Below are 72089 nucleotides of genomic sequence, written 5' to 3'. Positions count from 1 at the left end.
AAAATGGTCATAACAAGACAGTGTTGGCGTTCCATAAGACAGTCAAATTGTTCTACACTGGTTGAATACGTCAAGACAGTTAAAACGATTTGTACAACAAATAAACAGATAAATGGACAATAGTTTGTGAAAGTAAAGTTAAATTCAATGAAATCTTATATTGACAGTTTAACCGTTTTTCAACCGTAATTTAACATTCACAATTTTGAGAATTATTTCATTTTCAAACTTGAAAATCGATCTTTTATGTAATTGTATTTATTTTCTTTTGCGCGCCCTGACAATTTCATGAATATATGTCGCGAACTACGTTCCTATGTTAATGTACTTTTGTTAACGACTATAACGTCGGTGTGGGCGGAAGTAATTTTATATGTTATTAAATGGTGGACTTAGTTTTAGTTTAAACATATTTATTTAGAGTGGATTGGGAAACTTGAACAGCTGTATTTCTATATATCTCCTATTGCAACTACATATCCGTAATTCGATCATTCTTTATTCTGTCATTCCGCCATTCTGTCATTCCGCAACAATCAGTTAAATGCACTTTTCCTCTTAACTCTTTCGCAAATTGATGTATGCCTAAATTACGGGCTTTGGACTTTGAAAATGAGATTAACACGGATTTTTGTCTAAACGCCTTCACATATTGAGCTGATTTTTAGTGTAAAAGTATTGTATGATAAGTTTATGATCAAGTTCACTTTTTATTTCGCTCCTTGACTTTTGTCGAAATTTAAGTATGAGATTGTGTTGTGTGTTGCAATATCAGCATTAGAATTTGAGTGTATCAGTATCATTTTTTTTTGGAGTTGTTATTGGCCGCTCCTGATGTATTTTATAACGTTTCAAACAAATATTTCCCTGTAACTACATATTTTGGTCCTCAATGCTCTTCAACTTCGTACTTTATTTGGCCTTTTTAACTTTTTTGGATTGGAGCGTCACTGATGAGTCTTTTGTAGACGAAACGCGCGCCCGGCGTATATACTAATTTTAGTCTTGGTATCTATGATGAAATACCAAATTAAACTAGGACGTTCGACTTAAAATAATGGAAAAAATATAGAATAACGCATTCAACGTAAACCCTTAAAGATGGTATTTCGCTATGGCTAACTTCCAATTAAAGATGTTGCTGGAATATGTTGTGAATAATCATGTCGTGATAGTGACCGTATTACTTATTTGGTCGTCATTATTATAACTGTAGCAGCTTTTGTGTCCAGAGTACACCTATTTTTGTGAATTATGTGTAAGATGAGCATGGACGTTGAAATGTATCAGTTGAGGAATGTAAACGCCTTACGATAGGGCAGATGAAATCTTATTTCTGTCAAATTGGAGGTAGACAATTGTAAGGCTCAAATCATCACGATTGTCATTAATTCCAGTTTTAAAATATGCCTCTGTGTTAAGATGAAGGACACAATCAAGATTGGAAGCAGAACATAGAAGGATATTGGAATCATATTTGCAAGTAAAAAATATATTCCACGATTAAGTGTGTACTTATACACTTTCCTTAGTTGAAACGTTCATCCAAAATTATCTTTTTTTGAGAATAAAAATATTGTTGAACAAATTATCAATTGAAAGACTAGTTAAGTACACACTATGTTGCAACTAATTTTATTTATAAATGATGTTTTCAAGTACTTTTTACAGTTGCATTTTGTATGCGTATAAAATCCTTCGATTATTCAATTAAACAAACAGTTATCTATTGATAACATGAAACATGTATATTTACCTCCAAGTAGTTTGGTATTGTTGGCCTTGTTACGTGTTTGTTGCTTATTTCAGGTGTCATTGCTACTTGCTCGACTCTTCCTTTCGGTGAATGTGTTAGGCGTAAAGAACTAGATTGATCTTGTAAACATTGTCCTATGAATAGATTATACATTAAATTAAAACTTTCAAAAAGGTCCGCTTTTGTTTGAAGATTTTTCATTAACACTTATAAAAGAATAAACATTTTTGCTGAAAAGTATTCATTATAAATATTATGAAAAACATGTGATTCAAACACAAAGTTAATACATGTACAGTTTTTTTTATATGGAATATAATATATTTGATCAAGCTCTCGACGTTTTTGCATAGTTCTTTTAGCGAATTTGAACAGCTGTTGTTTTGGTAGGAGCAAAAACTTACCCAAAAAGTGTAAAATAATATTATATCGTGGCATAATAGCAGAATAAAAGTAAAATAACAAGTGAAACTGCGAGCTACGGCTCACTGGTGATACCCCCGCCGCAAGTGGATAATATTGATAGTGTAAAAATATGCAAGTGTTCGGTAAACAGGAAGTTGTCGAGTGATGAATCTGAAAACACATCACACGGTATAGCTGACTTATATAAATCCTGAAACCAAATTTTAGAAATCCTTGTATTGTAGTTCCTGAGAAAAATGTGACGAAAATTTTCAACTTGGCTATCATGTGTAAAATCATACAAGTGTTCGGTAAACAGGAAGTTGTCAAGTGATCAATCTGAAAACGCATCACACGGTAAAGCTGACTTAGATAAACCCTGAAACCAAATTTCAGAAATCCTTGTATTATAGTTCCTGAGAAAAATGCGACGAAAAATATTCATGGGACGGACGGACTGACTGAAGGACTGACGGAAGGACAGACAGAGGTAAAACAGTATACCCCCTTTTTTTAAAGCGGGGGTATAAAAATATGGAGATGTAGCATGATCGCCAATGGGACAAGGATATATTCTCCGAAGTTCAAATTAAGTTAATGGAAGCAGAAAGAACGCATACTGTACAGTTGGCCAAAAAAAAAAAGCCCCGATCTGAAAAATTTGAAACAATTCAACTGAGAAATGTTACGGCCAAATTTCGAACAAAACAATTTACGAAAAACAAATATTACAGACATGAATCCACGACAACCACTAAAATCTATGCTCATTACTTGGAAGTGGCACATAAAGAATTTGATGAGGTTGAATATGTTTGTGAGCGATCAATTCTCCACTTACTTGGGACAGTGGTGTGTCAGTAAAACATAAGAATAAACTATAAAAAGCAATTGAAAAAGGCACGCTAACATGTTTAACCCCGCCACATTATTTATGTATGTGTCTGTCCCAAGTCAGGAGCCTGTAATTTCAGTGGTTGTCGTTTGTTTGTGTGTTACATATTTGTTTTTCATTCTTTTTTTTTACATAAATAAGGCCGTTAGTTTTCTCGTTTGAATTGTTTTACATTGTCTTATCGGGGCCTTTTATAGCTGACTGTGCGGTATGAGCTTTGCTCATTGTTGAAGGCCGTACTGTGACCTATAGTTATTAATGTCTGTGTCATTTTGGTCTTTTGTGGATAGTTATCTCATTGGCATTCATACCACATCTTCTTTTTTATATACTCATCAGATGGATACACAGAAATACATCTAAGACAAAAACAGAGTGAACGTGAACAGGAACTTATACATCCCCACAATCAAAAGATAGAATTTGGAGTACTCGCAGATACTGACAGCAATATCAAACCAAAAAACAACTCATAAATAGAATCGTGTACCTAGGACTTATATTTCAAACAGTACACATTCAACAACTAATGAATTTACTGTAAAGACATCATCAACAGCAAGAACACAAATGTAACCTTGTTCAATGCCAAAATATTGACAGATTGTAGTACCGTGAATGACATAATGTGTTACATTTAGCATGGTTTCAATTTACTAATAATGAAATCAATATTTATAAATCTAAAAACAAAAATCAAAGATTTAATTATAGTGTTATATAGGTAACCTTTTAGAATAATTGGTTAAACGTATTTGATAAGGTTTACCCGGTTTGTATTTTAATATCCGGGCTCGTATATTACATCACTGTAAAATTTAGGGTGTGCTATTCCGTCTGAAATAAGTTTTCTACAGGAAAACATCCAGACCAAATCTATGTTTCAATAGACGAATTGAGTTACGGTTTAAAATAAATTTACGGTAATGGAAATCCTGACTGTATAGTTTACTAGTTATACTTGAATAACGATCATTGAAATCAAAAACGCCCCTACAGTCAGGTACATAGTGAACGAGTTGGTATATATAAACACCGTTAGAAGGTGCCAAAGGAAACCCCCATACAAGAAGGGGAAATTAACAATAGTGAATGAAAAATAATCCCGTGTGTTGTAAATTTTTGTGTAGTGTTTCACCTGTATATCTATCAATGATTTATTTATGGTAATTTATGTGTTTGTTATTTGTTGTGATTATATGCAAATACGTCATCAATGATGTATGTTACTAGTAGTATACATTTTGATATTTGAATAATGTACATCAAGTATATTATTTTGAAAAAAAGATTTTTGCAATGACATTCAAAGGCCATATAGGAGTCATCAGACGGACTATCAATTGATTGTCCAAAGCATAAGAGGGAAAAGTGCATTGTATTTGTTCCTCACGTGATTGTACTCTTCGATCAATGCTGTGTACCTTTCGTCTTTTTCTTATTTGGCTTTGTGTCTATTACTGATATGTAAAGTCAATCACTATTGCTAGTGAGTTGCTATGTTGTTGTTGTAGCACTGTCATCACCATGTAGAACGCCACATGCGGGTTGTCGGCTATGTTTGACACGGGTGACAATATCGATGCGAAGAAAAACTAGCAAAGTAAGTTCAAGTATCAAAATTTCCTTTTGTAGAATTTTTAGTACCATATAACGTATTGCACGGAAGGAACTGAAACACAATATATTTACGGCAAGAAGAAACTATCGTTTTCAGTACTTTTCTTAAACACCTCTCCCTAGTTTTCCGTGTTGCAGATTTTAAGGCTTCATATGCAAATTTCTGGATAAAAAAACTACTTTAGACTACATCCCCCGTATCCTCTATATAAAATTGAATTCCTATCATAGAATTGCACAAAATACCAGCTTCTAACATAAAATTATTGATTTTAAAACTAGTTTTCATCAAAATATAAAGTGTCGCCAGGGGTGTCAGATTTTGCATCTCAAGGGGTAGAGGCTTTCAATAATAAATGGAATAGATTTGCATATAAATCGGTCTTTATCTGATACTTTTTTAATTCAAACAACATATCTGCTATATTATGATAACACATTACAAACTGAAGGTACTTCATTTTTTAGTATTATTAATAATGTGCTTTTGATTTCATAAAAGAGTAAAAAATTACTAAATAATTTTGTTTTAACGCTGTGTAAATTATGATTTCTTTTCCTTTTCAGTCACTATCATGGTTAAAAAGTCACGGCTGTGGCTAAAATCATACAGCAGACCTCCATAAAAGATTTGGCCGAAGCCACCAACAGTCAAACTCCATCATTTGCATCAAAGATCATCATCAGGTTCCTCTAAAAAGCACTCGTGCACGCTACAAATGCACTTACTCCAAAACTAATTCGATCACTCTCTCCATTGAAACACTCATCTTTATCATCAAATGACAATACAGCTTCAGGGAGACCTGAAAACGATGACACTACTATTCTTAACGATTTCAAAACAGCGATTCAAAATCTTCAAAAAGTTAATCTGGCTGCTGATTTTCCATCTTTTATCCAAACGGTAAAAGAAAATAAATATCCTTTTGACAATATTTCTCTTCTTCTTTTCTGCGAGACTATCAGATGTATGTCAAAAAGAATAACATCGGAATGGTGTATCGGGAAACAATTAAGAGGATTTGGAAAACTGCTACAGACTTGTTCACGGTAAATTTTTATATTTTATAGGTTAATTGCTGTATTTTCTTGCATATTTGTAAGTGCGCAAACATTGTCTCCATTATCATGATAATACATACATTTTTCTTCAATCAAGATAACCGTACCCTTTGTTGAAATGTCACACCGTCATGATAACTTTATATACCTATAAAATGTTCATCACATTGCATCAGTTCAAGCCCTTCATCGAAAACGAATTATTCGTGTCCGAAGAGGGGCGAAAGACACCAGAGGGGCATACAAAAGAGATTTTTTAAATTCACTTTCATCAGGGACGACCAAAGCCAAGTATTTGATACCCAATGATATTAAAGTACCGTAACTTATGCAGAGTTACATATATATATGATCAAACGTTGAATTTCGAAAGACATCTGATCTAAGTTCTTTTCTAACCACAATAGTTCCAAACACAATACTTTCAAACCTTCATACAATAAACAATTATTGTGTTAATGATGGTCAGTGCAATTTTCGAAAGTTCAATTAAGCACTTAAACTAATCTATAAAAATACTTCGTGAAAGGCAAGAATATATATTTTTTCAATGAAGACTATATCCACGAATTACGTTGAACTTGTGCACTTCTAAAGCACAAAATGCGTCAAGAAATTCAAGCCGGTATCAGTGAGCAGTGTGTCTTATTTTAATTTAATTATATATTTAATTTGATGATAATAATTCGATAATTTATATGCCATAATAGAAAGGTATTACAGGTACCAAGTAAGTGGTGTTATGCTTTTTCGTATATAATTGTAAATAAATAAGTGTATAAGATACGAAAAAAACGTTAATTCATACAGCTGCTTTAAATGTTTTAAATGTATCAATGTAATTCAAAATCTCGACGTGGCCATGGTTAAAGTATTATAAAGAGTTATAATTCTATCGTTTTATTTCAACTGTATTTAACATTCAAAGCAGGCAATGATTGAAAGTGTATACAAATACATTAAATGCATTCATGAAATCTTGAAATGATACTTATCAGATAGAAAAATATACATACAATATACAAAAACACAACTTTCAAGTCGAGATTGGTGTAATTTGAAATAAAATAAAACTTTTTACACTTGTCCTGACAGCGTGTCACCACTACAATGCTTACTCTTTTCGTGATTGAATTATAAAAATAAACAATATGTGTAGATAGTTATGGCAAATGCTCGCGCTACATAAGTTAGATTTATTTATATGGCTGATATTAACGCAAAAAAAGAAATATTACCTTCTTTTCTCGTATTTCCATTATTGTGGTACACACCGGCCGGTTTATATTTGTCGCCATCGTTAAATTTTGCAGCCATATTTAATTATTTGCGTGTGTGTGCGTGTTATACAAACACATGAAAGCGCTATGGTGGTCATTATGGAAATAATTGTTCTAAAATGATTTGATAATTTCCTTAAAAATAACAACTCTTATATACGCTTAAGAAATAAAATAAAATTATCAATCATATAAGGAAACGGGTGTTAAATATTCTTGAGATAGTCCTTGTTTCATTGTCATTTTTTATTTATTTTTGAACTTGTTTGTGTTTTGAAATTATCAATGAAATACATATATATTTATCATAAAGACCCCTGTCAAGTTTCTTTTCTTACTTTAAATACCAACTTGGTAATGTGATATACACAATTACGATTGAGAATGAGGTGTATTTTCTGTACAAATTGAATGTGGTGATTAATTCCCGAACAAATTGATGTGGTTGAATATGATAAAGTATTAAATTTAAGCTATTTAAATATTTTTTGAAATGTACAACATTGTACAATATAATAAAGAGAAAACACATATGTAAAAGGAATGTGTAAGATAAAATTCTAGAACACTTCGGACAGCTCAATCAAATGTTTTATTAAAAATCTAGTATTTAATATTTTCAAAATAAATCAAAACTTTTAAAATAAATTTCAGACCCAGGATTTTTTTAATTTTCTTATTAGTTGAATTATTAAAAACTCAAACGTAAAATCATATGAAAACGTAAAATAACACAAATATCGAACTGCAAGGAAATTCAAAACGGAAAGCTCCTAATAAAATGACAAAACTAAAAGCTCAAACACATCAAACGAATGGATAACAACTGTAATATTCCTGACTTAGTACAGATATATTCGTATGTAGAAAATGGATGATAAAACCTGGTTTTATAGCTAGCTAAATCTCTAACCTGTATGACAGACGCATTGAATACCATTATATTGATAACATCATTTGAACAAAACAAACAGACATAACACGGAAAAAAACTCAAAAGTAAGGGTACAGCAGTCGAAAATGTGTTATAATCCTAATAACAAGAGTGCACACACTGAAATGCTCGCCTTCTTTACTAATCATTGATATTATGTTGATTGTCCTAATAATAAAGCTTTTTTACAACTGTCACATAAACTTAACATAAACCAAAAAAACTAAACCTTGACCTTTGAACCATGAAAATGAGGTCAAGGTCAGATGAACCATGCCAGGTAGGAATGTACAGCTAACAATTCTTCCATACAACAAATAAAATTGACTTATTTCTTATAGTTTAAGAAAAACAGACCAAAACACAAAAGCTTAACACTGAGCAATGAACCGTAAAAAATGAGGTCAAGGTCAAATAAAACCTGCGCGACTGGCATGTAGATCATGAAATATTTCCATACACCAAATATAGTTGACCTATTGCATATAGTATTAGAAATAAAAGCCAAAACTCAAAAACTTAACTTTGACCACAGAACCATGAAAATGAGGTCAAGGTCATATGACACCTGCCAGGTAGACCCGTACACCTTACAACCATTCCATACACAAAATATAAAATACCAATTGCATACAGTATAAGAAAAACAGACCAAAACACAAAAACTTAACTATAACCACTGAACCATGAAAATGAAGTCAAGGTCAGATGACACCTGCCAGTTGGACATGTACACCTTACAGTGATTCCATACACCGAATATACTAGACCTATGGCTTATAGTATCTCAGATATGCACTTGACTACCAAAACTTAACCCTGTTCACTGATCCATGAAATGAGGTCGAGGTCAAGTGAAAACCGTCTGACGGGCAAGAGGACCTTGCAAGGTACGCACATACCAAATATAGTTATCCTATTACTTATAATAAGAGAGATTTTAACATTACAAAAAAATCTTAACTTTTTTTTCAAGTAGTCACTGAACCATGAAAATGAGGTCAAGGACATTGGACATGTGACTGTCGGAAACTTCGTAACATGAGGCATCCATATACAAAGTATGAAGCATCCAGGTCTCCCACCTTCTAAAATAATAAGCTTTTGAGAAGTGAGCTTACACCGCCGCTGCCGCCGGATCTCTATCCCTATGTCGAGCTTTCTGCGACAATAGTCGCAGGCTCGACAAAAATGAAGAAAAAAAATCAACAAAACGGGCATATAGACAAAGCACATGAGCAAAAAAAAAGAATAACTTATTGTTAAAGTACTTTGTCTATGTGCCTTTTTGTGTTTCTTTGTTACATATTTATTAGTAGTTTTATAGGGATTAAGTTGATAACACAACGTTTACTGCTGTACCCCAATTTTTTGCATTTCTAAATAATATGTCTGGTTGTTTTGTTCACACATCGTTGTCAATATAATCAGGTTTTATTCACTATTTTCTACATATTATGAAAATGCATGTACCAAGTCAGGAATATGATATTGATAAAGGACTTCCAGTTTTGAATTTTCATCTGCGTTCGATATTTTTGTGATTTTACTTTCTGATAATTTTTTTAAAAAAAATTGAGATATATGAAATTGAAACATGTCGTTAAAGACGTTCCATCGAAACCGAATGTCGCATTATATCAACTAACGTATTTGTCATCAGTTTTGTGGTTTTGATTTTGCTTTTGAAATATTGCGTATGAACTTTTTTGTAAGTTTTAATTCACAGAAAAACATTCTTATACTTTTCCGTTTGATAACTTTACAAATTGTTTTTCAACTAACAATATACATTCACATAGGAACCTACCGCTCTCCTCTCTGTTCAACTTGATCCTGTATTCATATGAGGCTGACGTCATATACGATTTTTTTTTTATGAAAATGTAAATTTGACGTCATATACACAGGCACTTGTCTCAAAATTGTTTTTCCTGTATACCTTGATTTAATAAAAGGTACTTAACTAATTTTTTTGAAAAATGACATCCAGTCCCGAAATCCCGTTTTTTTTTTATTTCTCGGTTGTCAAACCTACTTAAACTTAATATGCCGTAAATCTAAATTGATTTATCTACACAATGGTATATACCACGACTATCATTGTTGTCAGGATCATTAGTAGCAGGCCTCATAAGTCGGTCAACGGGATGTTTTTTTACATTCGTCTCAAGCTTTGGCAACACCCAGCGCGCAGTGATTGAATTATTATAAAAATTATTAAAATAAAAACTGTCAGCTTCCCTCTGACTATGAATTATTATCTTTATTGTAAATTCTTTACAGATTATGTGAAACAGCCCCAAATAAGTTTGTTATGAAACACACGTGTACACAACTTCACTAATGTAGAGTTATAAATTGACCAAAATTTCCCACATTTATTTTTAGCCAGACGATTGACCAATGAGAAACCAGTATAAAATTACATGCGGGCTGGGTGTTGCCAAAGCTTGAGACGAATGTAAAAAAACATCCCGTCGACTGACTTCTGACCATACAAGCGATTCAAACATAAACATAGATATAAATAGATTAAGCGACTCGCGCACTTGGATTTTTACATGTCTGTTAAATTTTGTATTATAGATTAAAAATTTATGTTTATCGTCGTTACCTATATAAGGATTATGTTTTGTGGATCGAATAAGTTATTCAAATTATTTACCTTTGTTCAATGTTGACATTCTTTTCCTTAACGTACACAGACAATGCATGCGTTATTCTATCTCTTTCTACGGGGTTAAACTGGAGTTCAAATGAATATGGATTTAATGACTTGCAAGTGAATAATTCATTACCAATGTTTATTAGCTTAATTTGACAAAATTGAACCCTTAACTGATACAAGCAAACTATTATTTCCCTATTTCACTCTCATTAATGAATGAACAAAAAAAATCATACTTTAGATTTCTTTATACATCTCGTAGCTAGTGCCCCTTTATATAAAACTAATATGACTTAGTTATGCGTTATGGTCAGTCTCAGTATCTTAGATTTCTTTAACCTCTATGCATATTGGAAATCATGTGAAATAGCTATAGGACAAATAAAATATGGTAAAATAATAGACATAAACATTAGGAATCTTAAGGAAAATACACCATCGAAGTCATTTTTATGAAACGTTGACATCTACATGAACGACAATCCTTGGTGGTGAATTCTTAAATAATCGTAAAAAGATTAACAACAAAATAAAAACAAAATTGGACAATACATCAGACGACATTAACAACACACAATCGGCATTCCAATGGGAAAAAACTGTGCTCCTGTTCTTGCCGAATTGATCCTTTATTCATACGAGGCTAAGTTCACACAGGAACTTCTTAGGAAGAAAGAATAAAAGTTAGCAGGATCCTTTAACTTTATTTTTAGCTGTATCGATGATGATCTCTACATAAATAATTCCAAATTTGGTATTTATTGAACAAATCTATCTAATTGAACTTCAGATAAAGAATATAACATATACAGTTAAGTTTGCCTCATATCTTAACTTACGTCTAGAAATTGACAATAAGGTTATGTTGGGAAAAAAACTTTATGATAAAAGAGATGGTTTCAGATCTCAATTATGAACTTTCCATTTCTATGAAGCACCATTCCAGCAGCGCCTACATGCGGAGTATATTTCTACCAGTTGATACGATATCCAAGGGATTGTATTTGATATCATGAGGGTTGCTACTCTCAAGAAAGCTATTAAACCAAAAGTTCCAAGTTTTGAATTTGAAGTCATCCCTTTGTAAGTTTTACGGAGGCCATCACACGAGTTACCCTTCCAGAGCACCTGAGTTTTTGATGGGGTTCGTGTTGCTCAGTCTAGTTTTCTATTTTATGTTTTAAAATAAGGTACTATTATTTGTCTATTTGTCTGTTTCTTTTTTAGCAATGTTGTAGTCTGCTTATTTTCGTCATATACGTTTAAATGTCACTCTGGTATATTTCGTCCCTCTTTTATTAACCGGTACTGACTCATCCAAAAAGGGACATACATGGACAAACAACAAGACATAGCAAAGTGTGCAGAAATCCTTCTTACACAAAAACACAACGTTAAAGGGTGAAACCAGTTTAACATACACAATTTACATACACAAGAAGTTCTCTTTTCACTATAGAGACTGTATGTCGTTAAAATTGAAACATGAAATAAAACATAAAAAAATATTAAATTATTATCAAGTAATCATTTTTAGCATTCTTACACTTCAAATCCGTAAAATTCACATCTTGTTTCAACTACCAAGTCTAAGTAAAGGGGGATAGTTGTTTAAATCAAATTGAAACTTTTAAAGTATTTAGATGAAAATGAGAATGAACTCAACTTCAATAAGTTAACAAGAGGCTGTCACAACGACAGCAAACCGGATTTATTAACATTTATTTGTGTCCTGGCAATATCGCAAGAACCATTACTGATGAATGCTGAAAGTGAAAATCGTCAATATCAAATTTGACCTCCATTTTGTTGTCAGTATCAACATATTAAAATTTGAAAAGCTTAGATTGAATGGTTCATGAGTAAATGCAACAACGTGAATGGAAACGCCATTTTAAGATCTTTCAAGAACCATAACTCCTGAACAGTAAAAGTCAAAATCGTCATTATTGAAATTGACCTCTATTTTGTCATCAGTAACAACATATAACTAGAGGCTCTTAAGAGCATGTGTCGCTCACCTTGGTCTATGTGAATATTAAACAAAGGAAGCAGATGGATTCATGACAAAATTGTGTTTAGGTGATGGTGATGTGTTTGTACATCTTACTTTACTGAACATTCTTGCTGCTTACAATTATCACTATATATATAGCTATCTATAATGAACTTGGTCCAATAGTTTCTGTGGAAAATGTAAGTAAAAATTTACAAATTTTATGAAAATTGTTTAAAATTGACAATAACTCCTTAGGGGTTCAATTGACCATTTTGGTCATGTTGACTTATTTGTAAATCTTACTTTGCTGAACATTATTGCTGTGTACAGTTTATCTCTATCTATAATAATATTCAAGATAATAACCAAAAACAGCAAAATTTCCTTAAATTTACCAATTCAGGGACAGCAACCCAACAACGGGTTGTCTGATTCATCTGGAAAAATCAGGGCTGATAGATCTTGACCTTATAAACAAATTTACCATGCTTCAGATTTGCTTTAAATGCTTTGGTTTTTGAGTTATAAGCCAAAAACTGCATTTAACCACTATGTTCTATTTTTAGCCATGGCGGCCATCTTGGTTGGTTTGCCAGGTCACGCCACACATTTTTCAAACTATATACCCAAAAGATGATTTTGGCCAAGTTTGGATTAATTTGGCCCAGCAGTTTCAGAGAAGATTTTTGTAAAATATAATAATATTCAAGATAATAACCCAAAACAGCAAAATTTCCTTAAAATTACCAATTCAGGGGCAGTAACCCAACAACGGGTTGTCTGATTCATCTGAAAATTTCAGGGCAGATATATCTTCAGCTGATAAACAATTAACCCCGTCAGATTTGCTCTAAATGCTTTCGTTTTTAAGTTATAAGCCAAAAAATGCATTTTACCCCAAGGTTCTATTTTTAGCCATGGCGGCCATCTCGGTTGGTTGGCCTGGTCACCAGACACATTTTTTAAACTAGATACCCCAATGATGATTGTGGCCAATTTCGGTTTAATTTGGCCCAGTAATTTCAGAGGAGAAGATTTTTGTAAAAGTTAACCTCGACAGACGACGACAGAAGTCGGACGACGAATGACAGTTGCCGGACGTAAAGTGATGGGAAAAGCTCACTTGGTGACCTAACAATGAGTTTTTGTGTATTCTACCCCTGTTATATCTGAGAGAAAAATAACAGAAATTTCACAAAACATATTTTCCAAATTTGAAAAATAAACTAAGGTCCAAATAATTTGTATGAAGAGAAGGCCATCTGCATTTAAACTTTGAACTAACTTATATTTTGAAAGGGATTAGGATAATAGCAATACCACCTCATTGTTTTTCTCCAAACTAACTTGCAACAAAAACAAGAGCAGGGTTTTTTTTTTTCACCAAACTAACAATCGTACAGGAATGCTCATTGCGAAAATAAAACTTTCATTTTAGATTATGATACCATGATTTGAATGGTGCATTTATTAAAATTGTAATAATTGATAAAAATGTTTTGTCTTTTCCTATAAAACCTCAATAACAAAGAAGACAAATACACACAAAAATTTCAAATTCCAGAAATTTGTCAAGAATATTTTTTTTTCATTGGGTAAATAGAAAACAGGAAATACAAGTAATGTGTTTAACATCTCAATCTAGAGTAGCAATGTAAGTGTTCATTATTTACACTTGTAATAATACTTATAAAAACATAAATAATTTCTTGACACTTTTATGCATTTATTTTTCAACAAATATCACTTATAATCATACAATTACAAAACAAATATAAAGAACATTTAATTTTAATATATCTGTAAAGAATTCATAACAAAAATTGGACGGATGAATATATAAAATACAAAATATCACATTAGAAAGCCATTAAAATATACACTTTAAAATAACTGTATTTCTACTTTATTCAGACACATGGTAAATACTCACTTTCAGTAAAATAATTTAAAAAATTTGAATACAATATCTATCTTATAAATAGATATAGGAAGATGTGGTGTGAGTGCCAATGAGACAACTCTCCATCCAAATAACAATTTAAAAATTAAACCATTATAGGTTAAGGTACGGCCTTCAACACGGAGCCTTGGCTCACACCGAACAACAAGCTATAAAGGGCCCCAAAATTACTAGTGTAAAACCATTCAAACGGGAAAACCAACGGTCTAATCTATATAAACAAAACGAGAAACGAGAAACACGTATATATTACATAAACAAACGACAACTACTGTACATCAGATTCCTGACTTAGGACAGGTGCAAACATTTGCAGCGGGATTAAACGTTTTAATGGGCCCAAACCTTCTCCCTTTTTCTGAAACAATAGCATAACATCACAACATAGAAAAACATACGATAAAATATCAATTGGCAGACTTAACTCAATCAAAAAACGTATGAAGTCTATAAAGTCTTGATGTATATATCAGATCTTGTTTGACAACAGACAGAATTTACAACTTGATGATGATGACAAATAAATTAGTATTTTGACTAGTTGATGATTGATTAATGAAACACAAATGATTTCCCTTTGACATATACCTGGCAAGGTGAATATAAATTGCACATTGGATCATCAAGCCAACTTCCCATAAGACTTAAAATAATCTGTCAAATAATTGGTTGAAATAGAACCAATAAATGCATCTAGGTTTAAAATCATTAAAAAAATATTACTTCAGGTTCCTCAAAGGCAGACCTGTCGTTACTTTCCAAATTTTCAGGAAACTATCCAATTAGAGATGTTGACCCAATTCTAGAAAATTCTAGAAAACATGTTTAGAAGGAATAATAAATGATGTATATGCAAATAGAACCATAGTACACACAATGTTTACAAGATTAAAATTACTGTATGTATAAGTCAGTAACCTTAGATCCTCTTGTGCAACAAATCCTCCTTGGAGTTTTTAAAAAGTTGGCAGGCATCAGTAAAGCAAGAAATACATGTCAGGGTTATATCCTTCACATTGGGGTGAAAATGTGTTGCTAAAGATCCATCCCAGCCCTAAGTCATGTGTCTATATATTACTTTGAAACTAAATTCCCAAATAAAATATTAAATTTTAGTCACTTAACCTCAGCAATGTGACATTAGGGTAAGTCAGATTTACTTCTTTGGTTGGATGCTGTTTTACATTTTGTCACATGCTCAGTCTCTCAAAACTGCAAAGGCACATTTAAATCGATGATGTCAATCAGTATCTGGTCATGCACAGGGACACCAATTATAGCCCATTTGTCCCTTGCAAACTGAATACCATACTTATGAATGATGTGATAGTTTGGGGAGGGGACTTTAAATGAATAATTGGTCCCAAGGCATGAATATAAGAAGAAAGGGAATTATACACTCATATAAATGCTATCATTATTTTCTTGAATTTTTAAATTGCACACATTCAAACTGCCATACACATGATACACACACAATTCAAAAATGAATTAAAAGATCTTAAAAAGTAACAAACTAATAAATGCACAACCTTTATAATGAACTGAATGCCACTATTTTTTAAGGTCTCCATGGTCATCATGTATCATAACAGCTTGTGAGCACTGAGGGGGTAATAATTGCTTTCATTTTGCAATTTACATAACATTGTAGAGGCAATATTTTGAATTGAGTTATCTTCCTTTGTCTATTATTTTAGGTAGAACAAATAGATCTACTTTCTGCAACTAAAGTTCTTTTTAATATAATATTTTCTCAACATGAGATGTTATAACCATGTACATTATCTGGTAACTTGAATTTGAGAAGAATATATTATTAATAAATTGGTTGACATGGGCATGATTAATTCAGAAAAATTAACTTACATGTAATATTTAGTACTATTTCTTTACTTTAAAATTATTGTTATATTTAGGTACTTGTATTTTCCAATACTTGATTTGTACTCAAAATATTGGCACAAAAATGATACCAACAATGAACATAGTATTCCATGTTTGAACATCATAACTTAATGAGATTTTAAAAAGACAAACATTTAAAATGATGAAAATGTAACCGTCCAACTAAAAATCTGTAGTACTTAAATTTCAAGTACAAATCAAGTACTGCAAAATACAGGTACTTAAATATTACAATAATTCGTAAGTAACACAATAGTACAGAATATTAAAAGTAGATTTCCAGTTCTACAGATTTGTGGTACGTAAATAGTACCTATGTAAAAGTAGCTGTGTAGGACATTTGCGCTTTTTAAAAAAGGACATTTGCGCTTTTGCAATACTGTGGATTCATTCATTTTCGTGGTTTGAAGAAAACTTGCATATTCGTGGATATTTAATTTCGTGGTTTTGGCAAAGTCTGCATACATCTCTTTAGGAAATTTGTAATTCGTTGAAAATTTAAATATGTGGTTCCCCTGTCCCCCAGCAATCCGCGAAAATTGGTATCCAAGGAATATTAATGAATCCACAGTATTTAGTTTTTAATGACTATCTACTTTAACCGGGCTTGGGACCGGCAGGTTTGACCTGGCAGAGTTAAAAGTTTAAAAATCATTGCATGGAACATTTCATAGAACATTGATCAAAGTTTATATACAGCTAAAACTAGTGAAAGTAAAAATCTAAAGACACAAAAAACGTACAGTCATTGCAGGTAAGTTTTCATTAAATATCTGAAGCCCAAGGACTGTTCTGACTGATATTTCGCCGATATTTCAAATAAATAATCCTTTTTCTCAATTCTAGGGTGCCTGTTCATCAATATAACAATCTTAATGTTATTCACCGACTGTTGTTAAATGATACCGGTACTCTTCAAAAAGAAAAAGAAATATCAAAATGAGTGCGTAGAACTGTTCTTTAAAGTGGGTATGGAAGGATTCTGCACCATCTTCTACAGGTGGAGGACTATCAATAAAAAGTACAAATGTCTGGTCAATTTAATTCAGGTGAATCAACATTTAAAGCGCAAATGTCCATAGTATTTGAAGCGCAAATGTCCTATCATTTTACAGGTAAACAAGAATGTGTCCACAGTACACGGATGCCCCACTCGCACTATCATTTTCTATGTTTACTGAACCGTCAAATTGGAATAAATTCTCTAATTCGGCATTAAAATTAGAATGATCTTATCAAAGGGAACATGTAAACATGTACTAAGTTTCAAGTTGATTGAACTTCAACTTCATCAAAAACTACCTTGACCAAAAACTTTAACCTGAAGTGTAACAGACAGACGAACGAACAGACGGTGGGACGGACGGACATACGGACTAACGAACGGACGCACAGACGCACAGACCAGAAAACATAATGCCCCTCTACTATCGTAGGTGGGGCATAAAAAGCGCAAACGCGCTGTGCCGATTTTTTTTGTTTGTTTTGATACCCGTTTTTGTGGTTACAGGAGAACTGCTTATGTAAATATTCAACGAATTACAAATTTCATAAAGGAATGTTTGCATTCTTTGAAAAATCTTATAGTCAAAGAACAATATAAAATTCAAGTTTTCCTCAAATCAAGGACAAATTGGTACCCATGAAAATAAATTAATACACAGAAATTGAAAATAAAGCTCTTCATCTAAATCACACGACGATGTCATCATAAAGTTATGACTATGCTATGCTATACATTTTATCTGTTTTTTATAAAAAAAAAAATGTTTATAGAGACTGTGAAGTTGATTAAGGGAGAGTTGGCAAAAGTTAATGAAAGATAAAAGACATATATATCTCTTGAATATTTTGGTAGAACCATGCAACCTATAACAAATAAAAGTCATTTAGCATCAAAACAAAAACACTTGGAAATAAAATCAGACAAAACAAATGGGACAAAAACAGCCCTTTACAACCACTTTATTAGCTACTGTGGATTCAATTATTTTCATGGGTACAAATTTCCCTTGATAAATGAAAAATTGTATTTTCACCTCATTTTTTACAAAAGCCTGCATGCATGACTATCGTTTAGAAAATTTGAAATCCCTGAAAATTGGTATCCCATGAATAATAATGAATCCACAGTATAATTGCACATTATTGTTTACACAATTGTTATTTAGTACACCAAAACAAGACATAAAGAAGGTCAATTTTAAGAAAAAAACTTCCCCAATTATTATAGAGTTAATGGAAGTGATGGGGTGATCGGGGAACATTACTTCATATTATACACTAGCAAAATCAATGATGCAAGCCTCATCTTGGACATTCAAACCAACCAGACACAAGCTTTTGAATTTTCTAAACATATAGATCATTGCTTCAATATTCATCATCTTCAAAAAACAAAGATATTGAGATATCTAATAGAATATATGTTACTCTGACACAAACAGTCATACTATGACACAAACAGTCAAAATCAGACAAAAACAGTCATACTATGACACAAACAGTTGTACAATGACACAAACATCATACTACCATATAGCGGGTTATTTTTCGTGGGTGTAAAATTTCCTAATCAAGGGACAACAAAGTATATAAATTTTTTTTAGCGGTTTTAATTTTAATATTCAGACACATGGTAAATACTCACTTTCAGTAAAATAATTTAAAAAATTTGAATACAATATCTATCTTATAAATAGATATAGGAAGATGTGGTGTGAGTGCCAATGAGACAACTCTCCATCCAAATAACAATTTAAAAATTAAACCATTATAGGTTAAGGTACGGCCTTCAACACGGAGCCTTGGCTCACACCGAACAACAAGCTATAAAGGGCCCCAAAATTACTAGTGTAAAACCATTCAAACGGGAAAACCAACGGTCTAATCTATATAAACAAAACGAGAAACGAGAAACACGTATATATTACATAAACAAACGACAACTACTGTACATCAGATTCCTGACTTAGGACAGGTGCAAACATTTGCAGCGGGATTAAACGTTTTAATGGGCCCAAACCTTCTCCCTTTTTCTGAAACAATAGCATAACATCACAACATAGAAAAACATACGATAAAATATCAATTGGCAGACTTAACTCAATCAAAAAACGTATGAAGTCTATAAAGTCTTGATGTATATATCAGATCTTGTTTGACAACAGACAGAATTTACAACTTGATGATGATGACAAATAAATTAGTATTTTGACTAGTTGATGATTGATTAATGAAACACAAATGATTTCCCTTTGACATATACCTGGCAAGGTGAATATAAATTGCACATTGGATCATCAAGCCAACTTCCCATAAGACTTAAAATAATCTGTCAAATAATTGGTTGAAATAGAACCAATAAATGCATCTAGGTTTAAAATCATTAAAAAAATATTACTTCAGGTTCCTCAAAGGCAGACCTGTCGTTACTTTCCAAATTTTCAGGAAACTATCCAATTAGAGATGTTGACCCAATTCTAGAAAATTCTAGAAAACATGTTTAGAAGGAATAATAAATGATGTATATGCAAATAGAACCATAGTACACACAATGTTTACAAGATTAAAATTACTGTATGTATAAGTCAGTAACCTTAGATCCTCTTGTGCAACAAATCCTCCTTGGAGTTTTTAAAAAGTTGGCAGGCATCAGTAAAGCAAGAAATACATGTCAGGGTTATATCCTTCACATTGGGGTGAAAATGTGTTGCTAAAGATCCATCCCAGCCCTAAGTCATGTGTCTATATATTACTTTGAAACTAAATTCCCAAATAAAATATTAAATTTTAGTCACTTAACCTCAGCAATGTGACATTAGGGTAAGTCAGATTTACTTCTTTGGTTGGATGCTGTTTTACATTTTGTCACATGCTCAGTCTCTCAAAACTGCAAAGGCACATTTAAATCGATGATGTCAATCAGTATCTGGTCATGCACAGGGACACCAATTATAGCCCATTTGTCCCTTGCAAACTGAATACCATACTTATGAATGATGTGATAGTTTGGGGAGGGGACTTTAAATGAATAATTGGTCCCAAGGCATGAATATAAGAAGAAAGGGAATTATACACTCATATAAATGCTATCATTATTTTCTTGAATTTTTAAATTGCACACATTCAAACTGCCATACACATGATACACACACAATTCAAAAATGAATTAAAAGATCTTAAAAAGTAACAAACTAATAAATGCACAACCTTTATAATGAACTGAATGCCACTATTTTTTAAGGTCTCCATGGTCATCATGTATCATAACAGCTTGTGAGCACTGAGGGGGTAATAATTGCTTTCATTTTGCAATTTACATAACATTGTAGAGGCAATATTTTGAATTGAGTTATCTTCCTTTGTCTATTATTTTAGGTAGAACAAATAGATCTACTTTCTGCAACTAAAGTTCTTTTTAATATAATATTTTCTCAACATGAGATGTTATAACCATGTACATTATCTGGTAACTTGAATTTGAGAAGAATATATTATTAATAAATTGGTTGACATGGGCATGATTAATTCAGAAAAATTAACTTACATGTAATATTTAGTACTATTTCTTTACTTTAAAATTATTGTTATATTTAGGTACTTGTATTTTCCAATACTTGATTTGTACTCAAAATATTGGCACAAAAATGATACCAACAATGAACATAGTATTCCATGTTTGAACATCATAACTTAATGAGATTTTAAAAAGACAAACATTTAAAATGATGAAAATGTAACCGTCCAACTCAAAATCTGTAGTACTTAAATTTCAAGTACAAATCAAGTACTGCAAAATACAGGTACTTAAATATTACAATAATTCGTAAGTAACACAATAGTACAGAATATTAAAAGTAGATTTCCAGTTCTACAGATTTGTGGTACGTAAATAGTACCTATGTAAAAGTAGCTGTGTAGGACATTTGCGCTTTTTAAAAAAGGACATTTGCGCTTTTGCAATACTGTGGATTCATTCATTTTCGTGGTTTGAAGAAAACTTGCATATTCGTGGATATTTAATTTCGTGGTTTTGGCAAAGTCTGCATACATCTCTTTAGGAAATTTGTAATTCGTTGAAAATTTAAATATGTGGTTCCCCTGTCCCCCAGCAATCCGCGAAAATTGGTATCCAAGGAATATTAATGAATCCACAGTATTTAGTTTTTAATGACTATCTACTTTAACCGGGCTTGGGACCGGCAGGTTTGACCTGGCAGAGTTAAAAGTTTAAAAATCATTGCATGGAACATTTCATAGAACATTGATCAAAGTTTATATACAGCTAAAACTAGTGAAAGTAAAAATCTAAAGACACAAAAAACGTACAGTCATTGCAGGTAAGTTTTCATTAAATATCTGAAGCCCAAGGACTGTTCTGACTGATATTTCGCCGATATTTCAAATAAATAATCCTTTTTCTCAATTCTAGGGTGCCTGTTCATCAATATAACAATCTTAATGTTATTCACCGACTGTTGTTAAATGATACCGGTACTCTTCAAAAAGAAAAAGAAATATCAAAATGAGTGCGTAGAACTGTTCTTTAAAGTGGGTATGGAAGGATTCTGCACCATCTTCTACAGGTGGAGGACTATCAATAAAAAGTACAAATGTCTGGTCAATTTAATTCAGGTGAATCAACATTTAAAGCGCAAATGTCCATAGTATTTGAAGCGCAAATGTCCTATCATTTTACAGGTAAACAAGAATGTGTCCACAGTACACGGATGCCCCACTCGCACTATCATTTTCTATGTTTACTGAACCGTCAAATTGGAATAAATTCTCTAATTCGGCATTAAAATTAGAATGATCTTATCAAAGGGAACATGTAAACATGTACTAAGTTTCAAGTTGATTGAACTTCAACTTCATCAAAAACTACCTTGACCAAAAACTTTAACCTGAAGTGTAACAGACAGACGAACGAACAGACGGTGGGACGGACGGACATACGGACTAACGAACGGACGCACAGACGCACAGACCAGAAAACATAATGCCCCTCTACTATCGTAGGTGGGGCATAAAAAGCGCAAACGCGCTGTGCCGATTTTTTTTGTTTGTTTTGATACCCGTTTTTGTGGTTACAGGAGAACTGCTTATGTAAATATTCAACGAATTACAAATTTCATAAAGGAATGTTTGCATTCTTTGAAAAATCTTATAGTCAAAGAACAATATAAAATTCAAGTTTTCCTCAAATCAAGGACAAATTGGTACCCATGAAAATAAATTAATACACAGAAATTGAAAATAAAGCTCTTCATCTAAATCACACGACGATGTCATCATAAAGTTATGACTATGCTATGCTATACATTTTATCTGTTTTTTATAAAAAAAAAAATGTTTATAGAGACTGTGAAGTTGATTAAGGGAGAGTTGGCAAAAGTTAATGAAAGATAAAAGACATATATATCTCTTGAATATTTTGGTAGAACCATGCAACCTATAACAAATAAAAGTCATTTAGCATCAAAACAAAAACACTTGGAAATAAAATCAGACAAAACAAATGGGACAAAAACAGCCCTTTACAACCACTTTATTAGCTACTGTGGATTCAATTATTTTCATGGGTACAAATTTCCCTTGATAAATGAAAAATTGTATTTTCACCTCATTTTTTACAAAAGCCTGCATGCATGACTATCGTTTAGAAAATTTGAAATCCCTGAAAATTGGTATCCCATGAATAATAATGAATCCACAGTATAATTGCACATTATTGTTTACACAATTGTTATTTAGTACACCAAAACAAGACATAAAGAAGGTCAATTTTAAGAAAAAAACTTCCCCAATTATTATAGAGTTAATGGAAGTGATGGGGTGATCGGGGAACATTACTTCATATTATACACTAGCAAAATCAATGATGCAAGCCTCATCTTGGACATTCAAACCAACCAGACACAAGCTTTTGAATTTTCTAAACATATAGATCATTGCTTCAATATTCATCATCTTCAAAAAACAAAGATATTGAGATATCTAATAGAATATATGTTACTCTGACACAAACAGTCATACTATGACACAAACAGTCAAAATCAGACAAAAACAGTCATACTATGACACAAACAGTTGTACAATGACACAAACATCATACTACCATATAGCGGGTTATTTTTCGTGGGTGTAAAATTTCCTAATCAAGGGACAACAAAGTATATAAATTTTTTTTAGCGGTTTTAATTTTAGCAGATTTTTTAATCCCAGTTAAATTTTTAAGTGGATTCTTAAATGGTTGAAGTTGAAGAGTTGTTTTACCTGCTTGAAGTCTTACTTATTGACTATATCTTACATTTAATCAACAGAATACCAGTTCTAGATATATGTCACATGTGTACAACCTTCTTGTAAATGTTATGGTTCGTTAGTTATGAAATTAACCAGACCTTTGATATAATAATTAGATAATAAAATAATCATGAGTGACTTGCAACTTATATAATTTGACACTAACCAATAAGGATTAAATACCAGACAGCATTCCTTAAACTCTTATAACAATAATTATTTCATTGTGTAACCAATTATTTAACTAACACCTGACAGCCAGGGAACAATGGCCTTCTGCGTCTATTTTGTTTAAATTAACATAAACCATTATTGATCCGATGAGCGGGAAACTATATTTTAGTTTATATAAAGTACAGAACGTATGCATAAAAATTTCACGGAATTTATTTTCATGATTTCCCCTTACCTGCCAAAATAATTGAAAATAAACACCCAGCGGAAATAATCCCCTATACAGTATGACACAAACGGTCATACTCTGAAACAAAAAGGCATAGAACCAATCATCTTGTTTTCTTTCTATCACTGACATGCTGCTCATTTAAAATGCTTTATAGAACACAAACTGTTCCTTACACATTGTCATTGGCTCCAATCAAAAACTTCCTTCTTTTATCAAAGTCTGGTTTTGTAATGAAAATCTTAAATGCTGAATACCAAGGTTAAAACTGGACACAATTATACTGAAAAAGAATATTTTTTTCTTTAAAATAAAACCATTGACCTACAAATATTTTTACTTGCAAAATTTCAATTCTTTTTTTTTTTAAACTGTAACAATCTGAAAGTCAGATATTGAATTATATAGGTTGTAGATTCTAGAGACCTTTTAAGATGAAGAAATAGAAATGAAAAAGAGCTTTCTTTATATATTGTGATTGTGATTCTTGTTCAATGATGTTAAGTGAATTCTTACTTCTCTCTAAATGTTAAATTTTTATTTGTGATCTTTTTGAAAAAAAAGTGTTTAATCTTTCAGCAATATGAAAGAAAAAAACAAAAATTAGGTTTTGCGGTCCTAAAAAGGGGAGATAATCTAAGATTTTTTTTTAATAATGATCTAAAAGGTAATTATGTAGGGATTACTCAAAAAACTTTGTCTTCAGTTTTCATTTGGTGACTTGATAAAATACATACCATGGTTCACCATAACATAAAATTGAGGTTAAAGGTCCTGAACCACTTATCACACATTCACATATACATGCTGAAAATATAAGAGAATATCAAATTTAAACAATTACCAAAATGACATTACATACATTTTGATGCTTTAAGAGCCTTAATTTAGACATTTTTATTCTATCAATCTAATCTTAACTATGTTTGTTTTTCTTTTAAAGAAGTAGGCAGGCAAATATTCTATCTCATTTTTACTTCTGATATAGAAATTAACAATTATAGTTAATTATTATTTTCTTTTAATAGTTGCTGAAATTTGTTATGCACTATCTTGCAAAGTAAAGCTACAAATAAAAAGACATTTACAAAAAAAAATCAATATTCAGAATGCATGATTAAAATTCAAAATTTTGTTAAAACAGAAGTGACATTAAATCAATTTATAACATTTTCACCATTGCCTGCTCTAGATAGTCTTGGTATATCCATGTATTGGTGTCTACATCAGATCTTTAGTCAACTGTGTTTTATTCCTTCCTTCCTTTTGATACATGTATCAAGCCTATGCCAGTCTTGTCAATCATATAAGACTAACCCCTAGGTGTTAATTTTAAAGAAATTCTTATTGTTGGGTTGCTGTTTCATCAATGAATAATCCACATCTTCATTTTTAACATTATTGCCAATTGTTTTATATTTCCATATGAGAACATATTTATGTTTTCAACTTACACATACTTTTAACATATAAAATAGTTTTTTAAATACACTAAATCAAGAAATTTCACTTTAACTTAAACATATACTGTAATTAACAATATACCTTTAGAATCTCTGTCCCATATTTTGACACTGAAATCTCTTGATGCTGTTGCTATTAAGTTTGTACCATGGTAAGGTAAAAATACACAGCTATCTATGGCCTCTGTGTGATCTTTATACTCATGAACTATACTTCTACTTCTTAAATCCCATAACTACAAAATAAAATAACCTCTGTACAACATGCAAATTAAAGATAGTAAAGGACATAAGTCTGAGGTCAAAGCAAGTAAAAGATTTGTTTTACTATCAAAATGATTTTTACTGCATTAAATGTCCGCAATGGAAGTAATATTAATATGAGGTTTTTAGCTAAATTTTGTTTTAAATTGACCTAAGATTTGTCTACTAATACCCTCCTGACTTCAAGAAACAACCACATTTTAAATATGACAACACTTTTTTTAAATTTCTGATGAATATTTTGCCAAAAATTTAGGAGATAACGATATTGTCTTTTAAGCTCTGATGGCATCAATTAGAGATTTGATGGTCGCAAATTAAGTCTACTTGTGACGTGTTAGCAGAGACAGTAAACAGGTATTTGCAACCATCAAATCCCTAATTGATGCAGTAGGAGATTAAAATACAATATTGTTATCTCTTTTCTAATGAAACTGACAGAAAACAACGTTAAAACATGTAATTAAAATTTGTAATATGCAGTCTGCTTGAAAAGACAAAATAACTTGGTCAGTCATTTTGTTACCAACAAGGAAAAACTTGTATTAAAGACACTTACAAATGAAAATTATAATTTTTGAAACGAAATTAAAACAGAAATTTCTTTCAAAGAATGTTTTGATAATAGCCAATTGATTAAAGTTTTTTTGATCTAAGGGTTTTAAAATTGAACGTGGATTCATTTATTTTCATGGTTACCAATTTTCCTGGATTGAGAAAAACATGCTATTTGTAGATAGTTTTGATAATGTCTGCATACAACCAATTCATTGAACATTTAAATTTGTGATTTATCTGTTCCCACAAAATCCCCAATAGTTGGTATCCCACGAATAATAATGAATCCCCAGTATCTATCCGAGCAGACAAAGTAAATATGTCTGTACGTACTGTCGCTTCACAACCATTTCCACCAAAACCATTACTACACGTCAGACAGTATACTCCATCAGGACTAACATCACAACATGTCTGTATGTACTGTTTACGTTGGAAACTATGAACCACATTCAATGATCTGGTATCAAATAATCTAAAAAGGCACCATAATGCATTAAAAGACAACTTTTTACTCTTCAAAAAGGTACATAACAGCTAAAGATCTATTCTATTTTTGACATTTTTACTCTCTGAGTATGTTTGTTTTGTTCACGCATCATTGACAATGTAATGGAATTTGATGCGACTGTCATACAAGTGAGAAGTTTAGCTAGCTATAAAACCAGGTTCAATCCACCTTTTTCTACATTAGAAAATGCCTGTACCAAGTCAGAAATATGACAGTTGTTATCCATTCATTTGATGTGTTTGGACTTTTGATTTTGCCTTTTGATTTTGGACTTTCCTTTTTGAATTTTCCTCCGAGTTCAGTATTTTTGTGTTTTTACTTTTTTCAAACAAAACAAACTTTCCATTCTGATCCATGATCCAGTGTTTTTGTACATTGATAGTGTAAAAGATATTATACAATTGCCTTCCTGGGTAGCATTTTAAGTCTGTATATATGTTCTAATGAAACATTCCATATTTGAAAGTTATCCAAGTCAATACTCACTAAATATGAACTTAGACATGATATATTTGAATTGATTGAACTTTTTTTTTATGAAAATATTTTTTTTGTAACAGTTTAATAAATCATTGATTGCAGCAATCCTTTAAATACATAAATACAATATGAAAAACAAATAGTTGTGAAACAAACACCAATTAGACAGCAACCCACCATAACAAGTTAACCATTAATTTACTGTTAATACTTTTACTTTACCTAACTTCTTTATCTTCTCCCGTCTGAACTATAAGGTTAGATTCAGGAACAAACTTTACATCTGTTACCTACAAACAAGTAATCAAACATTTGTTTAAGGCTGTACGCTTTGCAATGATTTGTTATACAGAGAGATTGCAAAATAAACAGCTGTACTCGTCGCCTATTAAATGTCTGTCCCTGAAAATCAGAAAAGTTCTTGATCTGATGAGTTGAGCCCATTTCAACTGATTTTTATGGGTTTTTATCATGTTGTGCTGTTGCATCACTGTTCAAGAGTAGTAGTAGAAAGTTGAGTACCAAAAAATATGTTTAACCCACAATTCTGTATGTGCATCTCCAAAGTCATGAGCATATTATTTAGTGGTTTATGTAAATCATATATGTTTTTATGTTTTTATGTATATAATTGTTTTGTAAATGAATCAGACAGGTACTTTCCTTGTTTGAACAGTTTTACATTTGTCTTTCTTGTATAGCTTGCCATGCGGTATGGGTTTTGCTCCTTGTTAAAAGACATACAGTGAACTACAGTTGTTATCTTCTACATCATTCTGTCTTTGGTGTAGAGTTGTCTCATTGGAAATCATAGCATTTCCTTTTATTTTTATATTGTTTTTGATATTTCTTTATCTTATATATCATGCCTTCAGATTAACCTGTTCTTCTTTTAAACATTATAAATTCAGCCTGTTAGTCCCAAAATATTTGTTTATTCAATTATCTAAGAATGAAATAAAGGCCCCTCAAAACTGTTTTTAATTACCAGATTCCGATGAATGTTATTTTCAGTAAGACTGGTTCCTGATTCTACATCCCATAACTTAACTGTATTATCACGGGATCCAGAACATAACATTGTGTTATCTGAAAGTAAATTCAATCATTTAATAAATAAACACATTAAACAGGCAGTTTCTTTGTTACAATACTTATGCAGTTTCTGATTGTCTCAATCTGATTGTTATTTCCCTTCTTAATCTGATTGTTATTCTTATTCTGATTGTCATTTTCAATCTGATTGCCATTTTCAATCATATTGTCATTTTCAATCTGATTGTCATTTTCAATCTGATTGTTATTCTCATTCTCACTCTGATGGTTATTCTCATTTTCAATCTGATTGTTATTCTCATTATCAATCTGATTGTTATTCTCATTATCAATCTGATTGTTTTTCTAATTTTCAATCTAAAAATTTAATAAATTATCAAATTTTTATCATACAGAAGATTTATTTATGTGTATCATCAAGCCAGGCGTGTAAAAAGTCATTTAACTGCTTGTATTCTCGAAAAAAAAGCATTTTTGAAAATCTGTTGTATTAACAAACTTGATTTATATATAATGTTCAAGAGAAATACAGAAATGTTTTATTATTTTTTTTTTAATGAACTTTTACAGATGTGAACAAAATACACCAAAACTGAATGGTGGCAATTTTGTTCATGCATTTTTTTTCTTAGTCTTTCTGTCCTTCATTCTAAAATCATATCTGGTATCTAGTATTTATAATTACTAGATTTTTTTAGAACTAAAGCAAACAAAATTCATGTCATCATCAAATTCCCAAAAATAACTAGCAAATACCTTTACATAATACTAACACTGCTTTGTGGCTATGTTATTGGGGCCAATACTGAAAACGTATGCCCTATATTTCAAATACATGTACCTCAATGTAATATAATCGAAAGCTGTTATAATCTAATAAATTAATAAACAAAAGAACTAGACATCTCGCTGATTGAAGACCCATTGGTGGCTTTCGGATGTTGTCTACTCTATGGTCAGGTTGTTGTCTCTTTGACACATTATTCATTTTCATTCTCAATTTTATATGAAAAAAAAATCAAGGTTTTCAAAGGTTGAAAGGTCATGACAAATTACTAACCTTTATTAATATCTAATGCTGTAACAACAAGGTCATGACCCTTGAACTGTTGAACTGGATTTGGAGTGTTACGTTTCCACATGTTTATAGACTTGTCCCTTGAAGCACTGAATATGCTTTGGCAAAATGTTCCATAACATATCTAAAACAAAAGAATTCAATATAATATGTCAGTTGATCATTATAAAAAGTTATAAACTAATTATATTTAGCTCAAAGATCACTGTCTTTTTCTAGAATTTATGCAAGTTTTATTGTATAAATTTGTAATTTTTATTTCTTGAGTCAAACTTACCGATTATGATTCATTTTTATCCACTTTATGATGCAAGTGTTTGAGATGTGTCTTGAAATAGTTAGTTCGGTTTTTGAAAATTTATTTTATTCTCTCCTAAAGAAAACAATCTTGGAAAATCTGAGTAATTCAGTGGAAGTCGTTTGTTGCTATGTATATTGAATTTGTTTTCCATTATTTTTTTGGTCATAAATCAGGCTGATAGTTTTCTCATTTGAATTGTTCTACATTTTCATTTTGGAGCCTTTTATAGTTGACTATGTGGTTTAAGTTTTGGTAATAGTTGATGGCTTTAGTTAACATTTTTGTCATTTGGTCTCAGGTAGACCCTTGTCTCATTGGCAATTATTGCACATCTTTTTATTTTTATAAGTACAAATATATCACTGTCATCCAGATAAGATTGTAACTTATTTTATCATTTTATACTTTTAGATAATTCTGGAAATTTTGGACTGAAAAGCACACTAAAGAGAAGATTTGTTTTACCAGTATATGCTCGACATTAGTAAAGATTTCAAGGCAAAACTAAATCTCAATGTTCAGAGAAAAAATTCCTTTCAAAGTACAGCAAATAAATGGTTGGCATTATGATGTCACAGAAAAGGTTTATCATATTTGTTTCTGTTTAGAGCTTTTTTTATATAAATCATGCCCTTAGTTTTTGAGTTTGAATTGTTTTAAATTTGACATTTCATGGCCATTTATAGTTTCCGATACAGTATTGATTTAAGTCTAATGGTGAAGGCTTTCCACTGTACAGTGACCTATAGATTCAATTTGTCTAGATGTCATTTGGTCTCTGGTAGAGAGCTGTCTCTTAAGCAATCACACAACATCTTCTTTTTTTTATATAGGAAAAATATAACACCTACCTTTGTGACTTCTTTTTCATGTCCAGTCCATTTATCTTCTAGTTTGTTGGTACAATAGTTATATAAACACAAGGTCTGAAAAACAGAGCAAGTACAGCCAATTTATTTACTATGTATATTTACCAATTCTAATTCCATGCCTTTAACAACACTGACATGTATAGGTCATATTTACAGTAAGATAACACAGAATAACACTTACTAGCATATACAAATGTACCTACATGTATGTTTGATAGAATAAAAATGTCCATTCTAGCCACAATATCCCATTTGAAGTATGATATGTCCAACTGAGATACATGTACTTATCGATCCAATATTACTTGTTTGATTTCTATTTTCTTGAATTTTGTGTGTACAGGGCAACCACAAATATAAATGTTCAAATTTAATAAAAGGCTTAGGAAAGTATGCAAAATTTGGCAAAACCACAAAATCAAAAAAGCAACGTTATGTGAGTTTTCACCAAACAACTAAAATTGGTACCAAAAAACATAAATGAATTCATAGTTTACATGGTTTAATTTCAAAATATATATTTTGAAGCTGACTTCATCTTTTTATTTTTAATTAACAATGGTCTATCATGTATATGGAGAGAGGTCAAATATGTCAATCCTGCCTGTAGAGAGTGAACAAATATCATGTGTATGACATGTGCCTTCTTGTAATCTACAACATATTGAAGGTAGATGTAGATTTATATATCATGTCTATGTCAGAGTGACCAAACAATATATCTATGGAGAGTGGCAAAATATCATTTCTAATTGGATCAAGTGGTAAATTACAGTTTCTCATATGCACTTAATTTTTCCTCCCAGATGAATATGTTGTACAATATAACTCTAGAGCATGATTACCTAATCTTTATTTGGCACAACTTTTTGGATTTTTCTATTTTTAATGCTAATAACTTCATATTTGTATTTGATTTTGCGTTCTAACCGTTTTGATAATTACACGTAGTGTCACTGATGAATAATATTTAGAGGAAAGGTGTGTATGGGGTATCAAATTGTATGCCTAATATCTTTCATTAGTTTTTACTGCCAGATAAACAGCTGTGTAACAGTACTAAGAATGTACCTGATCTTTACTGCCAGACAAACAAAAGCCAGGTTGAATTCTAGCCAGACAATTGACTGCTTCACTATGGATGGCTGGGTGAGATGTTTCTACTGTATGTCTACCAGCATATTTATCCATCTGACTACTCCAATGATCACCTGTGTTACCTGTATGGTTTTCCAGGTTGTCAAATCCAATACTGTGAGAAAGAAAATAAATGGAAATGAAATTCAGATCAAATAAATAATCCTATAAATGACCAGTACTATTAAATCAATTCGAAATGAACAATATATCTATGCCTCTTACAAATATTTTCAAGTGTATTTGGGATGCAACACAGATAATTAGGGAAACTGTACAATTGTAATACCCCTTTACCATGTTTACAGGAAAATGAAACCTGGTCAGTAAATAGTTATCAAAAGTACCAGGATTATAATTTAATACGCCAGACTGTAAAACAGTTTTGATCCAACATCATGTTGAAATTTTATTATTTTTTTCAAATAATTTTCAATGTATTCTTTTTTTCATTTGTCCTAAGAAAGTTTAAATCATTCATTTAAAAGCCTTTCTTGGCTAATCCTTTGTTTGAATCATATTTAACTTTTTAACAGGATCTTTTATGGAGTTTAGTTTGAAAACATAGAAGAGCAGGAGATCCAGTCCTAGAAAATGAACAATTAATAAAAATTAGGGTTCTGACATATTTTTTCATTAATTTTGATATGAAATTTCTTTTATATTAACCAAAACAAATATCTGTAGTGGTATTTGAAAACTGATTACATGATATATCAATATTATTATCTTGTTTTTTAAATAGGTAGAATAAACCCAGGGAAAAAAAATCAATGGGAAAAATACCCAGGCCAACCAAACCCATTGCAGACATGTAATATATGGGGAGAACTGACATAGGAAACAAGACCTCTATTTTTGGATCTGACAAAAAGAAAGGTTGATACTGTATTATCGATAATCTAAATGTATATATAGCCTGAAGCAAAGAGTCTGTTCATTATTTATTTCACATGTGCATGATGCTTTGTAATGTGTTTTGAAAATGCTTTGATATTAGATATAAAATTTTACCAGAGCTTATTTGTGCGCAGGGGCAGATCCAGCCATATTTAAATGGGGGTCCATACTATATGTCCCCATTCAAATCCAGGGCGGGCAAGTCTCACGCATATCCATGCTTTTTTGGCGACATTTTCTTTTCATCTATTGTTTTTTCTCTTTGAACTTCTCAATTTTGTCCAAATCTCACACAATTTGCTTCATGAAATTTTGAAAAGTTGGCTCAGAACTCCAAATCCATTGATCGTCCAAAAAATGGGGGGGGGGGGGGGGGGGGGGGGGGGGTTCCAACACACCAAACTCTCCCCCTTGATCAAATAAGGGTATGTGTATTTATGCTATGTAATTGTTGAATCAAAATATAGTTTTCTATTTTTTTCTATTCTATCATGTAAACCTATAAAACAAGTGTCAGTGCGAATTAAAAATAAATAAAAAAAAGTGTGAGTATCCATACTACGATTCTAAGGATTTGCTATTGATACCTTTGTCTATTGTCTTTTGGTTTGCGGCATAAATTCCCCATTGATTGAAAGGTTAGTGATTTATATGAGTTTTAAGCTTAGACCCAAGTTTGGACAAGTTCCCGGCAATATTTATTATGTCGAATGAGATGGATAACACCAGAAATGTGGGTTACACTAAAGACCTGAAAGTGGACCTGAAAAGACCTGAAAAGACCTGAAAGTATACGACTAAAATTATTCAAATTGCAACAACTTTTTTATTATTGGATGGAATTTCTTCAAGTTGGAATTTTATCAATTGTTAATAGCCATATTTCATTAAAATTTAATTTTTTTAAATTAAAAACAAAATTTTGATGCCAAAAGTTGGACCTGAAGGGAGAAATGAAAAGACCTGAAGGGACCTGAAAATCTATGGTCGGAATAATTCTAACTTCAATAACTTTTTTAATATACAGTGGATATCTTTCAACTTTTGTTTTTGTGAAACAAAAAGTTCAATATAATGATAATATAAAAAAAAAATACATGAAAAATATCGTTTGGGTGTCAAAACTCGGACCTGAACGTAAATTCAAAAATCTAAATGTGCCTAAAATTCCGCTATTTTTTTTCAAAAGAAAATAATTAACAGAAACGAAAAATATGGTTGTTAACATTTCATGTTCGGTGTCATTTGTTCTCTATTGGAAAACTGTCTCATTGGGATCACACTTTCTTTCGGTCACCCTTCTTTCTAATTTTTATTGACGGAAGATACTAATTAATATGACACGCAAAACTGATACAAAAAGACGGGAGATACCAAAGAATAATCAAAACTCACATGTCAAAACTCATAAGTCAAAGAGACATGATATACCATAGAAATAAATAATTAAGAAAAAGTTTTGGTGTCTTTAAACTATGATAACCCCATCACAATCGTTGTGTGTGTGTCCCAAGTCTGGAACCTGCACTTTGTGACAAATGTCGGACCTGCTGGATGAAAAATAAAGTCCTGAATGAACCTGTGTATATATAGTTAATTCAACATAGCTTATAAAACATTTGCATTTTCATTCAAGAAGAGTCAAAAGCAACTTAAATTGTGATAAAAATATTTAATTTTAACGATAATCCAATTAAAAGATTAAAGTGAAATGTTTATTTAGATTAATGATCCAATTATCACCTAATATCAATACAAGGTGTAAATTACAACTGGCACACGTTATGTAATTAAAAATTCCAATGGACGAACACACGTCTTTAAATTACAGATTTGGTTCATGGGGTAGCAATACTATTATTCTTATTTTATAAATAAAACAGTTTAAGATATATATATTAATGCAGTATAAGCAAGTTGAAGTAGTTTGAATAATTTCACCGGGCAATCTTCTTTTTCTCTTTAGGTTTAGGATTCATCATCAACAAGGTATTTTGTATTCAAATATGTTCCTGTATAAATATAAAGTCATTCTTTCTCTTCAATGGACACTTGTCTAAAATTAAAACAAATAGAAAAGACAATGCTGTGCGAGTTTAAATACATCTACCCCTATGATCCTGTTATTCATGTCTTTTATTTCACCGACAAGGTCCGAAGTTTGTAGCTCGACCATTATATTTTCGATAAAATTCTTTATCATTTTAATGATAAATTATACCTTTCCTATAACAAAATTCATACTTCAAGGAGATTGATTGAAAACAGTTAAAGATTTTGAATAAATTTGACCACAGTCTTTTCAAGCAAATTTATGTTATTTAATTTTCCGTTCAGGTCCGAGTTTTCACACCCCAACGATATTTTTCATATCCTTTTTTTTTATTTTATCATTATACTGAATTTTTAGTTTCACAAAATCTAAAGTTGAAAGATAACCATTCAATATTAAAAAAGTTATTGAAGTTAGAATTAGTCCGAACATAGATTTTCAGGTCCCTTCAGGTCTTTTCATTTCTCCCTTCAGGTCCAACTTTTGGCATCAAAATTTTGTTTTTAATTCAAAAAAATTAAATTGTAATGAAATGTGGATATTGACAACTAATAAAATTCCAACTTGAAGAAATTTCATCCAATAATAAAAAAAGTTATTGCAATTTGAATAATTTTAGTTGTATATTTTCAGGTCTTTTCAGGTCTTTTCAGGTCCACTTTCAGGTCTTTAGTTTAACCCCAGAAATGTTCCAAATGAATTACATTTATAAAAAAAAAACTGTATAACAAATTCCGTAAACGGTCCCTAACTACATTTTCGTGAGCCCTATTAAATTATATTAATCTATATAGGTTTTTATTTACATAAATGGATACAGTATTGTTAAACCTAATATATTCTCAAATTTACAGAAAGAAAATGAAATTATTTTTTTTTAACAAATCACTCGTTTTTTCAGAAATAACTTACTTGATTGTTACATTGATTTTTATTAAGATTTAGTTTGGCAATGATTGGAACTAATAGATAAGGGGGCATGCAACTAAGATTTATTGAAATTAATATGTACTTGTCCAGACTAACCAGGCTCCTGACTTGAACCATAAAGAATGTAGCGGGGTAAAACATGTTTGTGAGCGTTTAACCTCTCTCTGACATATTGAAATGTCTTTTGCAAGACTCAGACTCCATAGCAAAATCTAGATTCTTCTTATTAAGGTGGTATGGGAGTCTAAAATAAAAATGATAGAATTTGTTCATACTTTGCCAAAATGTAGTATCTATTGATACATGTTAAAAAATATTATAAAAATGATAGGTCACCGTGCATTTTTTCAAGCTACGGGTCGTGACAAAATGACACATTTTGTATGGATTATACAGGAAAAAACACCATTTTGTGAATAGAAACTAAACGAAATGATAGAATTGTAAAATAAATTAGGAAAATATAGCTTTCAAACAATGCTTTGATAATATCAAAAGAAAAGATAGGGTCACCGTGCGTTTTTTCCGGCTAAAATACAAAGTAGGAAAATTCCATGAACAATCCAACAGAAAATGCACTGTTTTAGAGTTACCTCCCCTTAAAATGACAATTTCAAAATATTTAAAAACAACCAAAAATAATCTACACTTGTACATATATTTATATTTATAAGTTATATTCTTATAAATTGGATCTTTTAAAAGTAAAAACACATGAAATATCTGCATTCTTGCATCAAATTTTGCTAATTTGATAGAAAATATGGACCTTAGATTCTCTGTTTTTTACAATCCAAGATGGCGAAAGACACCCATACCACCTTAAGGGACCATGCATCTATTAAAAAAAACTTATTGAAAACGCACTGTGCTCCTGTGGTCCCGTAGAAAGTACATCTCATTACTTCCTCAAATGTCCAAATTACAATGAAATTTGAAAGGGATACTATCGGGACAGCCTCTTGTGTTAACCTTAAGATTATTTTATAAAGGGAATGCTTAAAGCAATCGTTTAAAGTCTTACGAGGACAATAGGCAAATATTTCACAAAATTTATAAATAAAACAGATCTCCGAAAGTTGCTTTTGTTCATAGAATAGAGACAAAAAGTATAAGAACAAACAAACAGTAAAAATCAATTAGCATTGAATTAACTCAAACATGTCAAAAGATCGGTACGAGGCACAATAGAGTAATCTCGGACTAGAGGCACAAATACCACCTACATAAAAACAAACGAAGTGGTTATTGAAAGCTATCCGTTTAAAAAAAAAAAAATGCAACTATCTTAACTTGAACTAACACATTAATCACGCTCTCTCGGACTCAAGCCTAATTAAAATAAAAACTCTGATTTCGCCAATACAATACGAGCACGCGAGTTGTGATATAAACATCTAAATCAGATAGGCTCAGACGGGTGTATCAATTATAACGCACACACAATGCAACAGATTCAGTGTCGTATAAAGCAGTCTGAGAAACGCATGACCTTGTACAATGCTAAAATATAAGCAAACTATGGTGGCCGGTTAAGGTCATTTCGCGTTTTCGCCCTTCATATTCGAAGCGAAGTCGAAAACGCGAAAACGCGAAATAATTTTTCTTTCTGATTTCGCGTTTTCGACTTCGCAATTTAACCTTTTCGCCGCCGTTTTCGCGATTTCGCCTTTTCGCCTTTTCGCGATATACATGTTACCATAACATAACATTTTAAATATAATTGGAGACAAGACTACTGTAACATTACAAAGTATAAGTCATTCAAATGATTGTCATATAAATTTCATATCTGTGACGTATTTTAAATATTTTCATAAATTAGACAATTTCTTTACATTCTTTGTTGACAATTAGTGAACAAATTTAAAAACAGATGTATTTGTTTAAAATGCCTTTGAATATACAATTTGCTTGTAGTTATATTTTGGATTATTTTGGACATTCTAAGATAAATGAAATTAATCATTATTATCGCCATGGATACTTAAAATACATAATCTTTCATTTCATGCTCTTTTTGTGAATCTAAAATGTTCAATATTTAAATTAGCTTGTGTGAACTTGAAAAAATTAATACATTGTGGAGATAAGATTTTTGTCAAATAAAACTTGGGACGGTTTCGCGAAGCTATCCTAAGACTTGTATTAAGATACTAGAATATCTTATGACATATCTTATGATCCTCTAAGAACTATCCCATACCTCGCCTCAAAACTGCCGTAGGTCGATCTTAGCAAAGATATCCTAAATCTGTCGCAAGTTCGTTTCCCATATATTACTAAACGCATGCATTGATTAATTTTTCAAATTTTCAAAGATGGAAATTTGTTCATCTACAGGACACACCAAGGGACAAGGAATATACTGTTGAATGCGGTAGACAATAACAACAATCCCCCCGTGTCAGAATCCGTGAGATGAACCAAATCAGAAGAGAAACTGAATCCGGTCAATTAACAAATATATTTTAAAATGTCAAAAATATGATTTAAAGAATTATTCAAAGGCAATTTATACAAATGCATATAATTTAATTTTGGATGTAACACGTCTTTTGATAAGCTGACGTTATTTTGTTATCTGCCCATAGACATGGAAAATGGCAATCATGAATATCTAGTTACAGCCTTGCGTTCGCATAATTGCACATGTACATATATATGGAAATACTATCTAGTTACAGTCCAACTCTTGCATTCGCATAACGCACACTGGCTGTACATGTAAGGCAATCATATCGAGTAACAGTCTAACTAAAATATTGTCTTTCTGATTTTGTTATACCAATGCATATGTCACGACGAGCAGGTTTCAGAAGCAGAGAAGCGATAGTAAAAGACACGCAATTCGAATAGTAAAAAAGTATATATGAAGCAAATTTAAATGTGTATGGTAATCTTAAACAGGGACTTTCTGTTAGTATAAATGAAAACTTCCGACCGAAAGACTATTGGAATCTTTTAAATAGGAATACACAGGGGGAAAAGCAACCAAATATTCCGCTTGCGTACTTGTTCAACTTTCAACAACAAAAAATGATGAAATTAATGTCCATACTATCAAAGAAGAAATAGCTAAATGCATTAAAAATCTGAAGAACAACAAAGCCTGTGGTAAAGATTATCTGAAATTACTATGTGTTATCATAGCAATCTCAGAGAATATGTAGTAAACGAATACATGTATAATCTAATGCCGATTTGTTTCTTCGACTTTATGAAAAGCTATTTAACCTCGTATATATAAATATTGTAAATACAAAACCTACATATAAAGGTAAATGCAATCAATTTGATCCAAAAATGTCCGTTCGATAACCATCTTGAGTTGCCTTTGTAAATTATTTACCACATACCACATTTTGAGTAGGATCTACTTATCCTTCCGGAGCACCTGTGATTACCCCCAGTTTCGTGTTGCTTAGTCTTTAGGTTTCTATGTTATGTCTTTTGTACTATTATTTGTCTGTTTGTCTTTTCTTTTTTAGCCATGGCGTTGACAGTTTATTATCGATCTCTATATCTATGAGTTTGTATGCTCCTCTGATACCTTTCGTCCCTATTTTACGGCTTTTACAGCTATATTTATTGAAAGATTATGTCGGTCCTCTGAAGAAAAACTCCAATTGAAGGAATATATCAATTTGGATTCCGAAAATCGCCCTTGACAACCGATATTTTATTTGCTTTATGCTATTAAAAAGAATGTACATGTAGTATAGATCTAGAAATAAGAAACTGATCTGCGCAAAGGTTTGGAGAGAGGCTTTCTGGTATAAACTTCTTTTTAATGGTACTTAAGTCAAAAATCATCATGTCATTTTTCAATGCGTAAAAGACATTAAGTTTTGAATTACATATAATTACAAATCAGACTATTGCGAGTCATGTGATATGGGGATATACAAGGTGCGAATTTGTCGCTTTTTGTTTGCTCTCTTATTGAACGACTTGCAAGATTAATATGTTTATAGAAACGATGAATCTTGATGGTCTAGACGAGACTACAGATTTACCAGAAGATGAGTTGATTATCAATCTGACAATTTTTGTCCTCTTATAATTTTTGCAAACGACACTGTTCTCGTGTTTGAATCAAAAGAAGGCTTACAAAACATATATTGAACAAATTTGAAGAGTACCACATGAAAAGTATGGAGACTGAAGGTAAATGTGAATAAAAATGAAGGCATTGTATTTTCAAGGGGGTGGGGACAATTGCAGGTTTAAAGTGTTCTTTAAATAAGGCAGATTAAGAGACATATGAAAAAGAAGATTTGGTATGATTGCCAGTGAGACAACTCTCACACAAGAGACCAAATGACACAGAAATTAACAACAATAATCGGCCTTTAACAATGAGCAAAGCCCATAACGCATAGTCCGCTATAGAAGGTCCCGAACGACAAATGTAAAACAATTCAAAACAAGAAAACTAAAGGCCTAAGTTTAGCGGTATAAAAATGAACGAAAAACAAATATGTAACACATCCACAAACGACAACCACTGAATTACAGGTGAGGCTCCTCATTTAGGACAGGCACATACATTCAGAATGTGGCGGGGTTAAACATGTTAGCGGGATCCTTAACCTGGGACAGTGCACTTTTTGAATAAAATATTATTTAAACTAACAGTGCAATATAAGAACGAACTATAAAAATCAGTCACAGTTGGAAAAAGGCTCAACTCATGAGATGGATACAAATAGAAATAGGCTATACAACATAACACAGAGTCGACGTGAACGGTTACTTGTGTATATCATAACAACACTGAAAGCCACTAAGTACAGATCTGAGATGAGAATACTCGCCGTTACTGAGTGACAGCTAGTTCAAAGGCACTAACAACAATGAAAAAACGATGAATAAAAAAATGCATGCATCTAAGACAAATTTCCCAATCAGTACATGATTTCCAACATCCAATGAATTTATTGTTAAGTGATCTTAAGTTATACTTTATACTAAATCTAATAACAAAATCAACGACATATTTCATATTTGTAATCAATATAAGTAAATTACCTAACTATTTAATTTGCAATCATTCGAATTGTAATATATGTCTTTGATGAGAGTGAAACCACGTATTCAATACATTTTGTGTTGTAAAGATATGTATAAATTCCGCGAAAGGGGAGACAATTTCCAGCGGTTATAAATTCAAAACTCCCGCCATTTAAACTTCACGACATACGAAAGAATCCCAATCAATTATTCATCGTCAATGTTCATTTGATAAGATATCAGAAAAAAGCTATCAGCTAATTGATTATTTTAAATATAAAGAAGATATCTCTATCAGTAATGAATGAAATTACCATACAGTAGTTTCTTAAAAACCGGAAATATGGAAAATTCATACGCCTTAAAGATGGCGGGAGAAACATGATTGTATATTAGAGAGCAAGTTATCACTGTAGAAGAAGCAATCTCCTGAATATTTGCCCTCAGCACAAAGTACTAGCAATTTTGTAACCTCTAGTTTTGGTTCGATTACATTCATAAATAATCACAGCAATCAGAAACAGCGATAGAAGCGCAATGTCAACGAAATAATACAAACTTTGACCACATAAACAAAAAATCAGATTTTAGGAAAAAAACTGCCTTGTCAGCCAAACAACACTCCTTTTCAAAAAGACAGTTAAAAACGCGAAAATTGCAACATGATGATTGCATTATTGCGATCATCTGAAGAGTTTAGAACTGGCTACTTTCAGTTTCCTCTCCCATTTTCATGGCAGGATACAATTTTAGTCAATACAAACAGTGGTACTGTCCACTGTGGACAACTGCATATTAACCATAGATTATTTCCTTATTCCCAAAGAGGTGAGCCCAAAGAACTCCTGTGCTTCCTTTGCACATATTGTTGTGTACTTTGAAAATGGCATGCTCCTTGCAATGACGTATATGAGGGTAGTAATACCCTTTACCATTGGTCTTCAAACTGCCATTACGTCAAATTGATTAAAATTTTACCGTGATTCGTCAAAATATCCTTACCATGATTCGACAGAGGTCTCAAATAATTATCGTTACTGTTATATTTGGAAAAAAATTAACGTAATTGGACTTAATCATCTGATATTTTTATCGTCTTAAAGAAAGTGCATATTTCATCGTCATACACCAACAATTACTGTTAACATCATTTGGCAAGAATTACCGTTATTCGTCAGAAAGGTTCACCCATTAGGCCATTGCCACCCTTGTATATAATGATCCTGTAAGGTTAATCCCTTTTGGGAATCCTGGTAAAATCAAGTAATTTTATGATATACAATGTAGCTGCCCTCAGAATCTCTTATAATGTCTTATAAACTCTAGTTTAGAAAAGATTTACAAATTAGCTTACACACAACTAGATAATTATGACACCTTGGAAGGCTAGTACTAGGGTTAATGCCATGTCATGTTTGTGAGTTTTTCCCTTATTTTAATATAAAAAACAAAATAAAAAATTGTGATGGGGAAATCCTAATTTCATAAATTATCAGATAATGTAAGTTAATGGTTCTAGTAAATCAGTTTGCTGACAGAAATAACAGTAAATTTCTGTGTATCATTCACATGCTCTGACACCAACCAATAAGAGAGAGAGAGAGAATCGTGACAAAATGATCTTGTATTAAAAAGAATTTCTGCCATTGTTGACAAATCTATAAAAAAAAATGTGATCAAATGAACTCCCAATGAATCACTTGCTTCATAGATGACAATTTTAGAAATATCCATTTTGCCAAACCAAGTCAACACTCCCATGGTTTGTTCTTTAACCACTAAAATTGTAAGACTAATAAAAGTATAAAAAGTTATATTTTTGTATTTTTTTCAGTAATGGAATATTCACCTGGCAGAGAACTAAGAAATCGTGTCAGACAGTCTCCATCCTCATCACCAGCAGCAACAAGTCAACGTATCAGGTCACCACATTCCTCCCCATCACAACCAGGAAGTAGTTTATTAAATGGTGCATTTAAGCTTAAAACTACAACAACTAACAGGTTAGATGTAGAAACTGCAGGACATACTAATCCTACAGTTATAAATGTTGAAAATGGTGGTTTTGGAAATCATTCCCTAGGGTCATCAGCTCAAAACCTACAGGAAAATCAAAGTTCATTTCACTCCAATAACATTTTTATTGACAGTTTAACAATGGATAATATAGCAAAAACTGGGACTATCCAGACCAGTTCATTAGATATTAATTCAAACATGAGTCTCTTTTCAACAGTTTCAGTAGCTTCATCTTATGTTGGAACCTCAGTTTCAGGACTTTCTGGACGAAGAAGTAGGAAGCAAAGTAGCCCAAAGAGAGCCAGAACTGCATCTAATAGTCCAGTTCAAACAAAATCAGTTCAACCACCACTGTGGGATGAAAAATTAGAGTCAACACCTAAAAATGCCAGAAAACGTCCTCGGAAAATTTGCTATGTTGCTTTAGATGACTCTCCAGCTTCATCTCTAATAGATCTCACAAATGACTGTTCAAGCAGTGAAAAATCAACTCCAGTAGGTTACAGCCCATTAGGTTGTAGTCCAAAATCATCAATTAAAAAAGGCAGAGCAGGGAATCAAATGAATAAGGCGAGTCCAAGCAGGGCTACTAAATCTAGCATATCAGATGGCACACAACCTTCTAAATTTTTATCACCAAAAGCCATCAAATTGACAGATAAATCTTCAAGCCCAAGGGCAGTTTGGAAACCTTTAAATGTAGAAGTTTTCAAAGACTGTAATAGAATTGTAACCTGCAGTCCAAAAGCTGAAAGGTCAAGTCCAAGAAGAGGACGTCAAATTGATAACATCAGAAGCAGACCTTCTCCATTGAGAAATAGTCCTAGAACAATAGGTAAAAACAGTCCTAAAATGTCAATGTCTCAGGCAGTAAGTAATAATAAGAGAAAAAGAAGACAAATGGAAAATTTAGAAAGTCCTAATCCCAAGAGATCTAGAATCATTAGTCCAGCAAGTGTAGAATCTGAATTAGTAAACAGTCCCAGGCGTAATCTTGTACGAGCAGCAAAAGAAAGTCCAAAAAGTTATAAGGATTACTCTCCAAAAAACTTGAAATCTGATCATGAACTTTCTCCGAAGAAATCCCCTCAGCATCTAAAATCAAATGCTGATGAAGCTGAGCGAAAAATCTCACCAGTTTGCAGAAAATTGAACAACGAGAGTCCAGGGAAAAAAATTATGAATATTTCACCAAATAGCTCACCATCAAAGAAATCACCTAATAGTTCACCATCTAAAAATTCACCCAGTAGTTCTGCAGCTAAGAATTCACCTACAAGTTCTCCTAGTAAAACATCGCCCAATAGCTGTCCATCAAAAAGATCGCCAAATAGTTTTATAGATACTTTTGTAAATTTTGTTGTTCAGTGTAAAACAGTGGTGAAGAAAACAAGTACAGAGGTATCTGATAATGAAAATGTTAAGACTTCACCAAAAGTAAAGACAATTGAAAAAGTAGATGGTGAAGCTGAAAGTCATTCTAGTCCACAGAATACTCAGGTTGGAAATTCTGACAGTGAGGCTATAACGAAAGGAACCAATACTTTGATAAAAGGACCAACATCTCCTAATCTGGATCTCAATCAGCTAACTGAAATTTGTTCTACAAAAAATAACAGTCCACTTAAACCACAAGCAGGAAGTCCAGTCAAGGTCAAAGTAGAACCAGCAACTCCATCTTCTGAAACAAATGATCCGTCCTCTTCTAATTTCAGCTTTGATGAACAATTGTTGCATCCAGATAGTGCCAAATTACAAGAAGATAAAGCAAATAGGAGAATTGTTCGACCAAGAAAACCTGTAGGAAGGCAGAGGAAAAGTTCGGGAGGAAATAGAGGCAGACCTTCCAGTGGAAAGAGGAAGAAAGTGATGTTGAGTCCATGTAAATTTCAAATTAACCAGGAAGTTCTGGCTAGATGGTATGATGGTCTGTTCTATCTAGGAACTGTCTTTAAGGTAAAATGTTATTTAAGAATAGCATTTTTTTTTTATCATGCTTATAATATTGCTACTTTGAAAAAATAGTGTCTATATTTTCATGATTTTTAAGCGTATAATGTAGGAAAAAATTAAATCTGTTTGACCGTCTATGAAATAATTAATTGAAATATATTTTCTGCATTTTAATTCAAATTTTTTGTTACTCTCAGTTTGATGCTTTATTGCATCAAAACACCAGCAAACTGTGTAATTTTACACCAAGTCCATGTTAAAAATTATCCATAGAACATGTAGAATGGGTTAAGATTGGTAGGGGTCTTCAAAAATTGAAAAGTCATATTATGTTTTGCTTGCCTCCTGTCAAGTGTTTCAGTTGTTTTCCCTAAATGTGAACACTGGACACATTTTCGTCATATACTGCTCTCTGCAGTACAGAAGACAAAAAATGAATTTGTTTAATGATACATATACATATAAATACTTCTGTTCATAACTTCATAACAATACTATATACATGTAATATTAATGTTTAAAAACATCTTTAAATATTTGTAGGTAGATGAGCGTGGAAGAAAATGTTATGTAAGATTTGAGGATGATTCTGAATATTGGATATTGTTCAAAGATCTACAGAAAGGTAGGAATGGCATTTTCAATAATTAAGTTGGAAACAGTTTAAAATTTGAAATAATATATTTTGACACCAATACAATGCAATATACAACTTAAAGAGATATGTTGCTTGGGAGGGGGGGAAGAATCTTGTCACCATGCGCATTTAGACACTACAACTTATTTCTACACTGCTTAAACAATGTTGCATCCTTGACTTTGTCATCATTGCTGTATAAAAGGGGGGGGGGGTTATAATTTTGAAGCCAGTCAGGTAACAAAATAACTTTGCTCACAGGACAACTCTTGTGCCATTGTCTGTTGGTAATTTTATATTGTTTTATGATTCCAGGTGCAAATGAAGGAGATGTCAGTTGTTGTTTATGTCAAACAGATGTATCAGATAAACCCAATGAAATAGTTCTCTGTGACAACTGTGGACTAGGTACCATTTTAATTATTTTATACAGTATGGGGTAGAAACACACCAGACCTACGCATACAGAAATTCAGAATAAAAGATATTTCATGCTATTTGGGTGGGATTGGAGTATACTTCAAATATGAGGTGCTAAAAGGGATTGCAAAAAACACACGATAACAAGACATAATCGTTTAAAAACAAAAGAACTAAGGCTTTCAGATTTTAGAATTTGAAACAATTATGATTTAAAAACCACTATTGTAAAAAGTAAACATACTTATAAGTTAGCTATGAGGTAAAATAAATTGATATATATGCAAAGTTATTCAGATAAAACAATGCATTCCTTATACATGTTATATTACTGGTAATATACTTGTGGAAAGAAATATACGGTAACCAGTTTAGAATAGAAATGTTTTGATGCTTGACAAAAATCATGTTCAGCTCTTTGATTTATACGACCTGTAAGATAAAAATGTTTGACAATTTATTATGGTTGTAGGCTATCATCAGGAATGTCACAACCCTAATATTTCTGCAGATGTATTACAACCAGATGTGGAATGGTGTTGCCGCCTCTGTGTATTTGCTGCTGCTGTTAAGGTATGGTATCTTACACACATAGGAAGTGTGCTCCCCAGTACTATAAATAGCATTGTTTACCTCCAAGTATAGCCCAGCATTTATGAAACCTTCTATTGTATTATCTATTTATATAGCACTATGGTAAGGAGTCTGGAAACACTGCAGGTATCTGTTCATTAAACCATTTGGTTGCTCGATATTAAAAATTCAGATGGATTCTTAATGTGGTTATGGATTTACTTTTAATTACGAGTTGGATACCTAATGTAAAGTGACAAGTATTTCATGCAAAGTTAAGAAGGGAATAAGTTCTACAATTACAAAAAAACAATTTAAAATTATCTCAAATGGAAATGTTTTTTTCTTAACTATGCCACCATCTTGAATTGTAAAAAAATAGTTTCATTATGTCTAGTTCTTTCTTGAATCTGCAAATTTGGAGACAATTGTTAAACTGTTCATTGGAATAAAGGCTAATAAGTTGTTTATTGCATTATTGAAACTGAATTATCAGATACCAAATGTTTGAGCTTGCTTCAAGCAAATTGTCTACTTTGCATTTCAAAGGGATGTGCCTAAAATAGTTTTTTTTTTTTAAAGGAATGATAGAGACATTTTTGTTTTTTACTTGTAGCAAGAAAACAAGGTCTGTGGCACCATTTTTTTGTTGTATTTTCATAAAGCATATATTTAAAATCCTAAAACCTTTCTTCTCATATTTCGTTCCAAAATTCCATCTCAAAGATGTCTTTTCATTCACAAAAAAAAGTGTTTTTTTCATGAACAATCTATGCAAATTGAATCAATTTTGCATGACATATAGCTTATAAAATAGCACCCTGACCCATATTTCTTATTGTATTTTTGAAAAAAAGCATGGAAAATCTACATTCTGACCATGTATAAAAAAGTTCTATTTGAGGAAATATATACAAATGATCCACCTTAAGCTTTCTGTATTGTAAACTTACATCTACTGGTCCCAATTAACATGCTTAAAGTAAAAGGTATCCTCAATCTGCTTTAACTTTTAAGGAGACAGAAGAACTTGTATCCTCGATAAATTTGGGTATACCCTCACTTGTAGAAAGTATGTAGCTGTATTTATGGACAAAAATTATAAACAAAAATTTTATTGTGAAGATACAAGAAGACTATGTTTTAATGCTTTTCTGACACATTCTAACTCACATTTTTTATGAGAGTGAAAATAACTTCTAGCAGGTGTTAAGTAATTTGTTTAAAGAAGGGAATACATTACATAATCTCTGTTTGTCCGTATGCAAGTCCCAAAATTGGTTTTTGTTCTCTTATGTTTGCCTCAATCTAATGCTTTAACATTTATACATAATGCTTACTACCACAAAAATGAACTGATCAAGTTTGAATTTGGGTGGTATCACTTTTAGCATTCTACAGTTATGCCCCTTCACAAATAGAAAAAAGTGCTGATTTTAATGTTTCCTCTCTCTAACCTAAGTTTGCCTCACCCAAATCATATGAAACTTTTACACAATACTGATTACAACAAAACTCCAATCAAGTTCAAATTTAGGTGTCGTCTCTTTTACATTTCTGGAGTTATGTCCCTTTACAAAATGACATTCGTGTCCCATGGACATGTTCTCCATATAGATTGTCTGAAACTTATGTTTGTACTTTCTAGATTATAATTTTCTGATGTTGTACAGTGATGATGAACTTATTAATTTTATGAAAATTTATGATCTGGAGGGAAAAGGAAAATAAGGGGAAAATGCCATATTTTATAACTGGAAAACATGGAATATGATGTGGATGTACTTGAGACATAAATGTCGTTTTGTATTATTTGTTGTATAAATATTAGTTTTGACTTTTTCAGAAAGGTGGTGCCTTGAAGAATGGACCAGATGGTGAGTCAGTTAGTCTCCTATAGCTAGATCACTGATCTGAAAAGACAATCTCACTGACTAATAATATGATCATAGAATAGAAGATACTTTATTCCAAATTAATGGGGAAACATGAGAAAATACCATTACACATATTAAAGAAACAGCACCATCTTGTATATATTTTAGCTGATAACAGAAGTTTGGAAAACTTGAAAAAAAAATATTAAAGTTAAAATCAATCAAAAATATGTTAAATGTGCAAAGCTTCATATTTTTAGAAAAGAACAACACAAGAGAAGGTACAAAAAAACAGTTAGAACGAATAAATATTGATCTTTAATTTCATGTCAAATAATCTTTTTTTCAGCGAAAGCATTACAAAAAATGAAGCAAACATTCCCATATGATGTAAGTAAAAAAGGACAGAATATCCTTTGTGTATATGGTATTAAGATAACATCATTTTTATCTCTGAAATAATGCAATATCTCTTGCATGTAAAAGACACCTTTGTAGAATTCCAAAAAGAACAAGCTTATTTCGCTACAGGGCAGCACTCACACCTGCAAATTGGAAAGGGATAAATATAAGCTGTTATAACTTGTATCCAAATTTACTATAAATAGATATGTTTAAACTAAAGATAATTTTTGTTTGGAATTTAAATGATTTGACAAACAAATGTCAAAAACAAAACATACTTAATTTTCTTAGTAGCGATTTGCTCTACTTGTTTTTATTTAGTTATAAATGATTAAAACAACTAAATGAGCTTATGTCAATAAAATGTTACATTATAGATAGAAATCACACAAATCTCTTTGATGTTGCTGACAAAGGCATAATGCAGGAATTTCATTCACATAAAAGCTGTCCTTGCAGATACAGGATATGCTTTTTGGTAAACAAAGGGAAAAAAACTTCAGCCCAACGTTTTTTAAAAGCTTCTGACCTTTTAGCTAGATATAACACCATCAATATCCTTAACAATGATATTGGGAACAAAAGGATTGGTGTCTTAAGCTGTGAAATGAATTCTTTTATTAAAACATGTAAAACTTGGCCAATTGGTAGGCAAAGGACAACTCTTTTAGTTGCTTGAAATCAACATGGAACAAAACTTTACATGGCATTGCAAATTTAAGACAACCTAAAGGTTTGAAAATATATAAATATACATGTATTACTGATGAAATAAATTTATATGTACATTATAATGAATACTTTTTCCCCAGATACACAAATTAACCTGGGATGCTCAGCACAAGACAAATGTTGAACAGTGTTACTGTTATTGTGGAGGCCCTGGAAGGTATAAATATACTTGAAAGAAAGTCATAGGATTCAAACAAATCTATATATTAAATATTTTTAAAGATTGCCTAATTTTAACACACTATTTAATATGTAAATATAAGAATGTTTAAAATATTTACAAAATGATGAAATATTTTTAAAGATGCACAAGAAAATTATTTTTGTTACAGGTGACAAAATGAAGGTCAAGTTCAATATTAATAATTTTTCATTTTTAGCTCACCTGACCTGAAAGGTCAAGTGAGCTTTTCTCATCACTTGGCGTCCGTCGTCCGGCGTCCGTCGTCCGTCGTCCGTAAACTTTTACAAAAATCTTCTCCTCTGAAACTACTGGGCCAAATTTTACCAAACTTGGCCACAATCATCCTTTGGGTATCTAGTTTAAAAAATGTGTCCGGTGACCTGGCCATCCAACCAAGATGGCCGCCATAGCTAAAAATAGAACACAGGGGTAAAATGTATATTTTGGCTTATATCTTTGAAACCAAAACATTTAGAGCAAATCTGACATGGGATAAAATTGTTAATCAGGTCAAGATCTATCTGCCCTAGAATTTTCAGATGAATCAGACAACCCGTTGTTAGGTTGCTGCCCCTGAATTGGTTATTTTAAGGAAATTTTGCAGTTTTTTGTTATTATCTTGAATACTATTATAGATAGAGATAAACTGTAAACAGCAATAATGTTCAGCAAAGTAAAACCTACAAATAAGTCAACATGACCAAAATTGTCAGTCAACCCCTTAAGGAGTTATTGCCCTTTATAGTCAATTTTTAACAAATTTTCGTCAGTTTTTGTAACTTGTACAAAAATCTTCTTCTCTGAAACTACATGGCCAAATTAAACCAAACTTGGCGATAATTATCATTGTGGTATATAGTTTGAAAAATGTGTCTGATGACACCGCCTACCAAACAAAATGGCCGACATGGCTAAAATTAGAACATAGTGGTAAAATGCAGTTTTTGATTTATATCTTTAAAACTAAGACATTTAGGGCAAATCTTTCAAGATTTAAATGTCCATCAGAATAAGATCTATCCCCTAGCAAATTTTCAGATGAATCTGACAACTCGTTATTGGGTTGCTGCCCTAAAATTGGTAATTTTAAGGAAATTTTGCAGTTTTTAGTTATTATCTTGAATACTATTATAGATAGAGATAAACTGTAAACAGCAATTTTGTTCAGCAAAGTAGGATCTACAAATAAGTCAACATGATAAAAATTGTAAGAGTACCCCTTAAGGAGTAATGGCCCTTTATAGTCAATTTTGAACAAATTTTCGTCATTTTTGTAACTTGTACAAAAATCTTCTTTTCTAAAACTATGGGCCATATTAAACTAAACGTGGCCACAATCATCACTATGGTATCTATTTAGAAAAAGTGTCTAATGACCCCACCTACCAACCAAGATGACCGACATCAGTAAATACAGTAACAGGTGAGCGACACAGGCTCTTGAGAGCCTCTAGTTTCTGTTGAAGAGTTATTGTCCTTGATCAATTGCAAAATTGCACTTTATGTTGTGGGAGTGCAATAACTTGTAAACCCATTTACCATTGCTTTTCACTTTTCAATGTTTTTATTGATGCCAAATTTGAGACAAAGTACATAATCATTTAAACTTTTGTCATTTAGCATTTATGGTTCTTCATTGATTGAAAATTTTCAGTAATTGCTATGCAATAATTTGAGAACCTTTCAACCAATACTTTTCAAATTGTTATATGTAAATTAATGTGGATATTAAAAGAAAACATTTTTTTGTTAAGGAGTTATGTTTAATGCTTTATAAAGCATATCATTTTGTTTAAAATAAAGCATAAAACATTTATTTAAAGTCGGTTATACATATAACAATACAACATACGCTCTGTAGAGCTTTTATCTGACATACATATCATAATACATAAAACACATAAAACATAAAGCACATCATGCAAAATAAATAATGTTATCAAGCACAGCAATTAATAAGCACAATTAAAGCATATAATCAAACATAAAATGCAGATAAACTAACATTCATGCAATAGCTATAATAAAGCACTAAAAGTAATTCAAGCATTAAGAACACAAATAAAAAATTATGCCAAATAATTTAAAAGCCAGAGTATACTAGATAAATAAATAAACTGATCTACAGCTCATTGCAATCTGCAGGAGGAACACTGAAACGAACTGCCCTCCCAATTACCAACCAAACTTTTAAACTGACCCAATGGCATTTCTTCCCTCATTTTATTTGGCAGTTCGTTCCAGAGTTTGGCTCCTGCATATCTAAATGAGTGTAGCCCATGGGAAGTTGTCCTTACCCTGGGAACATCTGCTATGTTGTTATTTCTAAAAGAGTAATTACATTTTTGTCGAGCCTGCAACTTTTGTTGCAGAAAGCTCGACATAGGGATAGTGATCCGGCGGCGGTGTTAGCTCACTTCTTAAAAGGTTTATATTTTAGAAGGTGAAAGACCTGGATGCTTCATACTTTATATATAGATGCCTCATGTTACGAAGTTTCTGTCAGTCACATGTCCAATGTCCTTGACCTCCTTTTCATGGTTCATTGACCACTTGAAAAAAAAGTTCAGAATTTTTGTAATCTTGAATTCTCTCTTATTATAAGTAATAGGATAACTATATTTGGTATGTGTGTACCTTGCAAGGTCCTCATGCCCGTCAGACAGTTTTCACTTGACCTCGACCTCATTTCATGGATCAGTGAACAAGGTTAAGTTTTGGTGGTCAAGTCCATATCTCAGATACTATAAGCAATAGGTCTAGTATATTTGGTGTATGGAAGGACTGTAAGGTGTACATGTCCAACTGGCAGGTGTCACCTGACCTTGACCTCATTTTCATGGTTCAGTGGTTATAGTTAAGTTTTTGTGTTTTGGTCTGTTTTTCTCATACTTTATATAATAGGTGTACTATATTTGTTGTATGGAATGATTGTAAGGTGTACATGTCTAGCGGGCAGATGTCATCTGACTTTGACCTCATTTTCACGGTTCAGTGGTCAAAGTTAATTTTTTAAGTTTTTGTCTTTTTATCTAACATTATATGCCAAAGGTCAAATATATTTGGTGTACTGAAATATATTATGATCTAAATGTCAGTCCCGCAGGTTTTATTTGACCATGACCTCAATTTCAAGGTTCATTGCACAGTGTTAAGTTTTTGTGTTTTGGTCTATTTTTCTAAAACTATATTTGTTGTAGTGAAGCATTGTTAGCAGTAGATGTCTGCCTGGCATGGTTCATCTGACCTTGACCTCATTTTCATGGTTCATTGGTCTTTGTTTAGCTATCTTGGTTAATGTTAAGTTTATGTGACAGTTGTAATAAAGCTTTATACTTAGGACTTTCAACATAATATCAATGATTAGTAAAGAAGGCGAGACATTTCAGTGTGTGCACTCTTGTTTTAATTTCAATAAGTTCATGTAGGTATAATGGACATCGTTTAATAATAATTTTATATACCTCTTTTACTATCATTCTAGTTCTTCTGATTTCTAAGCTTGGTAATTTTGATTTAATTAACAGTTGTTTATAAGTACTACAATAGTCTTCATATATAAATCTTAGCATGCTTAGGTCACGCTCGTGTATTTTCTCTTTTTTTCTGGTGTTACAATCACCATAGAAGTGCCATATTACAGGACAGTAATTAAAATTTGACATGATAAATGAATAATATATAGTAAGTCTACCTAATTTTGTTAAATGTTTACCAATACGTTTAAGTACATATAATTATCTTGATGCCTTTTTACAAAAGTTGGAAATATGGGCATCAAACTTAAGTTGATAATCAATTGTTACACCCAATAATTTCACTTCTTTTTCACATTTGTATAATATAACCATCTAAATTAAATGAAATATGTTTATTTTCAGTTTTCTTGCTTTGGCTATTGCCTGAAATTTGTTAGGGTTGGCCTTCATATGATTTAGAACCAATTTATTAGCTTTAAGCTTTCTTTTCTAAAATATTTACCACAGTGTCTATATCAGAGTGTGAATATGACAAAAGTATTGCCATCTGCATAATTATACAATGAACTGCTTGAAACAAAATGAAAAATGTCATTCAAGAAAATATTAAAAAGTACAGGTCCAAATATAGAGCCTTGCGGCACACCTTTATATATATTTTTCCAGGTACTTATATCTATACCAACTTTTACACATTGTTTTCTTTTACTTAAATAGCTGTCTATCAAGCTTAAAGCTGTTTCAGATAACCCATATGCCTTTTGTTTTCAAATTGATAAATTATGAGGAATGCAATCAAAGGCTTTCGAGAGGTCCATCAACACAGCAGCAGTTGATTAATTATGATCAATAGCCTTCTTCCAATCCTCAATTGTCTAAAGGCAGACAAATATGAGTGAAATATATTTTGAAAAAAATCAACTAGCTGTTTGAAGATGGCTCTCTCGAAAAACTTTGATACAACAGGTGAATCTGAAATTTATTTTGATTTCTTTGCAGCTGGTTCCTAAAGATGTTACAATGCTGTAGATGTAGACAATGGTTTCATGAAGGTATGATTAATTTGAAGTATGGTATCAAATTAATATTGTAGATATAGTTCCTCAAGCCAGGAATTATATATGTCATGATATCCCTAAATAAAGTAATTGAATTTAACATTTAAAAAAGTAAGCCTTGAAAAGTCCTGTATCATGATATTTATAATTGAAATTAAATTTATTGAAAAAGCTTCAAGATAATGTTTAGAAAAAGAGATATAGCCTTTTGACAAACTTTTGGAGGGTGATAACACTTAATGTTGAATGAAATTTATTTGATGGTGACAATTTGTTAAAGGTATTTCATACTACATTATTTTATTAGGAAATGTTGTATGACCCTGCCATTGTTAATACTAAATTTTCACTCAAGTTTTAGTCAGTTGCAAAATGTTAGGGTATAAGATTTGTATCATTTTCTATTTATAGAAAAGAGATGTTTGAGGTTTGATGTAAATTCCTTGCAATAATGTTAAGAAATGTGTAATCTATAAATTGAAATATTAAGATTTAAACCTAGTTATATAGAGTAGTGTTCTACATAAATGGTAATATTTAGGCATGTAAAGAAGTAAACAAGATGTTCTTATCAGATATGGTGTAAGTTCCAATGAGACAACTCTCCATCCAAGTCGCAAGGTTAACAATAAAATGTCAAAGTAGGTCTTTCAACTCAGAGCCTTGTGTACACTCTGAACAGCAATCTATCTAAAGTGAGCCAAATTGACTTGTGTTAAGCAATTCAAACAAGAAAAACAACAATGTTATCTATAAAAAAAACAAGAAACACTTATGAACCACATCAACAAACGACAATCACTGAACAATAGGCTTCAGACCTAGGACAGGTGTATAAAAATACAGTGGGTTTAAATGTTTTAACAGAAGCCAACGTTCACCCTCAATTGAGACAGCAGAGTAACGATACTACATAACTTAAATAATTCTTTGCTTTTGTAAAGTTGTACTACTTGATTTTGTAAGTCTGTTTCCAATCCATATGTCAACCTTCTATTTATTTGTAGCATTCTAACTTTGTTTTTGAAGTATCTTCTAATTGTTTGTGCAATCTTTATTGATTTCTTATTTTTCAGCCTGTATACAATGTTTAGAATACCCTCTAATGAATGGTGACAGATTTTATTTATTTGTTTGTTCCCATTGCAACACTGGACCAGAATACATCAAAAGACTAGATTTAAAATGGTAAGTTTGGTGGACAATATAGTTTATTAGAACCTCAATTAGTATGATGATATTTTGTATGCAGTGAGGGCATTAAGTTTTACCCTTCTGTGTCTGTTCATGTTGAAATTGGTTTCTGTTCTCTAACTTTAGTTGTAGTTGACAAACCAAATTTTATGAAACTTGTAAAGAATACCCATGATCACAAAACTTAGATCAATTGTGAACTTAGGAGATCTCACTTTTACCTCTGAGTTATGCCCCTTTATAAATGAAAAAGTTGGTGAATTTTGATGTCCTTTGTAGTATTAAAGTTTGCCTCCACTAAACATGAATGCTTAGTACACAAAACTCATCAGGTAATCAGGTACAAATTTGTGAAGGGGCACTTTTACTGTCCTTGAGTTATGTTCCTTTATATGCAAGAAGTGGCATCATCTTGTCTCATGAACACATTCCCCATTAAACATCCATATAATGATTGATGCATCCCTCAATATGCATTGTGAGCACTCTTCAGAACACACTCAGAAGATTTAAAAAAAAGAACATTATAGAGGATTTTATATACCAACAAGTTCTCCACTGAGTAAAAAAACCCAGTACCTATTGAATTTTATGGAAATTGTTTGCTTTGGAAATATAAATTATATGAAAAATTGGAGGATTTCAATCAAAGCTGATAGTTTTGGGATGACTTTTGTCCTTTAGACATGTAAAATGACAAAAAACATTGTAAAAAAGCACTAGCACAGTATTAAACAAATAATAACCAATTGTTTTTTTTTGATTTTCCAAACAACTGTTACATAAAATGAGGTACATGGTACTATGGATTCATCTTTATTCATGGGATACTAATTTTCATGAAAATTGTAGGTGAAGGTGAACCACATATTCCAAAGTTTGACATATTCCAAATTTTTATCGGCCTGTATGCTGACTCCGTATAACAAGGAAATAAAATATTCTGGAATATAAAACTTTTGCTCATTCCACAAAAATGAATGAATCCACACTAACTGAATTGGGCAGTTTGCTGAATGACTGCAATACTGTGGATTCCTTATTATTTGTTGGGTACCATTTTTCGTGGAATATGTAATTACCCCAGAACCTTAAATACCAATGTCCAAAGAATTACAAATTTTCTATCATGTCTATAGGTATGTATGAAGACGTTGGCAAAGCCACGAAATCAAATATTCACTAAAGTGCAAGTTTTCCTCAATTCCAGAAAATTGGTACCCACGAAAATAAATGAATCCACAGTAATGCACTCAACTTATCTTTGATGTCTGAACATTATGCTTCATGCTTGTTTTATTTTAACATTTACAGGGTGGATGTAGTACATTTAACTCTATACAACCTAACAATAGAAGGCAGATGGAACAAATTCTTTGATGTTGATACCATCGTTGAATTCATCACCAGTAATTTGGAAAATCTACAAGTAAATTCTGTAAGTCTAAACTACTTATTTATGATGTACAACATTTGCCATCACACACAAAAAAATCTTTAAATTTATTACAGTATGAATTGATATGATTTTTCACAACAAATTCAGATATCCCAATGATATCAGATAAAATAGTTTCATAAAAAATTGTACTGGGGATGGCATTTCTTGGAATTTTTTATATAAGGATGCAATGGTTGCGGATCGATTTTTTCGTAAATTTGTGAAATGTTAGATTTTCTTTAAATGCATGACCAATTAAGAATTGAATGCTTCTTTTTGTAACTTTATTGGGATGTAAAATTGTTGGCCAAAGTACATTTTGTCTGAAGCTCAGAAGCGCTTCATTCTAAAAATGTGCACACGGTCAACGCTTTTACAACCCTATAAATTTACAAACAGAAGCATTCAATACTTATAATTACATTTTTTAGCTCGGATTATGAAAACACTATTTTTATCAAGTTTTTATTTAATTTACCTGTGCACTTTATTGTGGGACCTCTTGTCATTATGAATGATAAGTTTTATTGCGTAATGCAATTGCTTATGGAATAACATGTGATGTGCAGTTAGCCAATCAGTATAACGTATTATAATGAAACATACATCAAATGTAATTATAAAAGAATGAATGTTGATACCAGACTTACGTTTAACATCATGAATGAAGGAACTGTAAATTACATATAAACTTTGAGTGGCAGCTATGTCCCTTTCTACACAAGCAACATCTGTTATATAATGAAGGAAGTTCAGCTTAATACAAGACTTAAAAATGCCATGGTGACTTGAATAACAACTTGGTGTGCCTTACTCTTACTACAATTAAATAATTATAACCCTGCTTTGAAAAAAGGGGGGGGTATACTGTTTTACCTCTGTCTGTCAGTCCTTCTGTCCATCCATCAGTCCGTCCGTCTCATGATTATTTTTCGTCGCATTTTTCTCAGGGACTACAATACAAGGATTTCTGAAATTTGGTTCCAGGGTTTATATAAGTCTGCTATACCGTTTGATGTGTTTTCAGATTCATCACTCTACAACTTTCTGTTTATGGAACACTTGTATTATTTTACACATGATAACCAAGCTGAAAATTTTCGTCACATTTTTCTCAGGAACTACTATACAAGGATTTCTGAAATTTGGTTTCAAGATTTATATAAGTTTTCATACTGTGTGATGCGTTTTCAGATTCATCACTCGACAACTTCCTGTTTACTGAGCACTTGTATTATTTTCCACATGATAACCAAGTTGAAAATTTTCATCACATTTTTCTCAGGAACTACAATACAAGGTTTTCTGAAATTTGGTTTCTGGATTAATACAAGTCAGCTTTATCGTGTGATGTGTTTTCAGATAAAACACTCAACAACTTCCTGTTTACTGAACACTTGCATATTTTTACACTATTAAAATTGTCCACTTGCAGCGGGAGTATCATCAGTGAGCAGTAGCTCGCAGTTTCACTTGTTTGAAACTACGTTTAATTTAAAATTGATGCACTCCATCCCCTTTTAAAATGGCTTTAAAAGTTTGTGGTAACTTATGATTTATTATGTTGCCACTTTATAATTTCTTCATTCCACTTTCAGTTATCAGCTGACAAGGACAGTTTACGAGAAAAAGTTGTTAACTCTTTGAATGGATATAAATCAAGGTAAGTTAATAAAATTGTAAGTACCCTCAATTGAACCTCATTATTTATTTATAAAATCTCTAAAAAAAAATTTTGAAACAAGCATGCCATGTAAGTAATGGGGAGTAAGCAAGTGAAGATGTAATGTGATGTATAAAATTTCTTTCATAGCATGCTCTATGCTTTTACAACATTGGTCAATATTCATTATTGTACACCTAGCTAAAGCTCTGTGTAAATATATATACAAATAGAATGTATTTTCAGAGTTCAGATCAGATTCTCATTGGGCATACAATATTTTTCATCTTTCAATGGGACCATCTGAATTGAGTTTTGAATCATTGGGCATACAATATTTTTCATCTTTCAATGGGACCATCTGAATTGAGTTTTGACTCATTGGGCATACAATATTTTTTATCTTTCAATGGGACCATCTGAATTGAGTTTTGTCTCATTGGGCAAACAATATTTTTTATCTTTCAATGGGACCATCTGGATTGAGTTTTATCTCATTGGGCATACAATATTTTTTATCTTTCAATGGGACCATCTGAATTGAGTTTTGACTCATTGGGCATACAATATTTTTTATCTTTCAATGGGACCATCTGAATTGACTTTTGACTCATTGGACATACAATATTTTTTATCTTTCAATTGGACCATCTGAACTGAGTTTTGATGTCTTCTATGTAGATGAATTCACCATGTTGTGACTTATTTTACAGATTTACTAATCAGAAGGAGAACAGAAAGAAGCCTATGGGTAAACCATGTTTTGGTCTACGAGTAAGGATACCACCACCTGCACCTATGGTCATGTTGCCTCACACAGGTCAGGTCAACCATGAAGTGATGATGTCATACAAAGAAAAAGGCAAAAACTTTAAATGTTTTATGCCTTCACAGTGGTAAGATTCATAAAAGGAAATAAGATGGTTGATAAATATTTTAAAGTTAAACTGCCTTTGAAGACTTGAATCAGCCTTGACACATACCAATAACATAGTAAATAAGTGGAAAGGTTTAATTATTAAAGAATAATTACTGTATTTCAATAAAAACACAACTAATTTAGAAAAGAGGTGGGGTACAAAAATTCAATTTTTATAACAGTGCTCAATTTTAGAAAAGAAAAGAAAAGATATAATTTCAGAACTTGAAAAAAGATGTTAAGATAAAAAACATCTGGGTTTATGTCATGTGAAGAAAAATACGTTCATAAGAAAATGAATAATCTAATTTTTAGCTCACCTGGCCCGAAGGGCCAAGTGAGCTTTTATCATCACTTGGCGTCCGGCGTTGTCCGTCTTCGTTAACTTTTAGAAAAATCTTCTCCTCTGAAACTACTGGGACAAATAAAACCAAACTTGGCCACAATCATCATTGGGGTATCTAATTTAAAAAAGTTGTTGGGTTGCTGCCCCTGAACTGGTAATTTTAAGAAAATTTTGCTGTTTTTGGTTATTATTTTGAATATTATTATAGATAGAGTTAATCTGTAAACAGCAAAAATGTTCAGCAAAGTAAGATTTACAAATAAGTCAACATGACCAAAATGGTCAATTGACCCCCTAAGGAGTTATTGTCCTTTATAGTAAATTTTTAACAATTTTCATAAAATTTGTAAACTTTTACTACCAGTTACATTTTCCACAGAAACTACTGGGCCAAGTTCATTATAGAAAGTGATAATTGTAAGCAGCAAGAATGTTCAGTAAAGTAAGATGTACAAACATATCACCATCACCAAAACACAATTTTGTCATGAATCCATCTGCTTCCTTTGTTTAATATTCACATAGACCAAGGTGAGCGACACAGGCTCTTTAGAGCCTCTAGTTTATTAGCACACCTGGCCCGAAGGGCCAAGTGAGCTTTTCTCATCACTTGGCGTCTGGCGTCGTCCGTCGTCGTTAACTTTTACAAAAATCTTCTTCTCTGAAACTGCTGGGCCAAATTTAACCAAACATTGCCAAAATCATTAGTAGGGTATCTAGTTTGAAAATTGTGTCCGGTGACCCGCCCAACCAACCAAGATGGCCGCCATGGCTAAAAATAGAACTTAGGGGTAAAATGCAGTTTTTGGCTTATAACTCAAAAACCAAAGCATTTAGAACAAATCTGAGCGGGGTTTAATTGTTCATCAGGTCAAGATCTATCTGCCCTGAAATTTTCAGATGAATGGGACAACCCGTTGTTGGGTTGCTGCCCCTGAATTGGTAATTTTAAAGAAATTTTGCTGTTTTTGGTTATTATCTTGAATATTATTATAGATAGAATTAAACTGTAAACAGCAATAAGGTTCAGCAAAGTAAGATTTACCAATAAGTCAACATGTCCGATATGGTCAGTTGACCCCTTTAGGAGTTATTGCCCTTTATAGTCAATTTTTAACAATTTTTCATAAATCTAATTAATCTTTTACAAAAATCTTCTCCTCTGATACTACTTGGCCAAATTAAACCAAACTTGGCCACAATCATCATTTGGGTATCTAGTTTAAAAAATGTGTGGCGTGACCCCGTCAACCAACCAAGATAGCCGCCACAACTAAAAATAGAACATAGGGGTAAAATTCATTTTTTGGCTTATAACTCAAAAAACAAAGCATTTAAAGCAAATCTGACATGAAGTAAAATTGTTTATCAGGTCAAAATCTATCTGCCCTGAACTTTTCAGATGAATATTGAATATTATTATAGATAGAGATAAACTTTAAAATACAATAAATGTTGGCAAAGTAAGATCTATAAATAAGTCAACATGACCGAAATTGTCAGTTGACCCCTGTTGGAGTTATTGCCCTTTAAGTCCAGTTTTAACCATTTTTTCGTAAATCTTAGTAATTTATCTTTTACAAAAATCTTCTCTGAAATTAATGGGCCAAGTTTATTATAGATAGAGATAATTGTAAGTAGCTAGAATGTTCAGTAAATTAAGATGTACAAACACATCACCATCACCAAAACACAATTTTGTCATGAATCCATCTGCGTCCTTTGTTTAATATTCACATAGACCAAGGTGAGCGACACAGGCTCTTTAGAGCCTTTAATTTAGAATGTGATAAAAAAAAATTCACTGACTCTAGACGTCGCTGGTTGTAATTAAAAGTGTCAAATTCTTCAAACTTAAAAAAATGGATGTTATTTTAATTAGATATAAATTATTCAGTCTATTATATCAAAGAAGACTTGGTTGTGCATACATGTCCAAAAAAAATAGGTCACAGAACTCTTTATAGATCATAGCAAATGTTTGTTTTATTTTTTGTCGAGCCTTCGACTTTTGTCAAAAAAGCGAGACTAAGCGATCCTACATTCTGTCGTCGGCGGCGGCGGCATCCACAAATACTCACTCTGTGGTTAAAGTTTTTGAAATTTTAATAACTTTCTTAAACTATACTGGATTTCTACCAAACTTGGACAGAAGCTTGTTTATGATCATAAGATTGTATCCAGCAGTAAATTTAGTAAAAATAAAATTCAATTTTTTTCCTATTTTACATTTAAATGGACTTAGTTTTTCTGCAGGGAAACATTACATTCACTCTGTGGTTAAAGTTTTTAAAATTTTAATAACTTTCTTAAACTATCCTGGGTTTGTACCAAACTTGGACAGAAGCTTGTTCATGATCATAAGATAGTATCCAGAAGTAAAAATTAAATTCCATTTTTTCCACATTTAACTTTTAAATGGACTTAGTTTTTTCTGTGGGGAAACATTACATTCACTCTGTGGTTTTACTTTTGAATGGACTTAAATTTTCTTCCAATTAACATTACATACAGTCTGCAGTTAAAGTTTTCAAAACATTTATAAGATTCAATAACTATCGTAGATTTTTACAAAACTTGGACAGAAGCTTCTTACAATCAAAAGATAGTATCAAGAGGAATATTTTTATTGATTTTTTTCCTGATTTTTGTTGAGCCTGTGATTTACAGCAAAAGAAGGCGAGACACTGGGTTCCGCGGAACCCTTACAAATTTTTTTATCACTGTAATCAGGTAATCAACAAAAGCAATGTTAAATCATGTATCATGTGTATATATCATAAATTGTATTAATTATTTTTCACTTTATGGGTGTAATTATTGACAAATAAAAGTTATCTTATTCTTATTCTTTATTCTTTATTCTTATTCTAATCACTTGAAATAATTTAGATTTAATGGTTGAAGGAATTATTGTTCTTTGCTGAACTGTAACATCAGGGGTGATTTATGATGAAAACACATTAAACCTGTGCGCTTGTCAAAAGTTGGAGTTCTTTAGGAGTTTTGGAAGTTTATTTATACAATTTCACATCCTTTTAAATTAAAAAGCCTTCTTATGATATTTGTAAATTTTTCAGTACATCACCTGTATGCTTGCCATGGCAGAGCAAACAGAAAGGATTAGAAATTGATGTTTCAATAGCATTCAAGTCAGACAAAGTACGCAGGAATCTTCTTCAGTCGGCAGTAAGTACTTATGTATTAAAAGTCTACAAGATCTTTGTTAATGGATATAAGAAGATGTGGTATGAGTGCCAATGAGACAACTCTCCATCCAATTCACAATGTGTAAAGAGTAAACAATTATAGGTCAAAGTACGGCCACCAACACAGAGCCTTGGCTCATACCTTACAGCAAGCTATAAAAGGCCTCAAAATTACTAGTGGAAAACAATGTTCTTATCTATATAAGAAATGAGAAACATTTTATATGTACCACATCAACAAAAAACAACCACTGAACAACAGGTTCCTGACTTTTTTAAAGTGCTCCATCTGATTGAATAAGAGTGAAAACTATATCAGCTTTAAAAATATTATTTGTAAACATGGAACCCATTCTAATGAGTTAATATAAAAAAGAAGATGTAGTATGATTGCCAATGAGACAACTGTCCACAAAATATTTTCCTCTGTAACCAATGGGCTAAGTTCTTTATAGATAAAGATAATTGTAATTAGCAAGAATGTTCAGTAAAGTAAGATCTACAAACACATCATCATCACCGAAACACAATTTTGTCATTAATCCATCTGTGTCTTTTGTTTAATATGCACATAGACCAAGATGAGCGACACTTCTTACTTGTGCATAAGTTGTGTGACAAAAGCACTTGAGATTTTTTATGTTTCTTAAAATACATAGTGACATAAACAGCAGTTATTGTCAGCCGAGTACTTTTACTGTTGATTCTTTTATTAGCTCACCTGGCCCGAAGGGCCAAGTGAGCTTTTCCCATCACTTTGCGTCCGGCGTCGTTGTTAACTTTTACAAAAATCTTCTCTGAAACTACTGGGCCAAATCAAACCAAACTTGGCCACACTCATCATTGGGGTATCTAGTTTAAAAAATGTGTAGCATGACCCGGTCAACCAACCAAGATGGCCGCCACAGCTAAAAATAGAACATAGGGGTAAAATGCAGTTTTTGGCTTATAACTCAAAAACCAAAGCATTTAGAGCAAATCTGACATGGGGTAAATATGTTTATCAGGTCAAGATCTATCTGCCCTGAAATTTTCAGATGAATCAGTCAATCGGTTGTTGGGTTGCTGCTCCTGAATTGGTAATTTTGATGAAATTTTGCTGTTTTTGGTTATTATCTTGAATAGTATTATAGATAGAGATAAACTGTAAACAGCAATAATGTTCAGCAAAGTAAGATCTACAAATAAGTCAACATGACCAAAATGGTAAGTTGACCCGTTTAGGAGTTATTGCCCTTTATAGTCAATTTTTAACCATTTTTCGTAAATTAAAGTAATCTTTTACAAAAATCTTCTCCTCTGAAACTACTGAGCCAAATTAATCCAAACTTGGCCACAATCATCTTTGGGGTATCTAGTTTAAAAAATGTGTGGCGTGACCTGGTCAACCAACCAAGATGGCCGCCACGGCTAAAAATAGAACATAGGGGTAAAATGCAGTTTTTGGCTTATAACTCAAAAACCAAAACATTTTGAGGAAATCTGACATGGATAAAAATGTTTATCAGGTCAAGATCTATCTGCCCAAAAATTTTCAGATGAATCCGTCAATCGGTTGTTGGGTTGCTGCTCCTGAATTGGTAATTTTAAGGAAATTTTGCTGTTTTTGGTTTTTATCTTGAATATTATTATAGATAGAGATAAACTGTAAACAGCAATAATGTTCAACAAAGTAAGATCTACAAATAAGTCAACATGACCAAAATGGTAAGTTGACCCGTTTAGGAGTTATTGCCCTTTATAGTCAATTTTTAACCATTTTTTCGTAAATCTTAGTTATCTTTACAAAAATCTTCTCCTCTGAAACTACTGGGCCAAATTAATCCAAACTTGGAAACAATCATCTTTGGGGTATCTAGTTTAAAAAATGTGTGGCGTGACCAGGTCAACCAACCAAGATGGCCACAAAGGCTAAAAATAGAACATAGGGGTAAAATGCAGTTTTTGGCTTATAACTCAAAAACCAAAGCATTTAGAGCAATCTGACTTGAGGTGAAATTGCTTATCAGATCAATATCTATCTGCTCTGTAATTGTCAGATGAATCTGACAACCTGTTGTTGGGTTGCTGCCCGTGAATCGGAAATTTTAAGGAAATTTTGCTGTTTTTGGTTATTATCTTGAATATTATTATAGATAAAGATAAACTGTAAACAGCAATAATGTTCAGCAAAGTAGGATCTATAAATAAGTCAACATGACCGAAATGGTCGATTGACCCCCTAAGGAGTTATTGTCCTTTATAGTCAATTTTTAATTAACATTTCCACTGATACTTCTGGGCCAAGTTCATTATAGATAGAGATAATTGTAAGCAGCAAGACTGTTTAGTAAAGTAAGATTTAAAAACACATCACCATCAACAAAACACAATTTTGTCATGAATTCATCTGCTTCCTTTGTTTAATATTCACATATACAAAGGTGAGCGACGCAGGCTCTTTAGAGCCTCTAGTTTTTCATTGAAATTAATATCATAAATACAAGCCTAAGCCTATAGAAATTTTGTATTATGTGGAAAATTGATATTCATGGTTAATCTTCATTCACTAAAATTGGTATCTCAAGAATACTAATGAATCTTTCATGCATATTATAAATACCAAACAAAAGTTTGTGCTTTTCATTAATGTTTTTTGTCTTTTTTCAGTCTGGAAATCAAGAGTACAAAGGTTATGACAGTGAAAACTCTGTACCTACAGATATAGTAGCCAATCAGCATGCTCTAGAGGCTCTGATACCGCCACCCAAAAACTTTGATGGTTTCAATCATCCATTTAAACATTTCTTTGAACAAGAAGAAGAACTTGCACATCATAAACGAAAAAATGAAATTATTAATTATTTGTTTATGGAATACGAGAGTGATCTTGTGTCACAGAGTTCTGTCGAGTCAGCTGTTTCATCGGTTAAAGACGATCCAACTAAGGCCATACCGACTCCACCACCATCGATCACCTCAGGGAATTCTAAAGTAGAGATAAAGAATATTATAAAGTCTCGTGGACGTAAGCGTAAAGCAGTGGACACACCCACAGAGCCTATGAGGCAGAGTAAGCGGAAACGAGTTACTACATCATATTTTAATGTTCTAGATGTGCAAACAATAGAAAGTGTGAAATCTGAGCCTGTTAATATGGCTCAGATAAGAAATAATATGTGTCAGTACTTTGGAGCAGCTGATCGTCTCAAAAAAGGCGAGAAATACAATGTGTTTGGTAAACATGTCACTAACGATGGGAAAACAAAGTATTTAATTCAGTGGGAAGGTTTACAGACCAAATGATGAAACTCTGCTTTTAAATGTACATTTAATGAATATAGATATATATTTCATTACTTTTTGTCAATAATGCTTATTGCATGAAATTTGTGAAATTTTTTGATTTAGTTAATTACAAAAACAAAATAGCTTTCAGTAATCTGATTAAACCTGAAGAAATTATCCAAATATTTTGAGTTGTTTAGATGTATGAAAATGATGTAAAATTAAAAAATCATGCTATAGCATGCAATGGCTGTAAAAGGAGATTGTTTATAAATATATAATGGATATCATTATTTAGATTTGCACATGCAAAAACTGAATGAAGCATATTCTAAATGCTTAAATGAATTGCAAGTACTTTGAGCATATACAGGTTTTGAGCTGACTTCATGTACTTATTGTAATTGTACTTTAAAACTTGTTAGTATGAACATTACTGATTTGTTAAAGGTGATTACAAAATGATTCAGTTATTTGAGTTCTACAAAAATAATTTTCAATGATTTCAGAGTATATGAGTAATTTTATGAAAATTCTATCTATTAGAAATACATATTGAAAGCTGTATCAATGTTGGGTGTTTTGATTCATTATTGTCTACGTCACAAATATTATTTGTTTTTTTATTATTACTTTTATTCAGAAGAGCACTCTTATTTGATAATACTTTGTTAATATTTTCAACATTTAAAAAGTAACACTGATTTGTCATTATAAGCTACTATTTTTCATTATATTTATATATTTTCATGTTTAAAAGTTCATATATATTTATTGAAGTTTGATAACATATATGACAACAAGGGTCCTAAAACATTAATTTTACCTGTCCTGAAAATTCTTAGGGGCTACAATTAATTTCAGTGTTAACGCAAGGAAAAAGAAAATTAAACATGAAAGTTTACAAAGATCTGAAACTACCACTAGTTATTGTATGGTAATTCAAAGGGCCTTAGAAGTTATTGTTTGATGCTCCTTGGGATATCTATGGTGCATTAATAACTTGTGACTTCTGAAACCTTGAATTAAAGCTTTTTAAGCCAACGTTATAAGCATGGTACTTTTGATACATATTAATGTATGCCAATTCACATGTCCAAAAAATCAGAATCTTAATTGTCTTGCTTATTCTTAATTATCATGCAAATTTGTTCTTTATTTTAAATGTCAGCAACTTGGAGAAGGCAGCCAAATTTTTACACATTCTCAGTTGTATGAGAACTAGATCATATTATGTGGTTCAATCCAAGGAACAGGATTGTTTTATATCCTGAATAAAATTTTGAGTGTTAATGTAATTTAAATAATGTAAATTATTGTTCATATGTACAGTTTGTTTGTTTACTGAAAAATCCTCCCTGATAAAAAATATGCCAGATACTTGTGTACATTCATAGATTGGAATAGGTAATATTTGTATTCATGCCTTAGTGTTATGTCAATATTAATAGCATTTAAGTACTTTACAGCAAAAATGTGTCGCTTATCACTTTGACATGTACTGATATTTCATGATTTTACAATTTTGAAGTAAAAGTTATTTTTAAAAAAGTAGAGGGGGTAATGAAACACTTTTAAAAGTCTCTTAATTTGTTTCCAAGTTTTTTAGAGTTCAAATAAAGTACCATGTAACACATATTTAGATACTTTTAAAGATGCTGCAATCAGTTCTTTAATGTATTTCTTGAGAAAGTACTGAGAATACAAAAAAATATAAGTTTTTATTATTTTTGTACATAATTTACGTTTTATCTGGCATATTTTCGATCTGGCTATCAGTCTCTGGGAACCCCAATGTGTTCACTGTGTATAATGTTAATTATTTTTGTACAGCAATTTTTTGAAAAGTTATGTATACAACTTCTTTATCATGAACAAATGTGATAAATGGTTGCTATGGTAATACATTTATTTTGTGTATATATAAATAGTTTTAGTGCTACCAAACTTTCTGTTGCAAATCTAAATAAAAATACATATTTTTTTAAATCAGTTTGAAATAGGGAGTTGTTATTGGAGTAAAGATATCAAATTTGTTGGTTTAAAAAATTAGTTGATTGGGAAATTATAGCTTGTTTGTCTTTGATGTATATTTCTTTAAATAGTATATATGTATTGTTGCCTTAAATCTAATGTTTACTTCTATAAAAAGTATATATGTATTGTTGACTTAAAAAAAAAAATGAAAGTTTTAAGAAGAAAGATAATTGTTTGTTTAGATGTAAAAGTGGAGTATTCACACTTATTTGTTGATAGTTGAAAAGTTTAAAAGCTTTTGAAATAAGGGCAATAGTATACAAGTTTTAATTAGATTTTCATAGAAATTTATCTAGGTATGTTTGTCTATCATGAAAGGAGAACAAAATATCTTTATACTTCAGGTTCACATGCTAGATTTTGATTGGCTAATACAAGGGAGATAATTTACACTATCCTTTTTCTGAACAGAAGTTTATGTATTATATTATTTCCAAGTGAATTGTTAAAAAAAATTTGTTCATACATAAGTCTTGCCCGGTATTGGAAATTTTGTTAGATTCTGTAATATAAAAGGAAGAAAAAATAAATGTTTTGAAAATGTGATACAAATATAATAGAACTAGCTATATATATGATATGTGTGAATTTTATAGAAATAATAGTTATATTAAAATTCAGAACTTTATATATTATTGTAATATAATATCCATCTGACGTTTAATTGTTAAACTATTTTTAAGTAGTTTGAAATGTTAAAAGAATTTGGTATTTTACTAAAATTCTTTGTAATTTCTATGCAACACAACTTATTGTGATAGTGGCAGCATTTACCGATTTCCGAGACTCAGCTCAATAAGTGAAGATTACCTTCTGATTATTTGTTCCATTTTTGAAAATATTAGCACTAAATTGACATAATTTTTGTGCAATATCAATTATAGTAAAATAATGTTAAGATCTTCAGTGCTAATTAAATCTTTTAGATATTTCTTATGATTTAACTTTAAACCACTCAAAAACATTTGACAAAGTGAGCAAAACAGGCACAGGTGTGCCTCTTGTTGAAGACAGGATGAAAATGTGAATTTCTGGTTTTAATTGTATATTAAAAAATTGCTTTCCTGTTATTTTAAATATTTAACTCTGAAACAGTCTTATATTATTTTCTGTTTGTCACTGTTAATTCTTATTTTAATTCTGTTTTATAGATGTACATATATGTTTTAATTATTGTAAAAAATGTAACTTTTAAAAGTGTTTCTTTGACCTTGTTATTTTAGATCAGTTAAGAGTTGGTTATACATGTACTCTGATTTTAAAGATCTATTTAGATATTCATGCTTCCCACAGATCCCTGACAGGGGTGGGAAAACTTGATAAAAAGTAGTCCCAAATTTGGATTGTTGAAGGGTCACAAGATTAAATTCTATACATCATGTGGCATGGCAGGCAATTCATTAATAACATGTACTTCAATCTTCAATTATGCAATAATATAACAAGTAAAAAAGGAATTTACAAAAACATTGGTCAGTACAACAGACATTACCTACAACCCCACTCCTGGCTTCTCTAAAAAAAAATGTACAAACAACAAATTATTGTCCTGACTTTGTACAGACATGAAACATTAGGTTAAACCAGTTTCTACAGGAAGCCAGCCAAAGTAGCTATAGGGTCTGACTGAATACTGGAACTGAAGAAGTAAAAAGTCAAAGTTTTTTAATGAAATAGAATTAATGTTTTATTGAGTTTTCAACTCATAATCACATCTCTACAACAAATTAAGGCATTATGTCAAGGTCACAAGACCAGCTTTTTTCAATGGCCTATATAGGAAATAGACATTTTTAATCTCAAAATCTGAAGAAAAATATTTGCTTGTCCTATTATCTGTGGGTATCATGTATTTTGAAATGGAACTTGCCTAAAGAATTATCAAACTGATTTTTGTATCAAATTTCCTCGTTTTTATGTAATGTCTCTTGCTCACAATCACAACAGAAGGTTGATTTCAAGTTCTTACATTATCCCTATAATGTAAGTATTCATGTGTTGTTCTTTGACTATATATAGAAACTCATTTTCATAATGAAAAAAAGATATTTTAAACATATAACTTGTATAACAAATTATTTTCAATAAATTGATTTGAAAATAAAGAAATATTTTATGTTATTTTTAGGTCACATATATGGCCATTTGAGTAGAACATTTGTTCACTTTAGGAAATTTATTTAAATCTTGACAATATAGAAATAAGATGATGTGGTATTGTGAGCCATAAGTTCACCTGGAGACAATGAGAGAACAAGCTACCAAATGCCATAGAAGGAGGCAAATAAAGGTCACTGTAATACTTGTTTTCGGCAGTTAAGCTGTCTTATGCTACCGCCCTAGATTTGTGTTTATCCCACTGAATGTTGTAAAGAGTGCTATTATTAACTTATTATCTAGCTGGCTAATACGTTATGAATAACTAATTGGGCATTTTTTTCATACTTTCAATTCTGGAATACAAAAAATATGACCAGAAAAACTTTTAAATTATAGTCAAACCACCCAAAATATTTGAAGTTGGACATAGGAAGTTGTGACCCCTTCAAAATTTAAACATGCTTGTATCTTGTAAACAGTTACTGTGACAGATCAAGAACTATACATTAGGGGCCCACTGACTGACCTAAAAAAAGAAGGGGGACTCTTCAGTCATGCTTCAGTGAATCCCTAAACAACCAACCAAATTTTCCCCACGAATAAAGGGGGGATAGCCCCCCACCCTTGGATCCTCATATGGGTCCAGATCCCAACCTCAACCATGTATAAACTTGATGTCTATAATTCTTACCCTAATGCTGTCTATAACTCTAACCCTAATGCTGTCTATAACTCTAACCCTAAAGATGTCTATAACTCTAACCCTAATGTTGTCTATAACTCTAACCCTAATGCTGTCTATAACCCTAACCCTGATGATGTCTATAACCCTAACCCTGATGTCTTTAACCCATACCCTGATGTTGTCTATAACCCTAAAACTAATGCTGTCTATAACCCTAACCCTAATGATGTCTATAACCCTAACCCTGATGTCTTTAACCCATACCCTGATGTTGTCTATAACCCTAACCCTAATTCTGTTTCTAACCCTAACCCTCATGCTGTCTATAACCCTAACACTAAGGCTGTCTATAACTCTAACCCTAATGCTGTCTATAACTCTAACCCTAATGCTGTCTATAACCCTAACCCTAATGCTGTCTATAACTCTAACCCTTATGCTGTCTATAACCCTAACCCAAATGCTGCCTATAACCCAAACCCTAATGCTGTCTATAAACCTAACCCTGATGTCTTTAACCCATACCCTGATGCTGTCTATAACCCTAACCCTAAAGCTGTCTATAACCCTAACCTTGATGCTGTCTATAACCCTAACCCTAATGCTGTCTATAACCCTAACCCTAATGTTGTCTATAACTCTAACCCTAATGCTGTCTATAACCCTAACCCTAATGCTGTCTATAACCCTAACCTGAATGTTGTCTATAACTCTAACCCTAATGCTGTCTATAACCCTAACCCTAATGCTGTCTATTACTCTAACCCTAATGCTGTCTATAACCCTAACCATAATGCTGTTTATAACCCTAACCCTAATGCTGTTTATAACCCTAACCCTAATGTTGTCTATAACCCTAACCCTAATGCTGTCTATAACCCTAGCCCTAATGTTGTCTATAACCCTAACCCTAATGCTGTCTATAACCCTAACCCTGATGTCTTTAACCCATATCCTGATGCTGTATATAAACCTAACCCTAATGCTGTCTATTACTCTAATCCTAATGCTGTCTATAACTCTAACCCGAAAGCTGTCTATAACCCTAACCCTAATGCTGTC

The 72089-nt window shown here is 31.7% G+C and overlaps 2 protein-coding genes across 4 annotated transcripts; one reads left to right on the top strand and one right to left on the bottom strand.

Annotated features, from left to right (window-relative positions):
* Positions 1-21330: 21330 nt before the first annotated feature.
* Positions 21331-33530, bottom strand: LOC134707614 (WD repeat-containing protein 31-like). The gene is made up of 10 exons (XM_063567556.1): positions 33418-33530; positions 31865-32045; positions 30773-30847; positions 29603-29744; positions 28475-28575; positions 27709-27776; positions 26829-26970; positions 25756-25909; positions 24948-25017; positions 21331-24493 (listed from the first exon to the last, which is right to left on the bottom strand). Exons 1-10 carry the CDS (start codon positions 33456-33458, stop codon positions 24406-24408), a joined length of 1062 nt encoding a protein of 353 aa, XP_063423626.1. The 5' UTR covers positions 33459-33530; the 3' UTR covers positions 21331-24405.
* A 7635-nt stretch (positions 33531-41165) lies between these two features.
* On the top strand, positions 41166-70323 carry LOC134707612 (uncharacterized). Of its 3 annotated transcripts, none has more exons than XM_063567554.1 (16): positions 41166-41282; positions 42664-42798; positions 43099-44804; positions 45345-45426; positions 45754-45846; positions 46331-46431; positions 48278-48308; positions 48658-48698; positions 49526-49602; positions 54108-54160; positions 55243-55354; positions 56675-56798; positions 58400-58464; positions 59178-59360; positions 62810-62918; positions 65588-70323. In XM_063567554.1, exons 2-16 carry the CDS (start codon positions 42666-42668, stop codon positions 66221-66223), a joined length of 3546 nt encoding a protein of 1181 aa, XP_063423624.1. In that variant the 5' UTR covers positions 41166-41282; positions 42664-42665; the 3' UTR covers positions 66224-70323. The 3 variants fall into 3 exon arrangements, with proteins under 3 accessions (XP_063423624.1, XP_063423623.1, XP_063423625.1); XM_063567555.1 differs by having other exon boundaries at positions 41185-41282; positions 42664-42832; XM_063567553.1 differs by having other exon boundaries at positions 42664-44804.
* Positions 70324-72089: the final 1766 nt, after the last annotated feature.

The sequence above is a fragment of the Mytilus trossulus genome, chromosome 2 (assembly GCF_036588685.1).
Source record: "Mytilus trossulus isolate FHL-02 chromosome 2, PNRI_Mtr1.1.1.hap1, whole genome shotgun sequence".
Taxonomy (NCBI): domain Eukaryota; kingdom Metazoa; phylum Mollusca; class Bivalvia; order Mytilida; family Mytilidae; genus Mytilus; species Mytilus trossulus.
Note: the sequence above shows the minus strand (reverse complement) of the source record. Positions and strands in the feature narration are given on the sequence as shown.

Coding starts and splice junctions, on each gene's coding strand:
- LOC134707612 (XM_063567553.1), top strand. CDS start 42,666: ATGGAATATTCACCTGGCAGAGAACTAAGAAATCGTGTCAGACAGTCT. Junction 44,805..45,344: donor ATCTAGGAACTGTCTTTAAG/GTAAAATGTTAT, acceptor AAATATTTGTAG/GTAGATGAGCGTGGAAGAAA. Junction 54,161..55,242: donor TAGACAATGGTTTCATGAAG/GTATGATTAATT, acceptor CTTATTTTTCAG/CCTGTATACAATGTTTAGAA.
- LOC134707614 (XM_063567556.1), bottom strand. CDS start 33,458: ATGGGGAATTTATGCCGCAAACCAAAAGACAATAGACAAAG. Junction 32,046..33,417: donor CCAAAAGACAATAGACAAAG/GTATCAATAGCA, acceptor TCTTTCTCACAG/TATTGGATTTGACAACCTGG. Junction 28,576..29,602: donor AGCATTAGATATTAATAAAG/GTTAGTAATTTG, acceptor ATTTACTTTCAG/ATAACACAATGTTATGTTCT.